General features: G+C 45.0%; 4 protein-coding genes across 4 annotated transcripts; 2 read left to right on the plus strand and 2 right to left on the minus strand.

Annotated features, from left to right (window-relative positions):
* Positions 1–4567: 4567 nt before the first annotated feature.
* LOC130109877 (5-hydroxytryptamine receptor 3A-like) lies at positions 4568–22424 on the minus strand. The gene is made up of 10 exons (XM_056276846.1): positions 22412–22424; positions 22142–22192; positions 20756–20922; positions 19820–19864; positions 19432–19538; positions 16116–16285; positions 15173–15336; positions 14679–14889; positions 6395–6580; positions 4568–4863 (listed from the first exon to the last, which is right to left on the minus strand). The coding sequence occupies exons 1-10, from the start codon at positions 22422–22424 to the stop codon at positions 4568–4570; spliced, it is 1410 nt and encodes a 469-aa protein (XP_056132821.1).
* A 1073-nt stretch (positions 22425–23497) lies between these two features.
* LOC130110645 (receptor-transporting protein 3-like) lies at positions 23498–24761 on the minus strand. Its single transcript, XM_056277810.1, has 2 exons — positions 24604–24761; positions 23498–24156 (listed from the first exon to the last, which is right to left on the minus strand). Exons 1-2 carry the CDS (start codon positions 24750–24752, stop codon positions 23826–23828), a joined length of 480 nt encoding a protein of 159 aa, XP_056133785.1. The 5' UTR covers positions 24753–24761; the 3' UTR covers positions 23498–23825.
* An 11077-nt stretch (positions 24762–35838) lies between these two features.
* On the plus strand, positions 35839–48232 carry LOC130109878 (uncharacterized protein K02A2.6-like; the record flags this gene model as incomplete). The annotated part of the gene is made up of 3 exons (XM_056276847.1): positions 35839–37833; positions 38021–38074; positions 48098–48232. Coding segments are annotated over 3 exons (2184 nt in total), but the record flags the coding sequence as incomplete, so codon positions are not given.
* A 1830-nt stretch (positions 48233–50062) lies between these two features.
* On the plus strand, positions 50063–61417 carry dynlt2b (dynein light chain Tctex-type 2B). The gene is made up of 5 exons (XM_056277716.1): positions 50063–50185; positions 50673–50806; positions 59028–59097; positions 59380–59443; positions 59927–61417. Exons 1-5 carry the CDS (start codon positions 50127–50129, stop codon positions 59972–59974), a joined length of 375 nt encoding a protein of 124 aa, XP_056133691.1. The 5' UTR covers positions 50063–50126; the 3' UTR covers positions 59975–61417.
* The last annotated feature ends 10672 nt before the right edge of the window (positions 61418–72089 follow it).

Raw genomic sequence — 72089 nt, forward strand, 5'->3', positions numbered from 1 at the left:
GACAAAGGACCCAGTGTCCAAGCAGAGGAGGTCTCAGTATGTTTTACCTCTGAGTCTGAAAGACAAGGCACTGTCTGGCATCCACGATCACGCTGGTCATCAGGGCCAGGACCGTACTCTCTCTCTTGCAAGGCAGCGTTTTTATTGGCCTGACATGGAGAGGGATATCAGAGCATATGTCAGATGCTGTCGGAGATGTGTGTTTGGGAAGACCCCAGAGCCAGCTGCTTGCGCGCCCCTGGAGAGCATTAAAACCTCCGCACCGATGCAGCTTGTGTGTATGGATTTCTGGTCCGCTGAGGACAGTAAGCAGCGGTCGGTCGATGTCCTAGTGGTTACTGACCACTTCAATAAGCTTGCTCACGCATTCCCCTGCGCCAATCAGACAGCGAAGCAGGTCGCCAAGAAACTCTGGGATCATGTATTCTGTGTTTACGGGTTTCCGGAGAGAATACATTCTGACCAGGGCACAAACTTTGAGAGCAACCTGATTGCAGAGCTTCTCAGGTTGGCGGGTGTAGCGAAGTCCCACACGACGGCCTACCATCCTACGGGTAATGGCGGGACAGAGCGGTTTAATCGCACGATGGGGAATATGCTCCGTTCCCTTCCGCTTCAGCAGAAGCAACAGTGGCCTCAGCAGATCCATTCTCTCACGCTCGCGTACAATGCCACTGTTCACGAGACCACGGGTTACGCGCCTTTCTTCCTGATGTATGGGCGTGTCCCAAGACTGCCGGTGGATGTTATGTTCAGGCAGGTTTTGCATGACCCTCACGTTGTTGATTATGACTCTTATGCTCAGTCTCTGCTTTCCTGTCTAAGGAGTGCAATGGAGATCGCTCAGAAGCACTCCACGGCTGAGCAGCAGCGTCAGGCGCGACAGTACAACAGACATGCCAAGGGCACTGTCCTGTCTGTCGGGGATCATGTTTTGGTTGCGAACCAGAGTGAGCGAGGGAAGAGAAAGTTGGCTGACAAATGGGAGAACGGAGTGTACACGGTTGTCGGTGTCAACCCCAATATCCACGTCTACAAGATTCAGGATGCAGAGGGGCACACTAGGGTGGTGCACAGGAACCGTTTGTTGGAGGTCAACTTCTTGCCCCTTCCTGAGTTAGATCAGGGTGAGGAGTCCAGTACAACCAGTCAGTTGTTTGACTGCGCAGAGTCCGATGAGGAGGACAGTGCAGATGTCCTGACGGTCTCAGGGGATGCAGTGGGGCTAGCAGTCTCATCACTTGGAGACTCGCCTAGATCTGAGTGGGCAGAAGCGGAAGAGTTCATTCCGTCTAGTCTGGTAGTCAGTCCTGTGGGGGCCACTGCTCAGTCTCCACCCAACACACACGCACCACACAACACACATGCACCACACATAGAGGCATCACACTCACTCGATGTTGGTGTTATATCTCACACTGATTCACACACAGAAGCACCACCCTCACTCGATACAGATGTTGCAGCTCGCACTGTCTCACGCACACAAGTAGAGAGCGATGGTCGGGTTAGGACACGCACAGGGAGGGTGGTGAGGTCAGTGAACAGGTTAATAGAATCTATGGCTCAGATGCCATTTCTACGGAGTGTGAGGGTTTGAACTTTGATGGAGGTTGGAGTCATTCAAACTAGTTCAGTGTGAGTTATTAGGTGTCTATCAGACAGGGTTGTTTTGGGCCAAGTGCATGGTGTGGCGTATCAGGCGTCACATTGATTTAAGGGAATTCTGAGACTTGATCAACCTCATTATTTCCTGGACCTCGTAACCGAGGTAGCTCCTAAGTTGACTGGAGGACTAGGTCCTTCTTTTCACTTGTGCCAGTAGTCAGTGATGGGCTTTTCCTTTCCTCTTTCTCTTTTTATCCTGCTGTCAGGATGTTGGTGAATTTCAGGAGGGGTGAATGTAACCAGGTTAAAATTGTTTTTATTTTATTTTGTTTTAGTATGAAATATCACCAAATCCTGTCTGTGTGCTGTTATTTGTGTTTACTACATTTTATTTTATGTCATTATTTACTTTTATGTATGTTTTACAACGACCGTCATATACGTGTACTGTCGCTTTAAGAGAGAGGTCTTGTGGGTACACGGAAGAGGGAACGCGGGAGAAGCCATTTTTGTTTTGTGGGAGGAGTCTCAAGCAGCGATCGAGCCGAGCCACGCGTGTTTCTTACCGTAGGACAGTTTTTCTGGTTGAGGAGAACGTAACCTTGAGTATCCCTGTAAGAAGATACTGCAAGCTGTGGGATAAAATTCTTGTTATCCTTTCTTACATCGGAGTCCCGTGGACGGTTTCTCCTTCTAATGCACACGAGTGAAGTCCGGGCAGTGGTTGAACTTCGACCCCCACGTCCGTAAGAAACACCGCTGCCGCTGGAGGACTGGACGTTTGTCGAAGGGTTTGAAACCAAAATAAATGGCAAGGTGGGCCAAATAGAGTCCTGTGTGTCCCCCCTCCTTCCTTGATCATGATGAGAGAATGAGGGCCCCCCACAACACCTGGGGCCCCACCCAACTAGAACACAACGCAGAGCTACTGATGAGTGACGGGCGTGCAGCAGGCTGACCAGCATAGGACTGCCCCCGTTACAAAGGCAATGCATAGGGTGCATAACCTAGTGCATAGTTGATAACCGTTAACCCCTTAAAGGACATGACAGGTGATGGAGGATTTTGTTTTGGGCATCTTCATTTGGGTTTAAGAATTGGACTGGTTTCTAGTTCAGAAGTTCGGACATGCTGGTTTGAGGGCTGTCTGGGGTCTTCTACCTGAAGGTAACCTGCTACTGGGACTTAATGTTTCACAGAGGGTTGTATATTGGACCAATATGCCCTGGACAGTGGAGCACTTTTATTAATATAGTACCACCAGGATAAAGCCTTTAATATTTTATCTGCCCATCATAATTTTATTGGTAAAGAAGCAGACATAATGGATGTTCAAGCAGGTTTCATGGGACACCGAGCTAGGTAAAACCTAAACAAATATTTGGTATGTGAAATCAATTTCTTAAAGCTGCATTACACTATTTTTGATATCAATGTTGAATCAAATGACTCCCTGTAATGTGAAAGGACTGCTGATACTGCTGATCCCACAGAAAATCCAATCAACTGTGGGGGAAATATTTTTTTACATGAAGCTCATTATTTAAACAATAATGCAATTACAATTTATTGCCATTTGTGTCACTGAATCAAACAAACCTTTTTAGAATTGGCACTACAAGTTAACACAATTAACTCCCTGCCAGAATGATCAAAACTTTTCATCTGAAGGAGGGTGGCACAACTACATTTTTTTTAAAGTGAAATGTGTGTGATAATCATGCAATTAATTAATTAAGCTACAGTAATCCTGGTCAAAGTTGAAATTGTGCCCAGTATTAATAGGTTTCTTCAGCAAAAAGGCATGTCAATGTGTCTAGAGCTCAAAAATTATCATTTGTATTTCAATTACATTTTAAAGGTCTTAACTTGGCCTCTATACTGTATTATCTTGCTATCCAATATATCAGCGAAAGTTGTTTCAGATTAGCTGATCTATAAATTTACAGAAAGTAGATATAATATGCTGAATTATTCTATATGCAATATAAGTTTATAAGGTTTATGTTCCTTTGGCGAACATAAACTTTTATTCTCTTGCAGCTGTAGTTTGATAAGAGGGTAAGCATCACGCTTTGTTTGAGAATGACCACTCTAGCAATGACAAAGATGATATCCCATTTACAGTATGTGTCATGTTAGTATGGTTATGCTACTATCATGTGAACAATTGAAGCATTTCTGTGAAGCCAACATGTTTATGCCAAACCTGCTTTTAACTCTTGACCTTTTATTTTTACAGGCAGTTAAATTCCATTTGTGATTCATGTGCTTTTTTTTTTTTGTTAATTGAAAACCACATCTACCTGCAGGAGAGAAAATATCTTTGGTGTCATTAAATTACCTTATTCATTAAAGAATTTATTTTGATCTTTGTGATTCTTGCTTATCACCTGTGGCAGGCTAGTGTTTGAACCCAGTATGTCTTCAGTTTGGAGTAGTTTAAGAAGCCATCTCCTCATTCCTGGGTCACCCGCTTAAGCCAGCAGGGCAATTCAGTGTGTTTGAGGAATATCACCATGGACTAGCATTCCTTATCTGTCATCATAATCATATTGAAAACTAAAAACACAAAGGATTATATTCATTAAACTCATGTATTTTATTAGGCACAAATAGATTTTCCTAGAATGGCATCCAGAACTAAATTTTCAGGTAAAATCACAAACTTGATGCAGAGGAAAAATTATTGTAAAAATGTATTATATTATAAAAAATATTTTCAAGTGACATCTATATTTATTTCTCACACAAAGAGCGGTACCTTATGTTACTTGAAATGTAGGTACCTTTACCTATCTAGGTAAATCTATTGATACTGTGTTTTACTGTATGTAAGATTGAAAAGGGAACTAAACATTATACATGAAACCACAAGTGACAGTAATAATGTGACCATTAAAATTTAGAAATAGTATACATGTCAAAAATATATAGGGAAGCAAATTTGACCATGAATTCAGATTGTGTCGTATGACTGTGCCCAGACACAGATGATGGTAATGAAGCTGATTGACACAAAGAGGATGTATAGGACAAAGAGCAGGCGATCTAAGACGAAACCGACCTGGATCCATTCCTCGGACATCTGGTTGTCTGTCAGGGGTTTGTCCATCTGGAGGCGGATGGCCTGAAGGTCTTTTCCCAGTTTCCTCAGCTCTTCCAGGGTCATGTCCACCTCCTCTGAGCCCTTCTCCTCAGATGGTTTTTCACCAGACTCGCCTTGCACTGCCACTACAGGGAAAACCTTCGTTTCTATTTTGGAGGAAAATACAAGACAGAGTGTGAGAAAAGAGAACTTTCAAGTGACTTTAAAAGGGCCATACTGGTGTTTCTGCATGTTTTAGCCCATCTACTACAAATTAAATATAGTTTACATTTCTGCTGCCTTTTTCAGAAGCATACTGTAGTGTTGTAGATTTTTGAATGCGTTTTCTGACCTTCCGGGCAGCCATTAGTTTTCATTCATTCCAGTATTGTATGAAAATCAACTTGCAGACACTTGAAACTTGCTTGAGATAGGCGATCCATCACAGTGAACATTCTGCTGCCATTATTCATTTGCCAAAGATAAATTATTTGTTGTCAAAGGTATGTTATTGTTGCAGGGTCCCAGCCACTGAAGATGCACAAGCCAGTGCATTCTTAGTGCTGATCCCAAGCCTGGCTAAAAGGGGATGTTGCGTCAGGAAGAGCATCCGACATAAAACCTTTGCCAAATCAAACAATAGCTTTGGGGCAAATGGGTAATCAAGGAAAACTGGACAGGAAAATGGTCCCCTAAAAAAAAGATTGGTTTACATACAAAATAAGCCATCATAGTGACAGAAATCTCAGCCGGAGAATTTTAAAATTGTTTTATCACTTTAACGTTTAAATTAAAGAAAATAGGGGAACTGGGTAATTGTTCAAAAAAACCCAAAACCAACCAAAAAAAAAACCTACAGTATGATTTTTCTCTTTTTTTCATCTTTTCTTTTGTTTTGTTTGATGTATAAGAAAGGGGTAGGACCAGAACAGTTCTTTACTTCATCCTCCGCCCTTTTTGAACGGGGACTAGTTATTACTTGTGTTGTTACAGAGAGTTTGCAAAATATTTTCACTATTATTTCCATTTGTTCTTGTATTCCTGCCTATATATTTTATTTTGTTATTTTAACATGTTAGAAATAAAATCAATAAAAATCTAAGAAAATGGTTGGGAGTAATATTTGACTTGTAGTCAATGGACTGAAACAAGAGTATAACCCTTTAACAACTTTTTTTATAAATTGTATTTCAGTTTATTTTTTATTTCTAAATGCTTTTAATACATTTTTATTTTTTCTTTATCATCTCCCACTTTTATTCTTTTTATTGCTTTATTACATTTTTTCTTCTACCTCTAAGGCACGACGTGAACCCCCCGTTTAAAAAAAAAGTTAAATAGTTAAGGTTAAATGATGTTGAGGAAGATTATTATCATCATTAGATTAGTAGTAGATGGAAAGTAGTTTTGACTGGTCTCGCTACATAAAGATGGGGAACTTCTGGGGTATTTGATCTTGTCATTGCATTGCAGTTTGTTTTTAATCTATTTCTCGCTGTATGAAGCGGCTAAATTGTATTTTGAATGTTTAAGCATTCAGCACTCTGGTTTTGATATGAGATGATAATGATCTGATCAGTTGGGTTGAAAAAGTATCTTGCTTGTACCATAAAATCCATCTAAATCACAACTCCATGTTGTTGTTTAAATCATTACAATTGCACTGAAACGTGTAGCTGATAAGGTCCTATACTATACCAGTGTTCCTTTGTTCTTCCAGCTTTGGAGGCAGGCCTACGAGACAGCCCAGGGTCTGTAGGATGATCACTTGGACCCAGCGGGGGACCGCAGACAGTTTTCTGGGGCCACAGAGGAGGTTGGTGATGAGGATTGTCTCCAGAAGACTGGCCACCATCAGAGCCAGGCAGAGAGAGAAGAACACATCTGGTACACAGGGATGAGAGCGTGTGTACTCTGTATTCAGTGTTCAAATATCTAATCTAAACATCTGGCTCACCCACTGCTGAGGTGGCTGTCACATAGCTGGTATTTTTTTCTCCTGTTTTTTTAATCACTTGAATGCATGATGACATCATCGTGCACGCACACACACGACAGATGTCTCCATGCCATCCATCCTGACCAGGCTGATGGAGAGAGGTCTGACTCTAAACCCAGACAAATGCCAGTTTAACATGGACAGGTAAGTTTTCATGGACATCTTGTTGTCTGAGAAGGGCATTGGACTGATGGAAGAGAGAGTGCGAGCAGTGGTGAAAGCTCGCGAGCCAGAGAATGCGGCGGAAATGAGGAGCTTCCTCGGACTAGTCGGATACGGCAGCAGGTTCATCCCACGGCTTGCAACCCTATCGGAGCCGCTGCGACATCTGACAAGAAAGGATACCCTATTCGAGTTTGGATCAGAGCAGAGAGAAGCAGTCAATGCACTAAAGGATGAACTGGCAACAGCTGGCACTTTAGCATACTTTGACAAGGAGGCACAGACGAAAGTGATCGCAGACGCGAGCCCCGTAGGATTAGGTGCAGTGCTAGTTCAGGTCCAACATGTGGAAGCGGTGTCGATATGCTATGTGAGTCGTACCTTAAGTGACTGTGAGCAGAAATACTCAAACCGAGCGAGAGGCCCCACCTCTAGTGTGGGCGTGTGAGAGGCTGCATCCGTATGTTTATATGGCAGACAGTTTACCTTAATAACAGATCATAAGCCCTTAGAAGTAATATACGGCCCTCACTCCAAACCCTGCGCCCGCATTGAGAGGTGGGTACTCCGATTACAACCATATGATTTCAAAGTGCTACACATACCAGGCAAGCAAAATATTGCAGACCCACTGTCACGATTGCTGGGTAAGACAGCACAATGTGAGAGACACAATCACAACTCGGACCAGTACGTGAGGTTTGTCGCTGTCAGCACCACGCCAAAGGCACTCATGACCAGAAAGGTGGAGGAGGCCTCTGCGACCGATCCAGAGCTGATCGAGGTACGAAAGGCAATCACAAATGGGTGGTTTGAGAGCTGCAACGCATATGCAGCCATAGCAAATAAACTGTGCATAGTGGGATATTTAGTCCTCCGTGGGACACATACTATTGTGCTACCCCACATCCTACATGCACGAGCATTGGCTTTAGCATATGAGGGACATCTCGGGATAGTGGGGACAAAACAACACCTGAGAACCAAGGTTTGGTGGCCGGGGATGGATCAAGTGTCTGAAAAACACTGCAAAGACTGCCACGATTGCCAGATAGTAGCCAGACCCGACCCACCAGAACCACTGAGACCCACACTCCTTCCAGATGGGCCTTGGCAGGATGTGGCCGTAGATTTGCTTGGACCCCTGCCATCCAACCATTCCATTCTTGTTGTAGTAGATTATTATAGTCGTTATTACGAATATGCTATCTAGACATCTACAAGAACAGAGAAGGTTATTGATAGCTTGGAGTCAATATTTAGTGGTCACGGCTTACCAGTCACCTGTAAATCAGTCAATGGCCCACAGTTCAAGTCTGAGCTATTCCAAGAATATTGTGAAAATAACAGCATCACACATCTGAAGACAACAGCTAAATGGGCTCAGGCCAACAGAGAGGTCGAGCGCCAGAATACATCACTAATGAAGATAATCAGGTTTGCTCATTCAGAAGGACTGGACTGGAAAAGGGAGCTGCGAAAATATGTGACTGTGTACAGCAGCATCGACCATACCACGACAGGGAAGAGACCGGCAGAATTGCTCTAAAATCATAAAGTGAGAGGAAAACTGCCAGACGTCACAGAGTCACGCACAGACATGGAAGTGCGTGATCGGGACAGTGAGAAAAAGGGCAAATCCAAACTGTACACAGATGAACGCCGGAGAGCACAGCGCTCAGAGATCGAAGTCGGTGACACTGTGCTTGTAAGGCAAGACAAAGTGGATAAGTTTACCACTCCCTTTAATGCTACACCACACAAATTTGTGAGTAAAACAGGGAGTCATGTGATTGTAGAATCCCCAGCGGGAGCACGGTACGCAAGGAACAGTACTTTCGTAAAAAAAAAAAAAAATACAGGACAACTGGACCGGAGGAGACAATCCATGAGCAGGACGACACACAAAGGGTTGAGGACATCACAGTGGACTCAGATAAGGACACAGTGCCCCCGCCAACATGCACTGGCACCAGCGTGGCAGACATGCCTAATGCAGGCAGACCTTAGCGGGCCAAACGAGCGCCTCTGAGATTGTCTGACTATGACTTGACTTGAATTTAAAGTAAGGGCACGGGTGACGTGAGAATTGAGGACTTTTTAGTTTTATTGTCAGACACAGGTTTGTAAGATGTCTGGATGCAAAGTAATTACAGAATTCAATTATCAGACACAGGTTTGTAAGATGTCTGTAGATTTTCAAAGGAAAAAGGGATGTCATGTATTGTGCTTGGATTTGACACCCGTGGGTACCCATAAGGAGTGATGTCATACCCGGAAATGTTGTGACAAGAGAATTCACTCAGTAAATGAGAACATTCACAGACATGTTCACTCAGTAAAGTGTTGAAATGCGATTATGCGTTTGTCGTTTGTTTTGATTTAATTCAGTGAATATTGTAATGGTCTAATTTCAAGTATTAAGACGTAAACCCAACAAGTCAGTCATCCTATTACCTCCATCATTGTCTGTTGTCTTTCCGTTTTTCTTTTTATTTTTTTTAATTTTGAACTTCATCTGTCTCGTCGTGTGTCAATAGGCTCGGTGCATTAATGTCGCGCTGCGAAACTTCCGAGTGTATCTGTTTGCATAAGAACTTCCGGCACAACTGAACGCTTATGTCCTGCTGAATCATTAGTTAGCTGCTAGCTTATTCGTCCGAAATCTTAATTTCGTCCGAAAAATCAATGAATCAAACGGCAAAAAGGGGCGTTCAAGTATCAACGCCGTGAATCAGGCTCCACTGAGCACTGTTGTGTGCCACAGTGCGAATTCGGCGCGCTATAATTATCTTTTAAGTGTGTGTCGGCCCTGTGCGATGGCCTGGCGGCCTTTCCAGGGTGTCTCCTCGCCTGCCGCCCAATGACTGCTGGGATAGGCTCCAGCATCCCCGCGACCCTGAGAGCAGGATAAGCGGTTCGGATAATTATCTTTTAAGTTTCCATTCATTCCCTTTTAACTGTCAGGAGCTAAGTGGCTAGCGAAGATTCGGAGGGATACATTTACCGTTACCAAGAGTAAAAAGTATGTAGTCAGCATTTTGAACTGGGTGATTTCGCTGTGCCAGCTACAGGTGTGTTAAGGAGGCTCAAGAAAGGAGCTGTCCCCACACTCTGCGTGGAATGTACTCCTAACCCGCACCCAGGCTAGGTGTGTGGTAGCGTCCTGCTGTCGCCTCTCTGACAGCTCTGGACTCCTCTGATAATGAGAAGGATGTCGGCAGATGCCCACAGCAGCTTGACTATTGCGTGGCTCCTAATCCTGCCGCGTTGGATAGTGCCCTGGCCCAAAATGAGGCAACGAGGAAACAAATAGAAGTGCTCCAGAAACAACGAGAGACCATCCAGCTACAGTCCAAATTCAGCCTGAGACTATTTGCAGGTTCCGATGAAGACATTCGGTTTTACACCAGGTATGCCTGATTTGTAGAATTTCATTTAATTGCCCCTGCCAAATAAAAACAAAGTAGCAAGGTAACATTAGTTGCAAAGCAACCAGCTAACGTTAGTTAGCTAGCGCTAGCATAGTTCTACTGATGCCGTTACTCACCCTCGTAGTTGTCGATGTAGCTCGAAATATATATCCTAAACCCCCTTTTATTTTTTTGCTCGTCTGAGCTACCGAGGAAGCACTCACGATGTGATGTACACCGTTGACCGTGATTTTAGGGAGGTCTTGCAAACAGCGAGTGTAAAACAAAACCATCTCTTCCCTCAGCAAACCAGACTGGACGTTCTTGTGCAAGTACTCGTACGTCGAAAGTCAAACGACGCCATCTTATGCACCCAGGCTGTTCCTGCCCCTGGATTTGACCTCAGTCAACCCAGTATTTCACACACCTGTTCCCCATTCCCTAATTAGCTCCTCAGCTCAAACACTCCCCTGGTTTCCCTGTTCCCCTGCCAGATCACCCCTTCCCACAGCACACTGCTTGCAGAGCATCAGAGCTCAGACCAGCCATCTCAAGAGTTTTTACCCCAAGGCATTCAGAATAATGAACAGTAAACTTAATTGTCTTGTATATACAGCCAAGCTATCCAGCGTTCACTGGCCTATGTTCTGCCCAGTGGTGTACTGGCCATATATCCTGCTGGACCGTCAAAGAATCCATGATAAGCCATGTGACTTGTCATTCGGGGTGAGCATGAGCGCATGCTGGGTGCGTGTTCCGGGACTGGGCTCACTGGCCAATCACAACCAAGTAAGTTAATGCATGTTAACGTTCTAGACGCCAAAGTAGCGTGCACCAGTGAGACTGCCAACGGAAGCTATGGACAAAAACAAAAAAGGCAATGAAGTGTCTGGGGAAAAAAAGAAGCAGGTATTACAGGCACATGTTTCCAAATGTTAAACAAGCACAAAACTGTCCAGACCCACGGCGCAGCTGTGCTTCACGTGTAGGTGGAGCTAGGCAGTGTTCAATGAGAGAGGCGGGGGACCAGCAAACAGTGATTATGCTCCAGGGATCAGTCATATCCTAAAAGTGTCACAAATAAAAGAAGACTAACTATATAGTTAGCTAGATTTGTCATGTCCTCACCTCTGTAACGTTATTTGTTGTCCATACATCAGTTGCGAGCGCGTCCTACTAAACGTCCCCCTCAGGTTTTTGCGACGCACAGCCGTGGGAGAAGTCGACATACTGTTTGGGCATCAGCATCCTCAACTGTCCAGCAATGCTATCTAAGGAGCAGACTGCAGTAACTTGTGGTTACGAAATGACCCCACTGTTAGGCTACTTGTTACTATTGAAGCCATGCTGATGGCGTGTTACAATATGTCTGTGCCTACTGAAATATGTCCTGAAATAGACATGTGCTACTTTCTATTGCAAACCTTTGAATAGATTCAGAATCATCTGTCAGTAAAAGACTACATCATTACCAGCAATGACGACTAGGGTGCTAAATCTCGTATGCACTCTCCCAATTGTAACTGACAGTCGTATACTGTACTTATGTAATCAACCCTCGCCAGTCTCAGTGTATAAGACCAGGGTTGAATATCTTAACCAGTACACCCCTGATTCTGCCTGTTTATCTGTGTTTTAGGTCATTTGCCTGTTACTGGCTCTTGTTTCTCTTGCCTGGCCCTCGTTAGATCTGTAGGCCTGTTTGGACTGATAACCTGGTAACTAGAACTTGTATTTTGGACTTGTTTTTGTCAGCCTTCCCCTTGTTTATGTGGTTGCTTGTACGGGCTGATTCCCTGCCTGTTTTTGATGATTAAACTGAGTGCCACTGTAACCTCCATGTCTGAGTCATGAATTGGGTTCTCTTTGGCCAGTTTCCTTGGAAAACATGACACTCTTCTTGAATTAAAATCAAAATATTGTCTGTAATCCAAAATACCCTTTTGACAGAGCTTATTACTTTGAGGAATACAGCATGCTGGATGAATTTGAAGATGGTGACAGATGTACTCTTAGCCCTCCCCCCACCCCCTCGGTTCTGGGATGGTCGTTCCCTCATAGCATAGATGGCCTCTTTGACTCCCCGTTCAAACCAGTATTACTCCCTATCAAGGATGTGCACATCCTCATCCTTGAGGAGTGGAGTCCTGGCCTGACGTGTTAGCTCTCCTGTGTTGTGCCATCCTCTTGGCCAGTGTCTGTTTGGCTTCCCCAATGTATACATAATGGCAATCCTTCTGGCACTTAACAGTGTACACTATTTTGCTCTGTTTGTGCTGGGGGACCCGATCCTTAGGGTGGACCAATATCTGGTGCAGTGTGTTTTGGGGTTTGAAAGCAACTGTGTTTGGAAAATATGCATTTCAACTGTTCCAACACTCCCGCCACATACAGAATCACCACTGGTTTATGCTTAGACAGCTGTTGTCCTTCTCTCTTCGATCTGCTGGTGCACTCTCTGGGCATCTTCCTGGCTTTGAAAAATGCCCAGTTCAGATAACCACACTTAACCAGGGCCTGTTCAACGTGGGATTTCTCCCCTTCCCCAGCTGCTGTGTCAGTGGGGACGTTGTCAGCTCAGTGGTACCGCATCCTGATGACACCTCCAGTGCTCCAGTGGATGATGAGAGTCAAATCTTAAGTACTGATCAATATGTGTTGGTTTACGGTAAACGTCAACAATCAAATGTCCCCCATAACCAATTGCAATTTCACAGTCTAAGAAGGCTAAGCTGTCATTTTTCACATCCTCCCTGGTGAACTTGATGTGGTTGTCCACAGAGTTAATGTAGTCGGTGAAATGTGGTACATCCTGGGATTTAATTTTAACCCAGGTGTCCACAAATCTGAACCATTGGCTAGGTGGTGTCCTTGGATAGGACATCAGAGCCCTCTTTTCCACTTCTTCCATATACAAGTTGGCCACTACAGGTGAGACTGGGGAACCCATGTTTCTGCCTATAGTACTGCCCCCTGTATGTGAAGTACTTGGACTGAAGACACAGCTTCAGGAACAGACACACTTGGTCAATGTTAAGGGTGGTCCTATTGCTAAGGGTGAGGTAGTTCTGTAATTTCAAATGGACTACCTCCACCACTTCATCAACAGGAACGCACAGGAAGAGAGACTTAACATCATAAGAAACCATTGTTTCATCCTCCCCTATCTACCTTATCCTGAATGTGATGCTCATTACTGCCTACCAATGGGTTAAGAATAAATGCCAGAAACTTGGAGATGTTATAGGTCACTGAGTTAATCGTAACAATAGACCATAATGGCACATCCTGTTTATCCATCTTAGGTAAACCATACAGATTAGGTGTAGCTTCCTCTGGGTATAATCTGTGGTACACTTTGAATTTTGTCCTGTTAAACAGCTTCAGACAGTCTATCACCTTTTTCTAGTAACCATTTCCTGGATCTCATTTCAGAGACGACATAAATACGACATAAATACTTATGAGCCACTGAAACAATACCTGCAGTTAGCTGAGACTGACGAAGTCACTTAGATGAGGGATGAAACATTTCTCCCACTAAACATTGTGTCCAGATAAACTGATTCAACTTTCTGGGACATGCTTTGTAGTAGAAAATTAATGTAAACCACTTGAAGCAAGGGTGTTCAAAGTTTTTTTGCATTACAATCAGGGTCCTTTTCATATACTGCTGATTACCTTAAAGATTGGTCATCTTGGTATTCTACTGACCTTTGACATTTGCAATTCCTCAGGTACCACCAGTACTGCTATTTTTTTATTCTTTCAATTAGTTCTGATGTTCACTTCTTATGTGAGGTCTAAAATCTCCTTAAATGGATGGCTGAAATACCTGCAGAATAGAATACCCGTGAGTCCTCAAGGACTGGTTTGAAAACCATTGATAAAAAGGATTATCAAGGCTTTAAGGTTTTGCTTTGACCAATTTCCTGACATTATTTGAATCTCATTTACTTGGTCAAAATAGATTTAATTGGTAATTTGAATGTGCAGTCATAGCTTTCACCCAGAGGCTCTCTCTCTTATAGAAAAAGCAGTTGGTTGTGATGGTGTGCAGACAGAGAGGGATGTATCAGCTATTTATGTAATCACCACTATCTCTGTTCCCTTATTAATTAATTTCCAGATGTCAATTCACTGCTTTGATCAGATTGTATTCAATAAAATCCTCTAATACTTCCATGGAATCATCATTTCCAAGTCATACTGTACACCCTCGACTGTAAGATAGCTTGCTGTATGCACACTGCATGCACACCAGGTGCACTGAGATGACATTACATGCATTGTGTACCTAGCTACAGCCAACAGTGGGTACAAGCACCAGTCAAGTGCAGGGATCAGCAGATGAAACTGATTTTTAGCAAATTTCTCCCATTATGTTCTCAAGGACAATAATACTGACTTATGAGAGGAATGCTGTTTCCAGTGATGGGTAGTAGGTCATTCATAATGAGAAGGAAGACAGTGTAGCCCAGGATGAGGGTCATCTTGATGGAAGAGCGGTCAACACACTGGGGGGGCAGCAGGAAGCTGAAGAGGTCCAATGTGATCAGGAAGCAGCTGGGGATCAGGAGGTTCACCACATAGAGAGTAGCCCTGCGCCTAAGTGTGATCTATGTTTAAGAGACAAAAAAAAAAACACACACACACAAACAACTGTCTTGGGTTTATTTGTGGGTACACTTAGAAAACGTTTTGTTCTTACAAATGTAACCTGACTTGAACTGATGCACTAACAGTATAAAGTCTCCTTATATACGTAGCTAATGTTGATATGCATTTTCTACCTTTAAGACAAGAGTTTTCATCCGTTCTTATTAAACCCGCAACCAAAAAAGAAAGCTGCATCTAAAGTGACTATGCTGTCAGTCCCATAGGAAGAAAAATCAAACATACATGAAATGCAAGCTCATCTATAACAAACTTGTCCTTTTCACTCATAATGTATTTATGATATGTGATATCCAGCAGCTGCCACTCCCCCATGGTGGTCATCACTTTCCTGGAATATGCCAATATGTCCTCTACTGGCTTCCCTAGGCTCATCCTCACATCCTTCACTGTACAGAGATGAGAAGAACAGAGGAGAAGAGGAGAGATATTTTCTGGGGTGATTTTTGCCTTTATCAGACATGAGATTACAAACTAGGAGAGAGGAGAGACGGAGGGAAATGAAGCAAAGATCCTGAGCCAGCTTCAAACCCTTTATGCTGCAACAAGGCACTGAACATGCATGGTAAAACTCATATCTGCCCTTTAAACTGAAGCAGCAGCCACCATAAGCCCTACCCCCCCGCCGCTTTTTATTTTACTTGGACAATTATCCCACTCTTCCAAGCTGTCCCGGTCGCTGCTCCACCCCCTCTGCCGATCTGGGGAGGGCTGCAGACTACAACATTCCTCTTCCAATCAATACATGTGGAGTCGGCAGCCGCTTCTTTTCACCTGACAGTGAAGAGTTTCACCAGGGGGATGTAGCGTGTGGGAGGATCACGCTATTCCCCCCAGTAACCCCTCCCCCCTGAACAAGCACCCTGATCGACCAGAGGAGGCGCTAGTTCAGCGACCAGGACAAATACCCACATCCGGCTTCCCACCCGCAGACATGGCCAATTGTGTCCGTATGGATGCCTGACCAAGCCGAAGGTAACACGGGGATTCAAACCGGCGATCCCTGTGTTGGTAGGCAACGGAATAAACTGCCATTCCCCTGAGATGCCCGCCAGCATAAGGTTTTGTAAGCAGACAGAAAAATACAGACTTGAGAGAACAACAAACAGTAAAAAATCAGTTAAATACTTGCTCGAGTTCATATTGCATGATATCATATCCTACTTACCACTGTGGATGTAGGAATTGAAGGTGAAAGTGCAGTTTTGGATGTCAAAGGGGAAGGTGTATATATTGAGGTTGCAGGAGCTGACCACTCTGACAGGTTGAGCATCACGAACATGGCCGTCGTGAGTGAGATACACATATGGGACATTGGGGGCCGTGTTATCATCCATACTGCAAGGTAGTAGGGATAAGCAGGACATTTTCTGTAAAATGTTTAAGTGATGAAAGAAATAATCTCTGTTCATAAAAAATGGTCAAGACCTCGGCTCTTTGATCCTACGGCACATCCTAAATCCAGTCTTTGTACTCGCTCCACAAGAGCGTGCTTTCATCTCAACCATCAGTCTTAACCATAGCAATCATATGTCTTTACCTCAGTTCTGTAGGTATGACAACATTTTAGCTACTTTACGCTAAACAAAAACATTATTTAAGAATCAATGACATGAAAAACTGAAATAGAATCATATCTATATCAAATAGATCAAATCTAGTTATGAAACAAATCTAAATCTAGCTTAGCTCTGTAAAGTAGTAATCACAGTTTACAAACATCATAACATCATACTCATTTCTATTGCAGTGAGAATATGTACGTATCTCCATACTTAATGTGTACTTGAATTCAGTTGATAAGGTGACAGTTGGAATATGTAACTGGATAAAAAGTCTGTGATTATCTGGGCAAAGCCATTTTTAGCACACACTGTACTACTATTACTACTCATTATGGCTGCTCCCATTAGGGGTTGCCACAGTGGATCATCCGTTTCCATCTCTTCCTCTTTTTATTTATATTTATTTAGTGCTCTACAGCTTCCTGTCATGCCAGCCTCATGTCTTCCCTCACCACATCCATAAACCTCCTCTTTGGCCGTCCTCTTTTCCTTTTCCTTGGCAGCTCCATCTTCAGCATCCTTCTCCCAATATACCCAGCATCTCTCCTCTGCACATGTCCAAACCATCTCAGTCTTGCCTCACTTGTTTTGTCACCAAACCATCAGTGGCGCCCCCAGAAATGTTTCATAGGGGTGGCCAAATGGGGCTACTGAAAATCTTGGGGTGGCACACCAAAACCAAAAGACATGACTGAATTTCAGGAATTCTGTTATGCTGTTGTAGTATAATGTATAGGCTAGTTGAAAACTGTCAGTATGAGAGTTAAGGAATCGCATACTGAAATACTTTGGTTTCTTATTTTTTTGACAGTTAATGTTACTAAATATCTGATGTGCATAGACTAATACCAGTACAGTTAACATTATGAGTTCCACAACAATTCTGTTTTAATGTGTTATGTATCTGTATATATTGTAACATGTTAAATGATTCATTGTTATATTGTAAATGTCCAGAAATGAAAAATGAAAATATCAGATAGAAGCATATTATGCATAATCAGAAGCATATTCCGCATATGCGACTTGTGGCGGGGCTGGCCAGCGGGGGGGCCAGGGACTGTATCAGGGTGGCCGTGACCACCCCTGGCCACCCCTTGGGGGTGCCACTGCAAACCATCCAACCTGAGCTGTCCTTCTAATATACTCATTCCTAATCCTGTCCTCCTTCGTCACTCCCAATGAAAATCTTAGCATTGCCAACTCTGCTACCTCCAGCTCCACCTTCTGTCTTTTCATCAATGCCACCATCTGTAAGCCATACAACATAGCTTGTCTCACTACCATCTTGTAAACCTTCCCTTTAATTCTTGCTGGTACCCTTCTGTTGCAAATCACTCCTGACACTCTTCTCTACCCACTCCACCCTGCCTGCACTCACTTCTTCACCTCTCTTCTGAAGTCCATTACTTTGAACAGTTGTAAACTCATCCACCTTCGTCACCTCTACTCATTGCATCCTCACCATTCTGCTGTCCTCCCTCTCATTCACACGTATGTATTACATCTTGCTCCTACTGACTTTCATTCCTCTTCTCTCCATTGCATACCTCCACCTATCCCCTCAACCTGATCCCTACTCTCGCTACAGATCATAATGTCATCCGCAAACATCATAGTCCACGGAGACTCCAGCCTGATCTCGTCCGTCAACCTGTCCATCATCATTGCAAGCAAGAAAGGGCTCAGAGCCAATCCTTGATGTAATCCTTCCTCCACCTTGAACCCATCTGTCATTCCAACGGCACACCTCACCACTGTCACAATGCACTCATACTTATCCTGCACCACTCCTACATACTTCTCTGCCCCTCCTGACTTCCTCATGCCATACCACACCTCCTCCCTGTCATATGCTTTCTCTAAATCCACAAAGACACAATATAACTCCTTCTAACCTTCTCTATACTTCTCCATCAACACTCTCAAAACAAACATCACATCTGTAGTGCGCTTTTGTGGCATGAAACCATACTGCTGTCTAATCAACACCTCTCTTCTTAACCTAGCTTCCACTACTCTTTCCCATATCTTCATGCTGTGGCTGATCAACTTTATACCCCTGTAGTTAATACAGGTCTGCACATCACCCAGTGTTGGCAATTCATGTATGAATGTTTGCTTACTTTTAATCTTTGACCATATATCAGTTATACTATGTTTACATTGCTTGAACAGATGCCTGGGACTCATGTGTAGCAGGTCAATGGTGGTGCTGAAAGTGCCTCTTCCATGTAAACTGGTAAGGGCCTGATAATAGAGGAATGTCTGGGAAGCCCACTTGAGCGTCACAGAAATGGTCCTGGAGGGTCCTGGCAGAAGCTAAAGATGAGGGGAGACCTGACCTTTGGCCTCTGAAGAATATGCAAGTTCTGTTACCCATTAGGATGACAGTCCATCAAGATAAGCTATCTCCTCCAAAACAGGACGAGGGAGTGACTCTGGGTACACACCTTTGTGGTTGAAGCTACTTCCTCATTATGAGGGAGGGACTCTGGGCACACATCATTATGATCTAAACAAGTGGCATGGTTGAGCTGCATGGTATAAACATAGTGATCTCTAAGATCGGGGCATTCATTCACGTGTCTGGGCTTGTGCGTCCTGTTCATTGAACATTAAAATTGTGTGACAATACTGTAAGATATTTTCGTCTCACTCCTTATTTAATGTCAGAGTGGAATTAAATAATTGCCACGAAAACCCTTATTCTGGAAAATTGGTACCAGTATGCTTCTTTTCCACTCCTCAGACATCCTCTTACTTTTCAAGATTGTGTTAATCTAGTTAAAAAAAAACACACACACACTTTTATTTTGGCACACACTCTAATAGCATAATTTTTGCTCTGCCACAAAATTGCTCATTAGAATGGACTGTTAGGTAGGCTTACAACCTCCACCTGTACACGAAACTTACAATTCATTGATCACCACATCCGGCACCCAAAAGCTGGCTCTGGGGAGGGAGATCATTTTAGCGCCACACTGGATGGGATCCCAGTGGACAAACTCATTCTGCCACTCCTGAAATCAACACAATTTATTACCCATATAGATTATTTATTGTAATCTTGGAAAAGTTGAAAATGAATTCCATTTTGTAATGTACTGTCCTTTTTACAATGATCTTTGTGTTAAATTGTTTAAAAATACCACACGCATGGATAAGTATATATGTTATTCAAGGGTATGAATGTGTAAAAATGGGATTTTGTACCGGAATTCAAAGTTTGTGCATTGTTTTATCTGCTATTGTGTCATTGATTGAGGTACAACAAAACTGGAATACTTACTGAAATACTTACAAAATTTAGCCAAATATAAGTAGTCAAGAGTTGAGCTTTTTCATCCTGAAGAACAGAGATAGTTTATGTGAGGGTGCAGCATAGCACGGCAGCTGTATGCTAACATGCTCTGCAAAGGTCCCATAGGGCCCTTCAAGGAGGAGTGCTGCACAGTGTGTAATAATTTAATTTCAGCACTGTCCCCTTAGGTAGAGGTAGGGGGATGTCTTTTATGATAGTTCTCACGTTTTTCAATGATTGTTCTCTCCAACAGCAGGCTTGGCCCATGCACTTTTATTCTAGATAATGTGTGGACAAAACAACGGGTCTTGTAAACAACGTAAATCTAATTTGGAGGAGTTCTGTTATACAAGTTTTGAAACCCTTGCTGTTTGTATTAGCTTAATAACAAATTTATATACCACAAATCAATGTCTTAATTGAAAAAGAGTTTGAACAATCACCTTGGGGGGGGCACTACATTTCAAGAGCTTTGCTCCAATTTGCTTTACATCCTATTTGATTTTGTTCACCAACAACAGATAAGTGATGTGTTCATAATAAATATTCTCAGAAATGTGCTGACAAATAAGGTGGATAAACTGATCTTCAGTTGGTCGTCATCATTACCCAACCAATTGCCAATACGGGCTGTTTTTTTTTCTTTCTTAAAAACACAATGTATGTATTTTCCCACTTAAATACACTTTAACTCTATAACTTTCAGTTCAGTTTGATACTAATTTCATGAATGAAGATTTATGTCAGCCCTCAAACGGTTGGCTAACTATGGTCTGCAAATAAAATTGTGTGTAAACTGTGTTTGGGTGTGTTTATCCTCCACTACACCATTGCATATATCATAACTTTTGTCATCATTCAACAATACAATCTGGACACAAATTGGTCGGTCTATTAAAAGAATTTCCTCTTAATAGGGCATAGGTCAGAACATACCACTCCTAGAATTCCATACAGGATGAAGTATATGCGGACATTTGTGTAGGTAGTGATGTTCATGACAGGACGGATGGATTGTAGTTTCAACACCGGAGCCAGTGCTTCCAGGAGGGCTGGGGGATTGGGTCTAGAGCAGTTCAACATGATGCTGCTGCATGGAGCTGTCGAGAAGATAAAAAAGTTTTTAAAGTTTGTCAATGCTGCCATTTGTTGTCCACGTCTCACTCGAAGAGGAGTTTTCATTCTCGGCAGGAGCCAAGGGTCCACAAAATTTACAGATTGCATGAAATAAAATTTAGAAATAGAAAATAAATCGTAGCTACAGTGCTTTTCGACGCGCTTACCTTGCGTCACAGCAAAGGCAATGATGAACACAATCGGAGAGGAGTTCACTGATGGCTGGAGCCACTACAGTTCAAGTAACCATGAGACATAAATCATTTGTGAATTATCAGTTCAGTTAAAGGTATAATAACTAGTAACATATGTACTTTTGGGTTTTTTTTGTGTGGAATTCCCCCCCCCCCCTTTTTCTCTAATTGTATCCAACCTCACTCTTCCGAGCTGTCTCAGTCGCTGCTTCACCTCTCTGCTGATCCGGCAAGGACTGCAGACTACCACATGCCTCCTGTGATACATATGGTGTCGCCAGCCGCTTCTTTTCACCTGACAGTGAGGAGTTTCACCAGGGGGATGTAGCGTGTGGGAGGATCACGCTATCCCCCCTCCCAAACAGGTGCCCTGACCGACCACAGCAGGTGGTAGTGCAGCGACCAGGACACATACCCACATTCAGCTTCCCACCTGCAGACATGGCCAATTGTGTCTGTAGGGATACCCGACCAACCCAGAGGTAACACGAGGATTCGAACCGGCGATCCCTGTGTTGGTAGGCAACGGAATAGACTGCTATGCCACCCAGATGCCCCAGAGTAACATATGTAGTTAAAAAGACATCAAAGTTTAATCCAACAAGGCTCTTTTCAGTGGTTTGTTTAAGAGAATCATAAATGACAAATATTTACCTTAATATTCAAATCCTTAGCAGCCATCAAACTGTGATCTTCAGCTTTCAGAATAGTCAGAATGAAGCTGGTGCTTCAGTGTCCAATGCCTGGGAAGCACAGATTCCCTCTGTACAGAACACTAGTACTTTTGTACACTTTTAATATTTCATCAAAACATCTTCTGCTGCTCATACACTATACCCACAGTGTTACAGTAACCTTAGCTTCTCAGTTGCCTCATTGAAAAAAAAAACCCAAAAAACTATTTTCCAGATGAATTGCCGACTTTTACAAACCATGCCAAACTAAACAGCGAGGACCTATCCGATACCTGCCTGGCAGACAAACTCCCAGAGGTCTACGATAAGTCCTAGCAGCATGGATATATATAGCATCACCCTAAACCGCGCATGACTTGGATACAACCCTTTGGCAAATGAAGCGGTATATGGAGTCCTTTGCAAAGAAGTTACTTTCCCTGTTGGTGGCTTCAAACAAAACAAAGGTTCAGCCACAGCTGGTGGCCTCTGTAAACCGGAGTGTGCTTTGCTGATGGTGAGAAAGAAACCACTGTGACACCAGAGTCCCACCTGCTGGAGCTACGCAAATGAGAAATAGACGCTCTGTGAACAGCATGTGTCCCAACGTGTCACCGCCATTATCTTTTATCAAATTTCATCTTACACATTTATCACTTATCATTTATCATTTATTTGGCCCGGCGGCCTGTCCAGGGTGTCTCCCCGCCTGCCACCGAGTGACTGCTGGGATAGGCTCCAGCATCCCCGCAACCCTGAGAGCAGGATAAGTGGTTTGGATAATGGAAGGATGGACATTTATCACCCAACCGGTCAGGGCAATCCAAATGTGCCCCTTAGAGGAAACAGTGGTTCAATTCTTCCACATCTTAATGGAAAACTGCCTTTAGATACAGGCAGCTGGTTGTCTGAACCCGATAACATTTTGAAGCAAAATACATCCACTGTCCTCCCACTATATCACTATTTGAAAAATCCTTACAATGATTTGAAATGACACAAGTTGTTTTCCATTGCTGCATCCAATCTGATTGCATTCACCTGTTCTACAACAAATCAAGAACTGTAGAAAATGATGTTTCATTCCATATTGTCGAAACACAAGGTTTGGGGGTGTCTGGGTGGTGTGGCGGTCTATTCCATTGCCTACCAACACGGGGATCCCGGTTGGAATCCCTGTGTTACCTCCGGCTTGGTTGAACGTCCCCACAGACACAATTGGCCGTGTCAGTGGGTGGGAAGCTGGATGTGGGCATGTGTCCTGGTCGCTGTACTAGCACCTCCTCTGGTCAGTCAGGGGACCTGTTCGGGGAGGGGGGGAATAGTGTGATCCTCCCACACACTATGTCCCCCTGGCAAAACTCCTCACTGTCAGGTGAAGAAGGGCTGGCGACTCCACATGTATCGGAGGAGGCATATGGCTGTCTGCAGCCCTCCTGGGATTGGCAGAATCCCGAGGGGCGGAGCTGCGACTGGGACAGCTCGGAAGAGTGGGGTAATTGGCTGGATACAACTGGGGAGGCTCCAGCATCCCCATGACCCTGAGTAAGGATAAACGGTTTGGATAATGGAATGGAATAAAAAAAAAAGCACTAGGTGTGGTTGACGATAGTTGACGATCCATTAGATTCATGCAAGAAAACAAGTTAAAAAGCATAACCACTTCAACTGAAGACAATCTATTGAATGTGATATACTTTATTTAAATTTGACATTTATATGTTTTTAAGGCAACTTGCCTGCTTTAATCGGGCTAGTATCAACATAAGAGGTCACCAAATTTAAGTTACCACATTGATTAATGATAAAGGCTTACATACATACAATTAGATATACAGTAGCATCCACATTATGTCACTGTAATAATGACAAAGGCGGTCTGTCGAGCTCATGATAAATATAGCATAAGCAAAAACTAGCAGAGTATTATCATTATCTGATGCCTCTTGTCTGACTTTTAAAGATTTGTTTTAACTTCAGTGCAGTATTATTGAATATCAGCATCTGAAAAAGGCAAATGTACTAATTCCTTGTACAGATGCCCTTTATACAGGCCTCACAATGTTTTGGCTCGTGTGGGTTTCTGACAGTCTCATGTATAAAATCTCTGTTAACTGGTCCAAGGTCTTCATGGTAGCACTTGATTCTTATCTTCTCCATTAGCTTCTCAAGGAAAATGTTGATATTCTCAGTGGAGAAACTGGGATTCACCATGGGGGCATTAGTGCAGCGTTTGCAGTTTTGCCGGAAGCACCTCACCTTGACGGTTCCCTCAGCCTCGATCAGGCGCATGTGAAAAAGCACCATCACCCGGTTAGAGGGCCAGGTCCTCGAACACATTGAACATGCAAACCTAGGAGAGGGGATGAGGATTTCTAAATTATAGAATCACTGGCCATGTAAGTTTGCACATACATGGAATTTGAATCCAGTTTCATGGCTCTCTCAGTGTACTTAACAGAATAACAACACTACAACACAACAATCTTCAGATATATACACAAGGCTTGACTATATACAGGCGAAATAAGAGGTGATAAAGTGCAATGGTGCAGAGAATACATCAGAGATGCTGAAATATTAATGTAAATAATTACTTATTCTTATGTTGCATAGAGTGCAGACAGTAAATAAGTGGTATACCGCACTTAACAAGCCTTTTTTCCTTCCTGTCTGACTCCCTCACAGACAAACAGATGCACATAAAAATGAAACGCACCTTCTTATTGAATCTTCACATAGTCCATAAAAAGAAAGCTAGGCTTTGTACACCCAGCAACAATTACAATTTCCCTCTAACCTTGCAGTTGAATTCTTTATGTACGGTTTCCATCCATTTATTGCCGAATCAGGTTCAATAGAGTCATCATATTCCAGCGTCCAGTGATCCTCTCGTTCGAGTTCCATGATTTTTGTCTCGAAAATATGGATCCAGTTTTGTATGTCCATTATGTAAGTCGGAGGGAGAGTCGATGCTCTGTAAACTGATCAGTACTGCAGGACGACGTTTCAGCAGCTGTTACCAAAGAGATGCTTTCAGGAAACTGAAACTCAAGAGTAATGAATATCTTTTAAGTTTCTGTTTCTCCTGGTACACTTGATGAGTAAGGACTACTGAAATATAGGTGGTACTAAATAGTTAACCTCTAACAAGACTGACAGCTCATATCTTTATCATTAGTCATCAAGTGCTACCTCATAAATAACTTTCTGATACCTTTTAATTACATTAAGGCCATGGCAGCAAGTTGTCTTATTTGTTGTTTGTTGTTGTGAATAAAATTGCTCTCTAGTAGTCATATGATTACTTGCAAATTATAGAATTGCTGTCAGCGGGCGTCTCATTCAATCTTTGCAAAACTTACTATACCATTTGACTGTCAAAAAGTCATTGTAAACACTTTTCTATGTGGGTACACATGCAAATAAATTATATATGCCTGCATTTGTTAACAGCCGGTAGTGGTTTGCTAAAATGTGTCTACCGAAAATAAGAAAACTTTGTTGGTGAGTTATTGCCAGAAAAACGAAAGTGAAAGTGGTTCTAGCCAACCATCTGAAACAACACTCTCTGTTAGGCCAGGACTGTCATCTACCCACACACACACACACACACACACATTGAGTTTTTGTCATTTCAGTGATGGGATGGAGGGCTGATGATGTTGGCTGAGATTCTCAAACAACAGACTTGGCAGTCCATTGACAGTAGGGGTTTCTTTTTTGGATTTTCCCCTCTTTTTCTTCCCAACTGTACCTGGCCAATTACCCCAGTCTTCCAAGCCGTCCTGGTTGTTGCTCCACCCCCTCTACTGATCCGGGGAGGGCTGCAGACTACCACATGCCTCCTCCGATACATGTGGAGTTGCCAGCCGCTTCTTTTCACCTGACAGTGAGGAGTTTCACCAGGGGGACGTAGCGCATAGGAGGATCATGCTATTCCCCCCAGTTACTCCCTCCCCCCCGAACAGGTGCCACAACCGACCAGAGGAGGTGCTAGTGTAGTGACCAGGACACATACCCACATCTGGCTTCCCATACGCAAACACGGCCAATTCTGTCTGTAGGGACACCCGACCAAGCCGGAGGTAACACAGTGATTCAAACCAGCGATCCCTGTATTGGTAGGCAATGGATTAGATTGCTATGCTACCCGGACGCCCCTGACAGTAGGGGTTTCTTGGTATTTAAGTCCATCTGGTCAATCTGTTCATCAGTCAATCAGTGTATCTAACTACCTATGTATCCACCTCCTTGTCCCTGTATATATCACACACTTTGTTTTATTTTATTTTATTTTATTTAAGATTGCACTTTTCTTGTATTCTTAATTGCACCAACAATGCCAAGTCAAATGCCTAGTACATGTAATGCACATGGCAATAAAAGTTTTTCTGATTGTCTCTCTGTTTTGCAGTCTGTCTGTGTTGCTACCCACATGTGTACCTTCCTACATTTCTATTGGTCTTCTCCAGGTTCCTCTGGCTAAAGAAATTCATTAGTGGCAATCTGGGATTGTAATCTGTGGCAGGCCTTACTCACAGTGTGGTCCTGAGAGGTCAGGGCACATTATTCTACAAATATGGCCATTAAATTCTTACATTACCGCTAATAAAAGAGGACGGGTGTGAGACTTGAGTACGAACAAACATACACATGAAGTTGGATGGCTTTCACTGTTTGGCTGTTCCTGAATTAACATAAAAACACCAACCAACCACTTATTTTTTTTACATCTGCTCAGCCAACTACTCTGATGTGGAGAGCCGCTGCCTTGTATTTACATCTATGCAAAATGTGCAAAATGGGTCAGCCCCGGGAAAACATCATAGTTTCCCGAGTTGTAATTAATAGTTGTAGATATCAATACTGGCATATTCAGTCTGATACATGCTTCATTGATCATTGAGTTTTGTGCAGATGATGATTTTATACTTATCTGTTGTATTAACTTTTTATTGTTTACCCTGCTTTGTTTTGATTTTATGCTGTCTGATACGGTGCTGCTTCTTTTTTATTGTGTTCTGTAAGGTGTCCTTGAGTGCCCTGAAAGGTGTCCACAAATAAAATGTTTTGTAGATCAGTCACTGTGTAATTGCTGATGTTTATTGAGCCACTGCAGACACCGTACTGAGGAACACTCAGTTATACAGGTTACCGGGTGGGGGCCCGCGTGGTGATAGTGCTGGACATAGACATATAAAGAGTAGACGCCGCATCGACCGCTACTGCCTATTGGCGCTGACGAGCCGTGGGGCCGCCATCTTGGACCGGTCACCCGCTCCACTCAGTGTAATGTGTTTGGCAGGCGCAATGAACTGTCAGCGCGGATAATCTATCATAACTCGCTGAATACCAAACTGATTTCCACGCCTTTTTTGTTGCTGAAAACGTCATACATGTAGCTATGATACAGGACACATGGTTTGACGTATTTTAATATTCATAGTTGGCTTAACAGTAATAGAATATTCTGATATATGATATATGTGATGTATGATAGGTAGCTACCGTATTGTTCTGAATATAAGACGGGGTTTTTACCCTGGAAATACGTATGAAAAAGTGGGGGTCGTCTTACATTCGAGGTCTAGACTTTTGAATGTCAATATACATTCTCACTCAGTCAGATTTGTTTCAAGACCGTTCTAAAATTAGACCACTTCGATGGGTAATGCCGTTATTGAAATGTTGAAATGGTTATTTTTTCACTATGAGATGGATAGTCTCAATAGACTACAGTTTATTTTAATTTGTATGCTATTTAAATACCATAAGTCATTCATTTACAAATGTATTTACATTTTTTATTTAAATGTGACAATTTCATCTAAAATATATTGAAAACATAATTTTATGTAAAAGCTGTTAAACAGACTACCTTGTTTTATTCAATGTGTTTTTATTATCATTATTTTCAAATATAATGTTTTTCTTTATAAAACCAATATTTGCTCTTCAAAAAGTATTTTTCCAAAAATGAGTCTTGAAAAAAAGGGGGGGTCGTCTTATAATCAGGGTCGTCTTATATTCGGAACAATACGGTATTTAGAAAAACACTCACTATAAATATATATATATATATATATGCACACACACACACACTCTGTCACAGTCTCTCGCCCTTGACATCAAAGCGTTCGCCCCTGACACCTGCTGACCCCCCCCCCCCCGTCACAGCCTCTCTCCCTTGACTTCAAAGCAATCAGCCTCTCGCCCTTGACATCAAAGCGTTCTCCCCTGACACCAGCTGGCCATCAAAGCAGTCAGCCGCTCTCCCTTGACATCAACGCGATCATCACCCTTAAAAAGCCTCCACTGTGGACCAGTCTTCGCTGGAACGTCGCCATTCGTGGACTTCTGCCTGCCTGCCTACCTGCCACAGAGCCACCTCCTGCTCTACCCCCGAGATCGGTCACTTCAATAAGGACTGGATTCTTCCCTTACCTGGTTGTCCCGTCTGCTTTTAGGTTCCATCCCGATACGTGACAGTACGTTCCAGCCACTATGGACCCAGCAGACCATTCCACCACAGACCTGGCCACGGTCTGCCAGGCTGTAGCCAACCAGGAATCGGTCCTCGGCCTGCACAGCCAGGTGCTACAGGGGATGGCTGACGCCCTCCGTGGGCTCAGCTCAAAGATCTCTGGAATCCAGACCCAACTTAGTGCCTCCGCTAGCCCGGGATCCGCCCCTCCAGCTCCGCCACCCCCAGCGCCATCAACTTCGGCTAAGGAACCATGGGTTGCCCCGCCCGATAAGTATGATGGAGATTTTGGACTTTGTCGCCCTTTTTTGATGTAGTGTGAGATTGTGTTTAACCAGTAGCCCCAGTCATATTCCACGGATGGAGCCAAAGTCGCTTACATCATGGGTCTTCTCCGGGGAAGCGCCCTGGATTGGGCTACAGCGGTGTGGGAGATGCGGGCCTCCACTTCCTCATCCTACGCTGAGTTCACCACTGCTTTTCGCCAGGTTTTTGATCATCCCGTGCGGGGAAAGGACGCGTCAAAAAGACTGATCTCTCTCCGCCAGGGTTCCCGCAGCGTCGCAGACTACTCAGTTGAGTTCCGTACGCTATCAGCGGAGAGCAGATGGAACAACGAGTCCCTCCAGGCCGGCTTTTCCAACGGGCTAAGCGAATCCATAAAGGACGAATTAGTTTCCTAGCCTGGAGGGTTGGAGGAATTGGTTACCCTGGCCATTCGTGTGGACAACCGTCTCCGGTAGCGGAGGATAGAGAGGACGCGCCGCTTTCCTTGTCACAACAACTTACCACGGGCCACACCTCCAAACTCTAGGGGCCGAGCTCGCTCGACTGAGGTTGCCGTCCTCCGAGAAAGCCCGAGGCGTGACTCTTCCCCAGCTTCGGAGCCGATGCAAGTCGGCCGCTTCCGGCTCAACCCGGAGGAGCGTCAACGCCGCATCACCGAGAACAGCTGCTTGTGTTGTGGTCAGCCTGGTCACTTTCTCGCCTCCTGCCCTCACCGTTCCGTCAAAGTAGCAGGCTCACGAGGGAGGGGGGGGGATCCTCGTGAGCCCAACTGGCTGCCCTCTGTCTCCTCGTCCACGTACCCAGTTGCAAGCCACCATCAGTTTTAAAGGTCAGTCCACTAAACTTTTGGCTTTAATTGACTCTGGAGCTGATGAAAGCTTTTTGGATGCAAGTGTTGTGAAGCAGCTAGGTCTTGCCACTGTGAGTCTGGACCAGCCTCTTGAAGCTAATGCCCTGGATGGACGTCTCCTGGCCCGGATAACCTCTAAGACCGAGCCTGTGCGCCTCCTGTTGTCGGGAAACCATCAAGAGGAGTTAAGTTTTTTGTTATCAATTCTCCATTTGCTCCCATTATACTTGGTCATCCTTGGTTGGTTAAGCATAGTCCCCATTGTTATGTATGGATGAGGCTATTCTACCAGTGACCACTAGATGGCACCTGTATTCTATATTGCTGTTTTCTGGGTTGTAACCAACAGAAGAAGAGTTCCTAGTAAAGCATGGAAATGAACAGCCGTGTGTGCGTTGTGGTCCTTGCATCGTGTGTGAAATTGTTTACACTATAGTGTTATTAGCTAGCTACATAATATAAATTGGCGACGAGATGTGGAGTAGAAACTTTTAGGCACCAAAGTAGCCGTGAAAAGGGAAGTTTTCTACTTGTTTGGACGAAGTCATCCACGCAGTTGTAGCGGAGAAGAAAGGGAAAAGGAACCAGAAGGACGCATCATGGCGGGAATTATTGGCGGTATGGAACCATTTGAAGAATCCGGTGAACAATGGGCAACGTATATTGAGCGTTTTGAGAATTATATCCTGGCTAATGAGATCAGGTGTGGTGGACACGTATTGGGGACAGAATTCAACCCAGGAACTAAGGGTTAAGTCATGGTTGCCCTGGCAGGTTAACGCAGGGCTAAGTTATGGTTGTCCAGCCAGTTTTCTGGTTATTCTTGCCGCCTCCGCTCAGTCGAGCTTTGGTTTTGTTGTCTCTCTGATTTACCGTGGATTAAAGAAAGTTGCCTACACGGCTAAAGTGTGAAACTACGGTCTTCTCCGTTCCTTCGGCTCTACACTGGTGACCCCGACGTCGGTTTTCGGATAAGTTTTCTGAAACCACACACATTATGGCTACGAACGCCGTTGCAATTAAACTGCCGGAGTTTTGGGAGTCTTCCGCGGCTACGTGGTTCACACAGGCTGAGGCACAGTTCGCGCTCAGAGACATAACAGCAGACGAAACCAGGTACTACTACGTAGTGGCAGCGCTGGGGTGCGCTACGGCTTCCAGGATAAGCGGTTTCATAACCAACCCACCGGCCGATGGTAAATATGCCGCAGTTAAACATCTCCTCCTTGAAACTTTTGAACTGTCAACAACGGAGAGAGCACGTCGCCTCTTCGCCATTCAGGGCTTGGGAGATGGCAAACCATCGGAGCTAATGAGCAGGATGTTAAACCTACTGGGTCAAGAAAAGCCATGTTTCCTGTTTATGGAGCTGTTTCTGCGCCCCACGTCCAGACTGCGCTCGCTAACTCCATCATCACTGATCCCCGTGAGCTGGCAAAGGAGGCTGACCGATTCTTCGTCGCTACACAACGTTCCTCCCATGCCGGGGTGCTGGCTCCTACCTTCACTGGCCTCCCGCCGACATCGCGGGCGTGGCCCGACGGTGGCGCCACAGCGTCAGACCGCTACAAACCCTCTGGACTCTGTATGTACCACGCTCGATTTGGTGCGAAAGCTAAACGGTGCCGTTCCCCCTGCAACTACAGGCCGACGGGAAACGAGAGGGCCAACACTCAGTAGTGGCCATGAGTGTTGGCGATACGAGCAGGCTACTCTTCATCCTCGACACCATCTCCGGTCGGCGATTTCTTTGTGACACGGGCGCACAGAGAAGCGTGCTCCCTGCTACTGACGTCGACATCATGGGCGGGGAGCGGGGCCCCCAGTTGGCGACGACTGACGGCAGCCCTATCCACACCTACGGCGTGCGGTCTGTAGAACTGTGTTTTGGTGGACAACGTTTCACGTGGGAGTTCGTCATGGCCAATGTAACGCTTCCCCTCCTCGGAGCTGATTTTTTGTGCGCTTTGCTTTACGGTTTGCTAGTGGACATTCAGAACAGCCGTCTGGTCGATGCCTTAACCTTCTCCTCCTTCGCATGTACGCGGAGGGAAGCGGCCTATGCAGGTCTAGCCAACTCTCTCTCAGAGGCAGACAAGTGCAACCGCCTCCTCGCTGAGTTCCTTGACCTCACCCAGCCTACCTTCTCTGCACCCACCGCTAAGCATGGGGTGGAGCATCACATTGCTACGAAGGGGCCCCCGGTCTACGCCAGAGCCAGGCGTCTCGACCTCGCCAAACTCGCCATTGCCAAGTCTGAGTTCGAGCACCTGGAACGCATGGGGATCATCCGCCGCTCTGACAGCCCGTGGGCGTCCCCACTCCACATCGTCGCTAAGCCTGATGGAGGTTGGCGCCCATGCGGGGACTACCGCCGACTAAATGACGCCACCACGCCCGACCGCTATCCTGTCCCGCATATCCAGGACTTTTCTGCAAACCTGTCTGGCAAACGCGTCTTCTCAAAAGTCGACCTGGTCCGTGGTAATCATCAAGTTCCCGTGCACCCCTCGGACATCCCCAAGACAGCGGTGACTACCCCATTCGGCCTATTTGAATTCCTACGAATGCCATTTGGACTCAAAAACGCGGCCCAGTCCTTTCAGCGGCTGATGGATTCAGTGCTCCGTGGCCTTCCTTTCATCGTCGTCTATTTGGACGACATACTCATCGCCAGCGCCTCCGAGGAAGAACACCTGTCCCATCTTCACGCCCTCTTCACACGCCTCAGCCAGCATGGGCTGATCGTCAACCCGGCGAAGTGCCGGTTCGGGCTGACGGCCATTGATTTCCTCGGGCACCGCATCACTGGGGACGGGGCAGTCCCCCTGCCCTCAAAGGTGGAAGCGGTGGCGGCCTTTCCGCGCCCCCAAACAGCTCGTGCGCTCAGGGAGTTCATCGGGATGGTGACATTCTACCACCGCTTCATTCCCCGAGCCGCCTTTATCATCCGGCCACTGTATGAGGCGCTGAAAGGCATGTCCCCCAACCAGGCGGTCGACTGGACAGCAGAGCGGGACCGTGCGTTCACCGAGACTAAAGCTGCGCTCTCCCAGGCTACCCTGCTAGCGCATCCTTCACCTACAGCGCCTATTTCCATAACCACGGATGCATCGGACTATGCTGTTGGTGCGGTTCACGAACAGTGGGTGGGGGGGGCTTGGCAGCCTTTGGCCTTTTTCAGTCGCCAGCTTACACCCCGAGAGCGCAAGTATAGTACTTTTGACAGGGAACTCCTCGGTCTCTGGCTCGCCGTCCGGCATTTCCGTTTCCTGCTAGAGGGCCGCGAGTTTACTGCGTACGTGGACCACAAGCCCCTCACGTTTGCCATGTCCAAGACGGCCGAGCCATGGTCCGCTCGCCAGCAGCGACAACTCTCCTACATTTCGGAATTCACTACCGACATCCAGCACGTTGCTGGTAAGTCTAACCAGGTAGCTGACTGCCTCTCTAGGGCAGTGATTGGAGCGGTCCACCTAAGCCTGGACTATGCACAGATGGCCGCTGACCAGGCCACGGATCCGAGCATCCTCTGTCTCCGGACCTCCGACACGGGGCTCCGCCTGCAGGACGTTCCTTTCAGCGACACAGGTGTCACCCTCCTGTGTGACGTCTCCACAGGACAGCCCAGGCCCATCGTCCCGCACAGCTGGAGACGCCCCGTATTTGAAGCTGTGCACGGCCTCTCTCATTCAGGCGGTAAGCCATCCGTGCGCCTGACCTCTGCTAAGTTTGTGTGGGAGGGACTTAAGAGAGACGTGAAAGCGTGGGCCGACTCGTGTGTTGCCTGTCAGCGGGCTAAGATACACCGCCACATTAAGGCGCCCCTGGAACGCTTCGCAGTGCCAGAGAGACGATTTGACCATGTCCACGTCGACCTGGTTGGTCCCCTACCCCCCTCCCATGGGTTCACCTACCTCTTCACTGTGGTGGACAGGACTACGCGCTGGCCTGAAGCTGTTCCCCTGGCATCCACGACGTCTGCTGATGTGGCCCGGGCTTTTATTGGGTCGTGGGTCTCACGTTTCGGTACGCCTTCCGACCTTTCATCTGACCGCGGGCCACAGTTTACCTCAGAGCTATGGAATGCTGTGGGTGAGGCTCTGGGCATCAAGCTTCATCGCACTACCGCCTACCTCCCTCAGGCGAACGGCCTATGTGAGCGCTTCCACCGATCCATGAAGGCTGTGCTTCGGGCTACTCTCAAGGACTGAAACTGGGTCGACAAGCTCCCATGGGTCATGCTGGGCCTGCGGACCGCCCCGAAGGAAGACCTACAAGCCTCCTCTGCGGAGCTGGTGTACGGCACGCCGCTGCGAGTCCCAGGCGATTTTATTCCCAACGCAACGCGTCTCTGGTCAGCTGTGGACCAACGAGCCTCCTTGCTGGACGGGGTCAGAGCTTTCACACCCGTCCCTACCACCCAACACGGCGCTCCGGTGTCCCAGGTGCCCCCAGGTCTGCAGTCAGCGGACTACATGTTCATCAGTCACGACGCACACCGCCCCCCTCTGCAACCCCCTTATGACGGCCCCTTCCGCGTCCTGGAACGGGGAACTAAGCACCTGGTGGTGGATTTTGGGGGCACGACCGAGCATGTTTCAGTGGACCGAGTTAAACCCGCACACCTGGACTTGACGCAGCCGTTGGAGTTAGCCCAACCTCCTCGTCACGGTCATCCCCCGGCTCCGCCTCCTCCCCCCGTGGAGGCCCGCGCTGCCTCTTCTGCTCCTCAGGCCGACCTCCACAGGCCCGCGTCAATGCCTCCCAGAGACACTCCGGCCCCTGTTACCCGGAGCCGCCGCGGACGGCCTGTCGTCCCCCGCGCCTGCCTGACTTCGATTACTAGGGCGAATTCTGGGGGGGCTCATGTGGTGGACACGTATTGGGGACAGAATTCAACCCAGGAACTAAGGGTTAAGTCATGGTTGCCCTGGCAGGTTAACGCAGGGTTAAGTTATGGTTGTCCAGCCAGTTTTCTGGTTATTCTTGCCGCCTCCGCTCAGTCGAGCTTTGGTTTTGTTGTCTCTCTGATTTACCGTGGATTAAAGAAAGTTGCCTACACGGCTAAAGTGTGAACCTACGGTCTTCTCCGTTCCTTCGGCTCTACACAGGGATGCTAAGAAGGTGCCGGTTCTATTGAGTGTGATAGGGCCAAAGACCTACGGATTATTGCGCATTCTGATTGCTCCAGATAAGCCTGGGGAGAAGACGTATTATGACATTGTAAAGGTGTTGAAAGGACATTTCGCCCCCAAACCGATAGTGATAGCAGAGAGATTCCGTTTCCACAAGAGGAATCAGGAGGACGGTGAGTCGGTGGCTCAGTATGTTGCTGTGCTTAAAGGACTTTCCGAGCATTGTGAGTTTGGTGGCTACTTAGAGGATGCGCTACGGGACAGGTTTGTTTGTGGACTGAAAAGTGAAACAGTTCAGAAGCGCCTGTTGACCGAGGACAATTTGACCTTTCAGAAAGCGGTCACTTATGCAGTTTCAGCAGAAACAGTGGCGCGTGACGCACAACAGTTGAGCGGCTCGTTAAAGGTAAATGCCGTTCTCTCTCAAACATCCCATGCCAAACGCAGGCAGTGTGGAAAACGTCCATAGTGATGATGACTGTTGGTATAAAGATAAAGACTGCCATCAATGCGGCATGAAAAAAACACAGGGGTCGCATGTGTAAAAGTAAACCCAAGAATGACTATGGCAGAGAGAGGAAATACAGAGAAGGGAAACTGGAATTTAAAGGCAAAAGCAAAGCATCCAAACACAGCGGGAGAGATAATAAGAAGAAGAAAGTGCATTGTGTGGAGGCCAGTGACAATGAAAGTACAAGTGAAGGGACTAAATCTGACACTGATAACGAATTGCCATGTTATGCACTGTCTCGTAAGGGTAAATATTCACGTGTATCTGTGTTACCTGAAATAAATGGTAAGAAAATGGAAATGGAATTAGACACAGGGGCTGCTGTATCTTTAATTTCATGGGAACAGTATAAAAGTACAATGAAAAAGGTGCCATTGCAGCCTACTGATGTAGTCCTTAGGACGTATACAGGTGAACCTTTGTTACCAGAAGGGGTTATTAATGTGAAAGTAAACCTGAATAAGCAAACAGCTGAGTTACCATTGTATGTTGTAAAAGTGAATGCAGCTCCACTATTTGGTAGAGAGTGGCTGAGAGCTATTAAGCTTAACTGGAAAGACTTAAAAACTGTGTATGGTGTACAACTTGAAAAGAAAGACAGTTTAGATGCTGTACTAAACCGGCATTCTGCTGTGTTCTCAGATGGGTTGGGTTCAATGAAAGACATTAAGGCGAGAGTGACTCTTAAACCTGATAGCATACCCAAATTCTGCCCACCACGTAATGTGCTCTATGCTCTGAGATCCAAAGTAGAGGCTGAACTGACCCGCCTCACTGACCTTGGCATGATCTCACCAGTGGAGCATAGTGACTGGGCCACACCCGTAGTTCCTGTCAACAAGAAGGATGGCACGGTGAGACTTTGTGGTGATTTCAAAGTCACCCTCAACCAAGCACTCTGTGTGGACAAGTATCCTATTCCACGCATTGAGGATCTCTTTTCATCGCTAGCTGGAGGTCAACGCTTCAGTAAACCGGACTTGTCAAACGCATACCTACAGATGGAAGTAGTGGAGGAGTCGAGGAAGCTACTGACTATTTTCACACAAAAAGGACTTTTCTGCTACAACCGCTTGCCCTTCGGTATTGCGTCGGCACCAGCGTTGTTCCAGAAGGCTATGGATCAAGTGCTCGTTGGATTGCCATTCACGCACTGTTATCTTGATGACATTCTGGTTAGTGGGCCAGATGAAGAGACCCACCTGAAAGCCCTGGACGACGTTCTCACGAGACTGGAGGAGTATGGTCTCCATGTCAAAAAGGATAAGTGCATGTTTGTCCAGAAGTCAGTAGAGTATCTAGGTCATATCATCGATGCTGCCGGGCTCCAGAAGTCGCCAGAGAAGGAACGCGCTGTTGTGGAGGCACCGGCACCCACAAACGTTAGCCAACTACGCTCGCTCCTCGGAATGATAAACTACTATGGACGTTTCATCCCGGACCTGGCAACCAACCTGCAACCACTGAACGCACTGCTGCACAAAGGGAAGAAATGGCAGTGGACTACAGCTTGTGAGGCAGCGTTCCGAAAAGTGAAAGAGCTCATGGTATCTCAGAAGGTGCTAACCCACTACAACCCTGAGCTGCCCCTCCATCTAGCCTGTGACGCTTCACCCTATGGGGTAGGGGCTGTACTCTCTCACGTCATCCCTGATGGTGTAGAGAAACCTATCACTTATGCGACAAGAACACTCAGCAAAGCAGAGCAGAACTACGCCCAGATTGAGCGAGAGGCGCTGGGGATAGTCTTTGGCATACGTAAGTTTCACCAGTATCTCTATGGTAACAAGTTCACTCTACTCACAGACCATCGCCCGCTGACCTCCATTCTCAGTCCAGTGAGGAGTACGCCGTTGATGGCCGCAGCCCGCATGCAGCGCTGGGCGCTCCTCTTGTCAGCGCATGATTACATTATAGAGTATCATAAGGCTTCAGCACATACTAATGCAGATGGACTGTCAAGGTTGCCACTTCCGGACACTCATGATGACAAGATAGACACCGTAGATGTGTTTTACATGTCACAGTTAGACACACTACCAATCAGTACCACTGATATCCGAAACAACACTAGATCTGACCCTACACTGTCTCGCGTACTAGAGATGGTCACTATTGGACATTTTCCAAACACGAAAAACACAGATACTGAACTGTCTGTTTTCCTGACTCATCAAAATGACCTCACAATCCAACAGGGATGCCTCATGTGGGGCACACGAGTGGTAGTGCCACCCAAGCTACGGCCCCGGGTGCTCAACGAGCTACATACAGCACACCCAGGGGTAGTGAGGATGAAAAGGTTGGCACGGTCGTATGTCTGGTGGCCAGGTATTGACTCTCAGATCGAGCTCCAGGCCAAATCCTGCCACTCATGCCAGCGTAGTCAGAAAGAACCGAGTCTTGCCCCTCTACATCCATGGATGTGGCCTTCCGGTCCTTGGGAAAGGATTCACGTGGACTTTGCTGGTCCATTTGAAGGACACATGTATCTTGTGGTAGTAGATGCTCATTCTAAATGGCCCGAGGTGCAAATCATGGATAGCACCACAGCAAGCAAGACCATCACAGTACTGAGGGGCCTTTTCAGTCGCCACGGCCTTCCTCACATTCTCGTAAGCGACAATGGACCCCAGTTCTGTTCTGAGGAATTCACCACATTCCTGAAAGCCAATGGAGTCAAGCACATTCGCTCAGCGCCGTATCACCCTGCTACGAACGGCCTGGCCGAGCGCTTTGTACAGACTTTCAAACACGCCCTCAAATCCTCCAGGGGCGCCGCACCAGTGCAACAGCGGCTCGACACATTCCTGTTGACGTATCGCAACACCCCGCACGCCACGACAAAGGAACCGCCGGCTATGCTGTTCACAAGGCGCATGCTACGCACGCGACTGGACTTTCTCAAACCCAGTGTGGCTGGGGTTGTTCATCGCTCTCAAGACTCACAGCAACAACGCCGTCAACAACACTCCAAGGCCAGACACTTTGCAGTCGGTGAGTCTGTCCTTGTTCGTGATTACCGGAAGGGGGAGGAAAAGTGGACACAAGGAGTTATAATGACTCAAACGGGACCAGTGTCATACGAGGTCAAGGTGGGAGCACAGGGAGTGTGGAAACGCCATGTGGATCAGATGTTGACTCGAACAGAGCAGGCACACGCGGACGCTGCCAGCTCTGCAGTCCACCTTCCTACCAGCTTCCCTATGTCACCTCAACGTAGTGCTGGTGGTACTACACGTCACCTCGGTACCCCTGCATCTCACACTGATGAGAACACTAATCCAGTTCCAGTGGCTATCGAGCCCACGGAGACACCTCACTCCAGTGAACCAGCTGGTGCTGGACCTACTAAGATAGCGGAGACTGTTAGACACTCGCGCTATCCGGTGAGACATACTAAACCACCTGCACGTTACTCTGCTGAGTAAACACATTGATAATGTGGTAAAGAGACTGAGACTTTTGAGTATAAAAATATTGGGAAACAAATACGGGGTCTGAATGTATACCGGAAAATAACATTGTTTTGAATGTACTTTTGGGAAGTAACATTACGCCTTTGTGACTTAATCTTTGTTCCGGGAAGTGATTTTTGCATTGTTGATGTACAACATTTTTTTAGTTGGGAGGAGATGTTATGTATGGATGAGGCTATTCTACCAGTGACCACTAGGTGGCACCTGTATTCTATATTGCTGTTGTCTGGGTTGTAACCAACAGAAGAAGAGTTCCTAGTAAAGCATGGAAATGAACAGCCGTGTGTGCGTTGTGGTCCCTGCATCGTGTGTGAAATTGTTTACACTATAGTGTTATTAGCCAGCTACATAATACCCATATTGATTGGTCATCGGCCAGAATTTTAAGTTGGGGTCCCGTCTGTCATGCCTTATGCCTCCAGTCTGCTCTGCCTCAGTCTGTCCCCTGTCGGGTGTCAAGCCCTGGCTCCAGGAATGCCAAGCCCGATGCTCTGTCTCGTGTGCATGGGAAGGAGTCTGAGCCCAGGCTCCAACCTGACACCATCGTTCCCTCTACCTGTTTGGTTGCGGCTGCGGCTGTCACCTGGAACATTGAAAGGGAGGTCATGGCAGCACAACAGACTCAGCCTGACCCGGTCCCCCTGGGCGCTTGTTTGTTCCAGATGCTGTTAAATCTAGTGTGTTGCAGTGGGCTCACTCTTCCAAACTTACCTGCCATCCTGGAGTAACCCGTACCCTAGCCTTCCTCCGCAGGCGGTTCTGGTGGCCTTCCATGACGGAGGATACTGGGTCTTTTGTTTCTGCCTGTCCTGTTTGTGCCCAGAATAAGCCCTCCACTCAGGCCAGTGCCGGTCTGCTGCGCCCCCTGCCTGTTCCACACCGTCCCTGGTCGCATCTGTCCTTGGATTTCGTCTCTGGTCTGCCCGCCTCCGACGGTAACACCGTTGTACTGACTGTTGTTGATCGCTTCAGTAAATTTGTTCACTTTTTGCCCTTGTCTAAACTGCCTTCGGCCCGAGAGACTGCGGATCTGCTGGTCAGGGAGGTTTTCCGGGTCCACGGTCTTCCCCGTGATATAGTGTCTGACCGTGGCCCCCAGTTCACTTCTGCTGTCTGGAAGGCTTTCTGCTCTGCCATCGGTGCCACCGTCAGCCTGTCATCGGGTTTCCATCCTCAGACCAACGGCCAGGCCGAGAGGGCCAACCAGGCATTGGAGACGGTTCTCCGCTGTCTGGTGTCTGCGAACCCATCCTCTTGGTCCTGACAACTCCCCAGGGTAGAATATGCCCATAACACCCTGTCATCGTCTGCTACTGGGTTGTCCCCTTTTCAGTGCCTTTACGGCTATCAGCCCCCCCTTTTTCCTTCTCAAGAGGTAGACATTCCGATTCCATCTGTCCAGGCCCATGTCCGTTGGTGCCGTCGGACCTGGCGGCAAGCCCGTGCTGCACTGCTCGGGACCTCCAGCCGTTACCAGCGCTTGGCAGATCGTCATCACACCCCTGCTCCGGACTACTCCCCCGGTGACCAGGTATGGCTCTCTACCAAGGATCTACCCTTGAAATCGGACGCTAAGAAACTGTCCCCCAGGTATATTGGTCCCTTTCCCATTGTCAAAGTCATTAACCCCTCTGTGGTCCGTCTGAAGCTGCCCCGCGCTCTCCGGGTTCACCCTTCCTTCCATTGGTCCTGCCTCAAACCTGTCTCTACCAGCCCTCTAGTTCCTCCGGTCCCCTCGCCCCCACCTCCTCGTCTGATCAACGATCATCCGGCTTACACCGTTCGTCGTCTCCTGGACTCTCGTCGCCGCGGTCGCGGCCTGCAGTATCTCGTGGACTGGGAGGTATATGGCCCGGAGGAGAGGTGTTGGGTCCCTCGTCGCCTGGTCCTGGACGCGAACCTCATCCGGGACTTCCACAGGACGCACCCTGATGGGTCTGGTAGGTCGCCCGGTGGCGCCCCTCGGAGGGGGGGTACTGTCACAGTCTCTCGCCCTTGACATCAAAGCGTTCGCTGTCACAGCCTCTCGCCCTTGACATCAAAGCGTTCGCTGTCACAGCCTCTCGCCCTTTACATCAAAGCGTTCGCCCCTGACACCTGCTGACCCCCCCCCGTCACAGCCTCTCTCCCTTGACTTCAAAGCAATCAGCCTCTTGCCCTTGACATCAAAGCGTTCGCCCCTGACACCAGCTGGCCATCAAAGCAGTCAGCCGCTCTCCCTTGACATCAACGCGATCATCACCCTTAAAAAGATGGACTTCTGCCTGCCTGCCTGCCTGCCTACCTGCCACAGAGCCACCTCCTGCTCTACCCCCGAGATCGGTCACTTCAATAAAGACTGGATTCTTCCCTTACCTGGTTGTCCCGTCTGCTTTTGGGTTCCTTCCCGATACGTGACACACACACGCTAAAATATGATAGAGAGGCAGAAGCAGATAGTGGCAGTAAAGTCAGCTATTTTAATAAGTTGAAGAAACAATATATGATTAGGCTATATAAATATATAAACAGTATATGAACACATTATATATCTACAGTATATATATAACAATAATATGTTATATATCAGAGAAAATGAAAATATATACAAATCCCCGCCCAAAACCATATTTACACATGTACAAAGTTGCTTACATGGGTGACCAGTACATTACACACAATGGACAAACGTAAACACTGACAACACAAAATATTTACGTGAGGGTAGGAAGTATACAGTGTGTGTGTGTGTATAATAAAGTGGTATAATACTGTAATAATATCGTAATTATATCCAATAGTATGATGTAATAATAAAAAATAAATACAGATATACATATATATTTTAAAGAGAGATAAATATATAAACAATGTAGCATAACAATGTAGGGGAAAAATAAAAGTTGCTAATTAAATTTTGACATGAAACCCCTAAAACCCTTGAAAGAGAACTGTTTTGCAGAGTTTCTTTCTCGTGCTCCCTTTCTGCAGGTCAAGAGAGGTGAGTTTTGCAATGTGGTGCAACCTTATCTTGAGAAACACAGACACAACCAAAGATAACAAGTTGTAGTGGTGGTTGTCGATGCCAAACTGTATCTCCTCAATGTGTTCCCCAAGCAGAAAAACATCCTCCGTGCCAATCTCCTCTCGGACGATGTGGGTGACTGTAGACAGCTTTGGAGTTTGCTTTGTTACAGCTTGGCGAATCACCCTCTCTGCAGCTCTCAGCACCTTATAATAATAATAATAATACATTATATTTATATAGCGCTTTACACAGTGCTCAAAGACACTTTACAGAACGGAGAAAATAAGAACAAAGGACAAAGCAACTTTAATATACAAAGATTAAAATATTTTTTAAAACAAGATAATGAAATCAAACCTTCACTGTGCCTTGTGATGGAATCACTAGGCCGCCCGCCGTTGTGTTTCAGGGCTAGAAGGTGGCAGGTAGCTGTTGAGATATGACACCAGTGTATTTGTATGACTAATGTGTTACTGTACTATTATTTTGTTTACGACTTTGTTTGTCCACAAGTGGGCGGTGTGGCGCTTGCATGCGCGGATTGATTACGTCACTGAGACGCTGTTCATTTTCTTCTTCTCCCAAAACTACCGAATAAACGGAGCCTGCATTTTTCCCTCCAGCAGAAGTTCGGTAGTCAGTACGATTCTTTATAACGGTTTAATAATCCACTTCATCTGCGCAGAGATAGACATAAAGTATTAGTCTAGTCTTCTAACAGGTTATGGGCCCAGATAACGTTGGATTATTTAGTAGCTTGATAAAAGAAGTACACGAAGTGTGATAACCTCGGATGGCGGGATGCGCGCAGGTTAGCACGGAGTAGCAAGTTAGCAAGTGTGAAGCTAATTAGCAACGAGAGAGGCTATCGGGAAGCTAACGGAACGCTAAGCTAAGCTAACGCTACCTAGGGAGATGGAGCGAAAGAAGAGCAGGTGGCCCACATTCAACGGACAGGCCGATGAGTATGAACTGTGGGAAGAGCGAATGCTCTGTTGCATGCATGGTGTGGGGCTGAAAACCAACATTCTTACCGAGCCCGTGGGACCTTTGACAGTGGAAGAGCAGGCCCTAGACGAAGAGCGGAACGCGGACGCCTACTGCGCATTGGCGCCTTTATTGGACAACACAAGCTTGGGACTGATCTTCAGAGAAACGAAGAACAGAGGTAGAGAGAGTCTACGGGTGTTGCGGGAACATTACATTGTTAAGGGCAGACCCCGGATTGTCACTCTGTATGTAACATTGACTGGGCTAAAGAAAGCTGATAATGAGACGATAACCAAATACATTATCCGAGCTGAACAAATCATTACGGCTCTCAAAGGGGCGGGAGAAGCACCGAGTGAGGGACTAATGATGGCCATGGTGATGAGGGGGTTACCCGAGAGATATAAGCCATTCACTCTAATGGTGACACATGGCGACAGTGAGTTGACATTGGGACAATTTAAGGCCAAATTGAGAAACTTTGAGGCGGCAGAAGATGTAGCTAATGCTACAGCATCGGAGGAGACGTCCGAGAAGATGATGAAGGCCCACGCAGCGCCTAAGAAAAAGCCAGTGAAACGCTGTGAGGGAGATGATGAACAAACGGTGTGCTGGCGATGCGGTGACAAAGGCCATCGGAAATCGGACTGTTCACGCAGCGTGTGGTGCAGCTTCTGCCGGGTCAAGGTCACACGGACAAAGTGTGCAAGAAGAAGGACGGCGTTGATGGAGCCAGGTGTGCACGCGAGCAAGGTGGCGGCGGCGGTGGTGGTCACGGAGCAGGTCGAGGTCAGGGACCGGGGAATGCTGCGGAAGAAGAGAACTACATCTTCAGAGTGCAGGCTGGAGAGACCAGCTCAGCAGGACCAGGACGACGGCAACAGTTCAAACCAGGATTGATTGTGGACTGTGGGGCTTCTTCCCACATAATCAATGATAAGAAGAAGTTCAAGAGCTTTGACAGCTCGTTCGAGCCAGAGAAACACTGCATGGAGCTGGCGGACGGTAAGCGCACCTTTGGTGTGGTGCAGGGCAGGGGAGATGCTACGGTATGTCTGCTCGACAGTGAGGGGCGACGGTGTATAGTGACACTGCGGAACGCACTATATATTCCATCGTACCCCCAAGAGCTCTTCTCTGTGAAGTCTGCGACAGCACACGGAGCCAGTGTGTTCTTCGAAGAGGGCAGAGCTGCCCTGATGTCACCGGATGGTACCAGGTTTGACATTTTTGCACAGGGGAAAATGTACTATTTGCAAACTGAATGTGTTGTTGAAAAGTGCCATGTGAGCCATGATATAGAAACTTGGCATGAGATAATGGGCCACTGCAACTATGACGATATCATAAAGCTACAGGATATCACTAATGGTATGCATATAAAGGGTAAAGTGTGTAAACCTCACAAAGAGTGTGCAGTATGCATAGAAGGGAAGTTTACCCAAAAAAATCTTCTGGAGCTCTGTAGATCACTATTTATGTGTTTTTGGATGCTCTTACAAAGTGATCTATCTCAATATTTGCCAATATATGTCTATAACAGCACTAAACAGACATTGTAAAAAAAACCCACATGGCTTACTTGTTTTCCACTTGTAATGTTTAATTGGACATCCATCCATTATCCAAACTGCTTATTGGAGCCTATCCCACCAGTCACTGGGTGGAAGGTGGGGAGAAACCCTGGACAGGCCACCAGGCCATCACAGGGTTCACACACGCACACACACACACACACACACACACTGGCAGAATCACCTGAATCTTTCTCTCTCCTAACCCCTGACACTGCTACTACTGATCTTCTTCTCTCTACCCTCTCCTCTTCTCTGGACAATCTCTTGTCGCCTCACCTCCAGGCCTGCATGCCCAACTCCACCTGCCCCTTCGCTGTCCAACTCAGTACATACTGACAGACAGAGCTTAAGAGTGGAGAAAAGGCAAACTCCCAGAGGACCTTCTCAACTTCCAATCTCTTCTTTCCACTTTCTCCTCCTCCCTTTCTGCTGCTAAGGCTGTCTTCTATCGCTCTAAAATCATATCCTCTTCCTCTAATTCTAAGAAACTCTTTGAAACCTTCTCTACACTTCTTCAATCCCCACCTCCTCCTCCTACTTCCTCCCTTCTCCCTGATGACTTCGCTAACTTCTCTGACAACAAGGTAAACGGCACCAGATCCTCCTTTTCTCACCACCTGGTTAGTGCTGCTTGCACTATCCCACCCTCTGCACCCTCCCTCACCTCTCCATGTCCCACCCTATCCCACCTCGCTCCCCTCTCCCCTGACGAGGTCCTCAACCTCATCACATCCAGTCGCCCCACCACATGCTCCCTTGACCCGGTCCCCTCTCTTTAGTCTATACCACCTGAACTGCTTCCCTTTCTAACCCACCTCATCAGCACCTCCCTCCAGGCAGGATGCTTTCCATCTGCCTTCAAGACTGCTAGAGTCATCCCCCTTCTCAAGAAACCATCACTTAATCCTTCTGACGTCAAAAACTACAGACCAGTTTCCCTTCTACCCTTTCTATCCAAAACTTTTGAACGTGCTGTCTTTAACCAGCTTTCTTTTTACTTCCATCAGAGCAACCTCCTGGACCCCAACTAGTCTGGGTTCAAGGTGGGTCACTTGACAGAGACGGCCCTACTTGCAATGACAGAATCGCTGCACTCTGCAAGAGCAAACTCTCTCTCCTCTGTCCTGATACTCCTGGACCTGTCAGCTGCGTTTGACACAGTGAACCACCAGATCGTCCCCTCTACCCTCGAGGGGCTGGGTGTCACAGGCTCTGCACTCTCAATGTTTGCATCCTACCTGACGGGTCGCTCCTACCAGGTGACATGGAGGGGATCTGTGTCAGAGCCTCGCAGACTGACTACAGACATTCCACAGGGTTCGGTTCTGTGTCCTCTAATTTTTTCCCTGTACATGACATCCCTGGCTTCTGTTATTCGCTCACATGACTTCTCTTACCATTGTTATGCTGATGACACCCAGCTGATCTTGTCCTTTCCTCCCTCTGACACACAAGTAGAGACACGCATTGCTGCGTGCTTGACTGACCTCTCGGAGTGGATGGTGACACACCACCTGAAACTCAATCTGGACAAGACAGAGCTGATGTTCCTCCCGGGGAAAGGTTGCCCGCACCGAGACCTGGCCATCACCATTGACAACACCGTGGTGACACCAACTCGGACTGCGAGGAATCTGGGTGTGATCCTGGATGACCAACTGTCGTTTGCTGCAAACGTTGCATTGGTTGCTCGCTCCTGCAGATTTCTCCTCTATAACATCAGGAGGATTCGCCCATTCCTCACTGACGAGATGGCATAGGTGCTCATCCAGGCTCTGGTCATCTCCCGGCTGGACTATGGCAACTCCCTCCTTGCTGGCGCCCCGGTGTCGGCCATCAGACCTCTGGAGCTTGTTCAGAAAGCTGCAGCTCGTCTGGTGTTCAACCGCCCTAAGTTCTCCCACACAACTCCCCTTCTCATGTCCCTACATTGGCTCCCAGTAGCTGCTCTCATCCAGTTTAAGACTCTGGTGCTAGCCTACAGGGCAGTGAAAGGAACAGCTCTTTCCTATCTCCAGGCCATGGTCAAGCCCTACACCCCCACCCAACCACTTCGCTCTGCTGCCTCAGGACGCCTGGTTGCCCCGTCGCTCAGAGGCCCCTGCTGCCGATCGACCTGATCACGACTCTTTTTTGTCCTGGCCCCACAGTGGAGGAGTGAACTCCCCACTGTTGTCAGGACAGCGGAGATGCTTCACATCTTTCGGTGCAGGTTGAAAACTCTCCTCTTCAAGAACTACTACCCTGTTACTTGTTCTTAGCACTTATTGTATTCACTCATTTTAAAAAAAATCTCTTTCTTGCGCTTTTACTTTAGCACTGATTTTGCTCTTAGATGCTTGTTTAGATGCACCTATGACCTCTGATGACTAGTAGTTCTGATTTTCTACGTTAGATGCACTTATTGTAAGTCACTTTGGATAAAAGCATCGGCTAAATGACTGTAATGTAATGTAATGCTTGTGCTGCAGCCTAGCTTGCAGTTGAGCTGCTTGATCGGCGTGAAGCGGATGATTTGCACTCTGACCTGACATCCATCTGGGAGAGGGGGGGAGTGCCTCCTGCCTGGGACATCTTTGCTGGCATTGGAGGTGACGTGTCTCAAGTCCCAGGTGATGCACTTGAGGTGTTGACAAATCTTTTTACTCTTCTTTCCTTAGCTATATGCCTCTACATAACCTAGACAGTGAGCTAAACAAATGGCTCCAGTAAGTACTCAGGAGACTGTGTTGACTTCTTCAGGGCTTTTACTGAGAAACCATATTTTGTAAAACTGTAACAGACAGAGAAAAAAAAGATATTTTAACAGACTATTCTTTGTAGACATACATAAACCACACATTACATTCTTCTCTTTAACCAATATAAGCCATTTTCTTAATAACAGGTAAATCAAATATGTAACGGTAAAATAATTCTGCTACATGAGCGGCTAACGTCTAATGACATTCTAGGTTACGGTAAGTTGGCAATCAGTTAGCGCATGCTATCTGAACATGTAAATGCAGTATAAAAGGATGAAACTCGGTTCATTTATCTAAATAAAGCTAGAATATATAATAAAACTTAATTATCTAGCAGTGAATTTACAGATTATCCCGTGTCAAGGGCAGTAGACGAAGGAAAAGACAGACGCACTTATCACTATCCGTCCACTCTGAATGCTCGAACTAAAATGGCTACCAAAACACAACTTGTAATGTATGTTTTTCTACCACTAGGTGACAGTATTGACCACAGAACTGGGAATAACCCCAGCTTCCTGACACTGGTAGACAATTAAAGCAATCATATGCTAAATCTATTTTAACGCTATCAATAAATGAACTAATGAATGTGAAAATATAATATGAGGGACAGAATACCGACATTATCTGTGAGTATCAAATATTCACTAGAATAATAATGTACGTAAGAGAAAAATGTGAGGGAAATAGATTACAGGACTCAAAGCTAAAGGGAAATGCGAGGGATTACTTTTAGTGTAAGATGGGAACATACCAGAGCAAATAGAAGAGGGGTTAAGGGAGTGATGATCTGATTTTGTGGGCAAGGGGGATATGAGATACATCTTGAAGAGATGCGATTTCAGCCTGTGATGAAAGAGGAATCAGTTGAAATGATGGGAGTGGGAATTCCTTTGTCTATGATGTTTAAAAAAGGGAATAACTTTATTATAGTATTAGAAAAAAACACATCAGTCCATCTGTAAAGTTACAACCTTGACGGTCAGCATCTTTGCTTATTGTATTGTCATCTAGTATGTTTGACCATTCCAAGTCTCCCAGATCCATTTGAGATTGAACAAAGTTACAAGTACTGTTGTGTCAGTAACTTCCCCTCTGCTGAACAAAACCTATTTCATTGTTAGTGATGTTGCAGTATCTGTTGGTAAAGTTCTTCTATTCTACTTAGTCTACCATATCTGCTTGTTAGGTACAACTTTGCTTCTTTGCAACTTTGCCAGCTGTGGATGCTGGGCAGCAGGCGCAGTCTTCTATCGTCCAAGAGTGATGAGGTGGTTGAGGTCAACCCAGCTGAGAAGGGCAAAGCCAGGAGAAAAACCATGGCTGGAGCATCCACCCCTGTTTCATTTGTGTAGCCCTCCACTGGCAAGCTGGTTAAGCCATGCAGAAGTGGATGGTTCCCTAACTACTTTGTCAGGTCAGTTCAAAACTAGTATCACCACCTCTCATTGGGACCTGCAAACAAACTTAATATAATTTTTTTCTGATTCTCACTTTATTAAATAAAATTTACATCAAGCTCCTCATCAAACTAGGCTTTAAAATCCCATCACCAGTTTCCCTAAGTCATAATTTGTTTTATTAAAAGTAGATAATGAAAAGTACACTTTGTGCTTTGACAGCCTCTTGCCTGTAATGTGTATGGACTGTATGTGTTTGATCATGTAGTGTCCCTGAGACCAGTTGTGATAGTGGGGCAATATCTGTTGGTATCACCGGCCAGTCAATTCATAGACGGAACCAGTGTTGTGGTTCCCAGATTCCAGTCCAGTGGAGGTCTGCCTCGGAATCTCACCCAAACGGACACCTCCACAATCACACAGAAACAGCTCAGGTGTCTCGGGTGAGCACCAAAGAGAAGATTCATATACTAACCTGAATACAGATTCATAGTATGCACAGATATGACTGAGAATGCAATCATTTATAAAGTTTTGTTCTATGGCTTGATTTCTTTCTCCCCAACTTGGATCAGATGTGCTCCACCCTGCAGAATCTCCTCACTGAAAAGCTTCAGTCAGGAGATCAACAGCCAGCACACTGTTTGGAGTTCAGTCCCAGCAGCAGTACTGATCTCACACACACACACACACACACACACACACACACACACACACACACACACACACACACACACACACACACACACACACACACACACACACACACACACACACACACACACACACACAACCAAGAGTCTGTTTATTTTAAACTTGCCAAAAAGAAAAGTCTACTCTTACTTTACACCTCCTGTCTTATTTTCCATTCTCTTCTCCAGGGAATTTGTGGCCGTTGGAGTATCTCGCTACTCGTATGACACTGTCTACAAAAGGGCCATTCTAAAGTCCTTCAAGATGACAGTGTCTGAGCAGTCCTCTGAGTTTAGAAACTACACACAAAAAGTTGGACAACTTCATATATTATTATATATGTCTAGTTCATAAACTGACAGAGCAGAGGAATTTTTTATAACATCGATTCTGGAAATACGTTTCAGAATATTTTCCGGTTATTGTCTACTTGATTGGTTGATGCGTTATGTGTTTCTCTCTATGTGGATAAATATTGTCTGAGTATTTTCACATACAAGGAATTTAGTTTGTCACATTAGTCTCGGTTACACATATTTATTTACAAAGCAAGGTAAGAGAAGATTGCAATAATTATTAAAAAGTATGAAGATATTTTTAATATAAGGATATGACATGAGTGCTGATCTAAGTATGAGCAATATTTGAGGTGTATTATGATCATAGAAATCATATAAAAATATTAGAGGTTTTCTTTTAAAAGGGCACGATGGGTCCAGTTTCTGTGAGGCATGAAATATTTTGTTGTACTGTACAGAAGTACAAGATATACACAGAACTAAAACATATACAACTCAAAACGTGTTAGGATATGACGGAAATGTTATTCCCATGTGAGCAGAATAGAGGGAAGAAGCTTCATATGTGCAATATTTAATTTGGGAAATACAGTGTCTTGGTCAAAATGTTTGGGGTCGGTCTGAATGCATATCAATGGCAAACTTGACTCGAGGCTGGCGACTGCAGAGTCTGGAGAAGACATGCAGAGGACGCCATTGCGCCGCAGTTTGCTGAGCTACTTTTTTAAAGGTCCTCTTATTTTGAAACAGGAAACAGTAAGCAGTGTCGCTATGGTAACAGATAGACCTATTTACGGACAAGCTTGGTAAATTTCCACCAATATTGTTTTTTTTTCTTTCTCAATTTTCGGCTAACCATGGACAAGTCTGATACAGAGGAAAATACATACCGAATAAGGCCTAATTTTCAGCTCAAGTGAGTCGAATTGGACAAAGCTTGTGTTAGCCAGCTCCAACTTCAACATATGTTTAAATAGCTTTTAAAGCTAACGGCGAACAAATCATGTCGCGTCTGGTCTTTCTTTTTGTTTTAAACCACGGTGTCGCTAATGGTGTGCGTTGTGTTTGTACTTAAGTTAAATTCTTCACGTTTATTGTATATTTATTTAAATTTTATCGTTGTAGCTTTATTTTAGCTTGTTAACGTGCCATGAATTCACAGCAAGTTGGCTTTTGAATGGTGGTGAAATTGACTGGCCGGTGATATTGTCTCGTAGAGGGTAACTAACAAGCCATTGTAAATTAATCTATTATAGCCGCTTCAGATTTGCTATAAAGGTCACTGGTTAATAATACGTCTTATTAGTATTAGCTGGTCGAGTTTTGGGATGAGTCAGACAGTGATCGTTAGATAGAAAAGGTTCCTGTTGCTGAAATATAAATCTTAACAAAACTCCTTCCAGGTTTAAATCGGCTGTTGCAAAGGAGTGCATTCGCGAAATCCTGAGGGAGCGTTTGTCTGGGCTGAAGTATGACCCAGAGGACGTGGCTGCTTTGTCTTCGTCTCTGGCAGACTGCATTAGGGACAAACTGAGGGGTGAGCCCAGCACTTCACCCCCCCCCACACGCACACACACGCACACAATCAAACAAACACACGTTTGCTTATCTATACGTGTGAGGACCCTCACGGACATTCCTTTATTCCCACATTATTCCCTAGCTAAGCCCCTAATCCTAACCTTAGCCACACCGAAGTGAAGATAGTAAAATATTGGATATTCGACAGATATTCACTTAGCAGATGAGGAAACTGTCATCGCCGAGTCGGTGCGCGAGTTTAGACAAATATTGGGTTGTTCAAGGTGGTTAGCGGACAGACGAGGCTTCTTGAAAAACCAACGAAACGGGCGGTCCTCGGTGCATCAAAGACGGAAAGGGGAGGCTTTTCACGGGATCTCCGCTCCACTATCAATGCAAATTAGGGACCGTCAACAACTTACAGTGTCAACAATGTAATAATTAAAGTTGTTTTCAATAACGTCTGGTCTGCAACGCCTAGAGGTAAATCTAACGCCAGTGTGTTCAGGGTGACTCCCCACAAATTGCACAGCTTTTTGAGTTTCCATGTTCCCTTTATTGATACATGTTCATTTTTATGCGTAACATTATGAACATTATTTTTATGACTGCTGACATTTGATTCCTAACGGCTATAAAACAACGCACAAATCATAATTCAAAGTTGATTTTGGTTGCACTGACACAAAGGTAATAGGCTAAGCTTGTTAAGCAGAAGACAAAGATAAAGAAGAAGGAATTGATGGAGAAATAGAAAAAAATAACATTGTTAAGATTCATACCAAAAACATTGTCATTTTAGTACCCTCCATAAATGGAATACAGTTTTTTCATTCATTTTTGTTTGAAATAATTGAAAATATATTAACATATGTTGTTGAATAAAAAAAAAAGTCAAAACCAGTTTCATGAACCACAGCAGTTCAACATTTTCAATTAATATTGAAAATTGTTTGCTGAGACAATACTTTAGCCATTTAACAAAACAACTGTACGTACCCAGTCAGTGCATGCTCCGCCTCCGTGGGGTTGGGTGGAGGGGTGTCTAATTCCCGCAATGGCCGCAGAATTCCTGGTCTCTAAAACACATCTGTCTGTCTGTCATCAATTGGGCTTTCAACCTATACAATTCAATTAATCTTTTTATCTGTCATTATCTGCCTACCTAACAGATAAACAGACACAGACAGGTACGTACATACTAGACAGTTATATAGATAGATAGATAATTTGTGTGTGTTTTTGTACCTATAGCATTCCCACATTTATCTTAAATTTCTTGAATATGGCGTTAATATGTTTTTTTTCAATGTACATACCACAGGCCTCCAACACTGCCATTGCCACGTATGCTTTATTATACAAGTTGCTTGCTGAAGGGTCTATCAAAATTGTTGCAGGGACTGTCGGAAATGCTTCCGCAGACTCCTTTGAAATAAGTATTTTACATGTAAAACTATTTTTTGTGATTATCAAGGAACACATGTTAAAATGTCTTTATTTTTTTAATGAACGAGAATTATTTAAAGATACCCTTTCACTTATTATCCTTGTGATTTTTTTTCTTTCTTCAGTCTTGACTGCTGACCAGCATAAAAAAAACCCCACAACCGTTGGAGTCTTGTTGGTTGATGTGGTTAACTGCACACTTTCCTCTTGAAATCTACCAATTCCACCAGTTTTGTGATTTTTTTTCAAATCATGTTCAATGGAAGTATTATTATCTGTGGTGGAAGTGAGAGTATATGAGCTTGCAAGTTTGCTTGCACTTACAAGTTTTTATTTATTTTATATACACAATTATGTCCCTTTCTGTCTTGACCAATGTATGCATCTGATACAACAAACCTTTCATGTGTTTTTAAGCTGGGCGTTCACAAAGACATATAGAGAGAGGGAAAGACAGGAGAAAAAGTGGACAATAGATAAAGACGTTTCCTGTTAAAGCCACATATACAATACATCACTATCTAAGGAAGCTTCTTGGTGGAAAGGCCATTAGCAAATCATCAGCATGGAGAAAAGGTGGGCAGTGACCCATCCAGGGACTATCCAACGGCCTATGATTGCCATACTATTCTTTTCAGTTGAACGTCCCCTATGAATTCATACACCCTCTCACCCCCCACCTTTTTAGACACGCACACACACACACACACACACACACACACACACACACACACACATATGCACAAACAAAAAGAACCAATACAGATTATTTATTTGCCCTGTGAATACACTGTGACCTGTCAGAGTTGTCAGTCATCCTTCTTGGTTGTTTGATAATCTAAAGAATGTACAAATTCATAATCATCTTATGCCAAACAGTTTTCAACGGTGTTAGTTTATTTATGTCGTTATTCCAATGAACTGAAGTGAAAAATTACCTGTAAATTTAATTTTCAACTTAATTTGTCACAGGAAGTTGCAGATGATGCATGTTATTTGTACACGCTTGCATACATTTGTTAAAAAAATGTAGCCATGACATTTAATTTTAAGAACGCTCACAGCAAAGGTATTTAAAAAAACTGAGCTCTTAAGTTTGATGCATTTCCTGTCTGGCTCAGTTCCTTTGAGACTGATAAGGGATGGATTCACAGACATGTTCCATGATTATCTGGGCATCAATAACTGTGTTGATCATAAATTGGGGAATTGTTATTCAAATGGTAATTTTTCATGGTCAAGTTTATGTTTTTATGGGCCCTTCCTCACCCTAAGATGGACACTCTCTAACAAACTGTCACACTGTACCCTTAGATGTAAATATTTTATGGACAATGTGTTAGATTTTATTGGCCCATTATCTGGAAAATGGGTAAGTCAAGAAAAGGCTTCCATTTCAGAACCATGGATAGCTTTCAGTCATGCATGGACAGTGGCCAGAAACGTAGGCTAAACAGACATTGTAGGAATCAAATCAACAAGCCAACAAACCAACTAAGCTGCAGTTATGTGTAAACTACACAAGTATAGCCTAAGCCTACACGCTACTCGTTCGTCAATAACAGAGGAACAACGTGGCACATTAAATGTAAAGACTGAAAAAAATGGGTTTGTACTGCACACATAATAGAAGCCCCCCTGTGTTTTGCGTGGCTGCTTTACCCACAACATATCAAAAATACAATACAACACGTACTCGGCGGCAATCCAAATCAGAAATTCTGAAGTCAGGCATGGTGGCCTATTAAAAAAAAAAAGCCCAACAAGCTGGCACGATGACCAACCAGACACCCAAAATCCCTTGGAAGAGGACTTTAACTCACCCATTTGAACATTATCTGACAAGCTTTGCGTTATTCCAAATTCCCCACAGTGCCCTTTATATCCAAGTCCTGGACTCTGCATTTCTTATTGCAGTTCTTGTTACACACAAGCACACTGACTGCCCCATGCTGGTCCTTAGGTAGTTCATTATTTAATTTATTTTTTAGAAGTATCACTCCACTCTTTGGATTGTGGCATGTAATGTCCTGAACAATACCATGGCAAGGCACACCTCACAAAGTTACATGTATATAATCCACAATAAGCATTTTTTATAATGTGAGTGGCTGATGACCTAGAAATCATTGCATATCAGAGAATGACAGTAAGTCCAAAGAAATGACCACAAATTGCTCAATGGGTTGTTAATAGGCCAGCAATATCTTTAGATATGGAAGAGAAGCTTGATAAGTTCAGAGGCTATTTAAAAAAATATCTGTGTGTGTGTGTGCAGGGTGTTGCTAGGCCTATTTTAGGGGGGCTTTAACCCCCCTAAATGAATTTACATTATTAGTTTAAATCTTTTTTTTCCTCATTAATTTTTCATTAAAATCGATCGAATTGTGTCATTGCGTCTCCAAATTCACAATGTATCTAGATAGCCGGGCGCTAGGACCTGGGAGAGGCTGCTGCTGCTCTAATCCAGTGTTTCCATTGGCTGTGCTGCCCACTCTGCAATTCCTGTACCATCTTTGGTAGAGACTGTAACAGTAGTCGGAAACCACGGAAGTTGTGACAAGATGTTGGCCAAAACTTTACCAAGATAAACATAATGTACAGTGTGAAATAGTAAGTAGTTACAGAGTGAAGATACTTAGCCCCAGTATGAATTTATGGCAAATGATGGTCAATGTAGCTAGCTATCAAGTTGTTACTTGTTTGTTACCTGCTTAACGTTAGCTAACTTTAGGTTTAAGTGAGGAAAAGACAAGAGGATAAGCTTTAAAACACTAATGTTATACTAACTAGCAGACGAGCCAGCCAGCCTAAGTGTGAACGAGTGAAAGAGATAGAAATAATGTTATTGACAGCTCTTTACATTCTTTGCTTCTACATGCCTCTTAAGTATTTCGAAACAATCATATCAGTAGGCATAGATTGTTGTTTATAATCAGTTAATGTCGGTGAAAAGGTCACATTGTGTTGATCATAACACAATTTTATATTGCTCAATTCCTCAACCTGTAGATGGATATATGGAATTTCTTCAAAAAAGGAGGCATCTCCGCTGAAAGCCAGTCAGGTGAGAAGATTTTGCCAGTTCAGACAAATGCAAATGTAAACTGATAGATCACTCATTAAGCCTTGAGTTCTTGTAAATCTGAGTTTAATAAAATAATGTGTTACTAAAAACAGGCAAGGAGAGGGAAAAAAGGAAGATGGAGGAGACTGACAGGGTTGAAGGAGTAGGTCTGATGGAGGTTAGTGATCAAGAAGAAAGCGATGGAGTTGTTTAAGCTTTCAGTTAAAAGTAATACTGGATTTTATGACATAGGCCTATTACTCATACTAGGTATAAGCTAGCCTAAACGATTTTACCTGACATTTTTAGTTTTAGAGGTTCACACACCAAACATCAGTCTTTCACGATAATTTTTCTTTCCGCCATAGAAATCCACTAACCGGGCGATTTAGCAAAAATGGAGTAGGCTTCAGGGTTTCATTCATTTAATGATTATTTTATCAAATGTTTGGACTTAAATTTTAACGGGTCATGCAGAGGGAGAGGCCAAGAAAGAAAAGGGTCAAGAAGCAAGCTGTTTGAGTGAAAGGGAGAAAACGGATCCAGAGACAGAAAGGGAACAAACCGATCCAGAGATGGAGAGGGCGCAAACATCCAGAGATAGAGAGGGAGCAAACTAACGTAGAGAGGGAAAGTGATCAAGCAGCTGCAGCAACTCCTTCCAGAAGTTACAGGGATGATTTAGGTGGCAAAGACACTGGGCCCAGACATGTAAAGCTGAATAGCTACCCACAACACAGATTTGGTACACAGAACAGGGCATTTCAGTATTGCTGGTTTGATAAATATAAATGGCTAGAATAATCTGTCAACCAAAATGCAGCTTTCTGCTTTCCATGTTGAATATTTGGAAAAACATAAAACATGATGCTTTGGTCAGTAATGCATGTAAAAACTGGAAGAAAGCCTTGTTCGTCATTGAAAAGCATGAGATGGCACAAATCCATAAAGACAGTGTTGTAGCATGGCGAAGCTACCAGGCAACTGGCAGTCAGAGAAACATTGCTCAGATTATAGCATCTGCACATGTAAGCGAGATTGTTACAGAGGGGGCAGTTAAGGAGCGTTTTCTAGCACTAACAGAAATGAAGCCATTTGATGCCCAGTCCATAGCAACTGAGTTGCAGCAGCAGCTCCAAATCAATGGGCTAGCAGAGCTAAAATGTGACGCACAAACATACGATGGTGCAGCCGTTATGAATGGGTCCACTGGGGGGGTGCAAGCACATTTCAGAATGTTGCATCCAGAGGCAATTTATGTGCATTGTTATGCTCACGAGCTAAACTTGGTGTTGTGCCATACTTGTAGGGCTGTGTCGGAGGCTGCAGAGTTTTTCAGTTTGTTGGAGTGTCTTCCTTTTTCAGCACATCCCTAGTTAACCACCACAAGTTCAAAGAAGCTCAGTCCAAACTTTGATTGACATCAGCTGAACTTGTACAACTTTCAACCACTCGCTGGACATGCCAGCTGCGATCCCTTAATGTAGTTCTTGACACTTTATCTGCTATTTTTGAATGTCTGTCTGCCATTGGATCCCCCATAGCTCTTGGTCTAAGAAAGAATCTCTACAAGTTCTCAACAGTGTATTCACTACTGATGTTTCAGTCCCTACTTTCTGTAACCGAGGGACTTCACAAGTTCTTTCAGAGAGACTTAAACCTGGCAGAAGCTGTCATCTGCAGACAAGATGTGTGACACACTGAGAGGCAAACACACAGATGCATTTGCCACAGAGCTGTATGAGAGAACCAAGGCCCTGTGCAACACTCACAACCCAGAACCAGATGCTAAAAAAGGCATAAACAGAGGAAAATGGGTGATTTTGTGTTGGAGACAACCTTGGGTTCAGGGCAGGCACAGATTGGTTCAGCTCAGCAACCTTGAAAACAGTTGCTGTTCCCCTGCTTGGATAGGATGGTTAGTTAGATGCTCCCACCCACAAAATAGCCTCTCTAATGAATATCAGCTTTTCAGTTTCAGTAAATGAAGTAATTGCTGAAAAGGGTTATATAAACCTGTCTGTTAAAATTATTTTCCATCTGATCCTTCCTTCGTTCATTTCATTGTGTTTCTCCTTGTGTTTAGTACTATGAGTTCGGTTCAAGTGCAAAACCTCTGTTCAGTCACAAACCATCCTATATTCTGCATTCTGAATATTGTCTATTTCATTAAATATGTTATGATGGTCCACTGTCTACTGTTTGAGTGTGACTTTGCATGGTCGTGGAAAATATTTTCCATGGAAAACTCACATGTAAAAAGTTCCATGTCCAGGTATATCATAATAACAATTTCCATACAAAACATCAAAAATGTTACATAATCTTAACACTGTAGGAGCCAATAATGTGAGCCAATCTAAATCACACTACACTGAAGTGAAGTCAGCAAGTTGAAAGTTGAAAGATGTTGATTTCAGTACAACCCAATGTAAATTGCCATGTATACTGCCATCTTATGCATATGCCTTTTTGTTGGTGCTTTTGTGACTAACAACCCTATTGTCCTCTGGCTGGGAATGGACTGGATTTTGATTTCTTCCATATTTGTAGAAATGTCATTCCTTTAATATATCCTCATTTGTGAGAATAAATAAAAATTGATTAAGAAAACTTAGGGGTTTCCTCTGGGGGCTCCGGTTTCCTCCCACAGTCCAAAGACATGTAAGTTAGGTGAATTGGCCGTACTAAATTGTCCCTAGGTATGAATGGGTGTGTATGTGTCGACCCTGTAATGGCCTGGCGGCCTGTGCAGGGTGTCTCCCCGCCTGCCATCCAATGACTGCTGGAATAGGCTCCAGCATCCCCACGACCCTGAGAGCAGGATAAGCGGTTCAGTTAATGGATGGATGGATGAGCTTAATATTTGTGCTGTCAAATGTCACTATGACCTTGAAATTCTGTCACCTAGGTTATTACACATGTAAGCACAACTACAGAGCAAAATCACACTCTTTCTGATTGCATAAACTGTGATTGCACCAATCTACAGTCAATGTATGCATAACATACGTACATAGGACCTGCAATTTATCTAAGAGAGAGGAGATAGCATTCCTTGACTTCAGTAATTTTGCTTGATCTGTGCCAGTTGTAAGAGGATGGATAGCATTTAAATGCATGATCCCCTTCAGGCTACTACCTGGCATAGATGATAAATAATAGTAATAGATATATACTAAAATAGTAAAAGTAGCAATGTGCGAGACCAGACCTAAAGTTATGTAGTTCCAGAATTGGGGTGGGGCGTGTCAAGACACTGTTGTTGTACAGTCTGATAACTGTTGGCAAAAAGGAACACCTAAGACACTCTGTCTTGCACCTGGGGTGGATGAATCTCTTGCCTCCACATTCCCTCATGGAGGTGGTGGAAGAGATTAACCAAGATGGAGTTGATTTTACCTCTCATCATCCTCTCCCCCACATTCTCCAAAATAACCCATTTCAGTGGTGACAACAGAGCTGTATTTCCTTACTAACTAGTGGAACCTGTGTGTTTCCCCTACCATGGCACCACTCCCCCAGCACATCACTGCATAGAATAGTATGCTGGCCACTGCGGACTGATAAAACATATGCAGTATTCTACTGCATACATTGAAGGACCTTAGTCTCCTAAGGAATAACATCTCTGCCCTTTGCTGTAAGTAGCCTTATGTTGTCCGACCAGTCCAAGTTATTCACCCTATTGCAATGTCACATCTCCTTTCATCATCAACAGATGTGGGATTTGACAGATATAAGCTTGTGGTTCAAGTGGTCATCGGGGAACAACGAGGAGAGGGAATCAAGTGAGTGATTGCATGGCATTTGTAAACTACAAATTACTCTTGGACTTTTCAAAACATTGGTCTGGAAAAGCCCAAAAATCATGTAAAAAGTATGGCTAGAGCACTGTAAAATACTTTAGAGAAATATCTTCTACATAGCGTACAAAACTGTGGCGCTGATGGTGGTAGTTAAGGACTCAAGCCTTACTCTATTAACTCTGTTCTTTTACATTTGATTACGTGAGGGTTCTTTTGACATTACAAAAACACCTTGGAATGCTCTGTTTCCTTGTGTTTTGCCAGGATGGTCTCAAGGTGTTTCTGGGACGCAGACACAGACAACTACGCTGAAGATGTATTCATGAATGTAAGCCCCTTTGTCTTAGTTCTATTTAGTCAGGTATAAGGAAGTATTGGCCCTCTCAGGGGGCGGCACGGTGGTGCAGTGGTTAGCGCCGTCGCCTCATAGGAAGAAGGTCCTGGGTTTGAGCCCTGGGGTAGTCCAACCTTGGTGGTCGTCCCAGGTCGTCCTGTGTGGAGTTTGCATGTTCTCCCCGTGTCTGCGTGGGTTTCCTCCGGGGGCTCCGGTTTCCTCCCACAGTCCAAAGACATGTAAATCAGGTGAATTGGCCGTACTAAATTGTCCCTAGGTATGAATGCATGCGTGTATGTCGGCCCTGTGTGATAGTCTGGCGGCCTGTCCAGGGTGCCTCCCCACCTGCTGCCCAATGACTGCTGGGATAGGCTCCAGCATCCCCGCGAGAGAGCAGGATAAGCGGTTTGGAAAATGGATGGATGGCCCTCTCAGGTGATGTAAGCTGATTTCCACAACCTTGCTTTGTCTCTGCAGGACAGCTTGTTCTGTGTAGCTGCTGCCTTTGGGTGCTATTACTACTGAGGAGGATGGGTCACACAGCACTCTTTCAGATTGGAGTGAGATGTTTGGTGTAGAAAAGGAGACAAGTGGTCTATTTTGCCTGCATAACATCAATGTTGTCCACCATCTGGAACCATCATTTGTGCAGTTCTTTGGTACACATATCCGAAGTAACCCAAGATTTAACTGCATAATGCTTCAATGTTCTCCAGAAGAGAAAGCTCTTGCTGTTTGAAGAAAGTACGGTAAAAATAATTCTGTTTCTAAAAATGGATTTAAATCACAATACAGTCATGTGACCCACTGAATTGAGAAAAAAGGAAATGGAAAAAAACCCCATCTATTTATAATAAACTTTTATAATAAAGTATCTATATTGGACTTTTTCTAAAAGCAAATTTCAAAATGCCTTATAGGCCATTATAGAACAAATGATGCAGTATAGTAAAAGAACAGTAAATTTGGAATGATTGCCTTGCCTTTTTATATCTCAAGTGGCTATATGATTTTGAAAAAAAAAACAAAAAAAACTGCCAACCATGGTGATTATACAAATGACAAGTTCACATGCAATGCCCAGCAGTGTTTAGCTCTCTGTGCCCAACTTGTCACAACTTCCACAACAGAGGTCGCTGTTCGCCTCTGACTCAGTTACCCACCGGGGAAACGTTCGGGCAACTTTGACGAACAGTTGCCTCAGGATCTTCCTACTGTAATAACACAGGAACATCTTGTTTAAGACATGTATGTAAACTGTTCTTTGTCCTCCTTTTTGTCTACTGCAAGGTGTCTTGTTCATTATTATTGCCTAAAGACTTGCCTAAGGTATCACCACCCTTGTGATGGGTTGACTAACTTTAAATCTCTAAATTTGCATATGCAGTGATTCTCTGAGAAAGAGAGATTAATTTTATATTAGCTAAATATCAGCTATCACTGCAGCACCTGAAACAACATGGGATGTTAATTTGCGGGGTTTTTAATACCAAATAAAAAGTAGATATACAACATATTAAGAACGACAGCTACTTCTACAAGTGGGGATTAAAATCATTTGTTTTTTTAACATCTTTTTTTTTTAAAGTGAGAAAATGGGTGCATATATGGATTGTATCGTCTGCAGTTAAATGGTGATTTAAAAAATTTATTTTTTGCCATTTGAACATGAACTCTCAGCTCAGCCTTCAATGTTGCTGTTTATCTGTTTGGTCTCTTATGTGCCAATTTGTGCAGGGGTGATTAAAAAATTATACATTATCTGTCATTTGGTTTGACATCAGAGCAACATCAGGGGAGCTGTTTGTTCAGTTTGTATGAACTGAGATGCATGTTTGCCTTTTCTTCTTTTGCATTTGTTTTTCACTGCTCAACAACATTTGAAATTGAAATGAAACTTGAAAAACAGATAAGGTAATATTTGTGGTTCATTTTCAGTGAAAGATTTTCTCCTTGCAAGTTAAGCATTCTTTCAAACACCAGTATAAACACATTTGCCCTTGATTATTATTTTTTTTTAAATTGGCCTCTTGATATATTGAATTTGCAGCCATTACAATTTTGAATTTGGAACTCGGACATCCAGGGGGAGCTCAGAGTAGAGAAGCTGCTCCTTCGCATCGAAAGGAGCCAGTTGAGGTGGTTCGGGCATCTGATTGGGATGCCTCCTGGGTGCCTTTCTTTGGAGGTTTACCAGGCACGGCCAACTGGGAGGAGACCCCGGGGCAGACCCAAAACTCGCTGGAGGGACTACATGTGCAATCTAGCCTGGGAATGCCTTGGGATCCCCCAGGAGGAGCTGGAGGGCGTTGGGGGGGGGAGAGGGACGTCTGGAGTGCCCTACTTAGCTTGCTGTCACCGCAACCCAACCCCAGAGAAGCGGCTGAAGATGAATGAATGAATAAATTGATTAGACTTTGTTTTATTAAGTTGTGGAATCATCAGTCAAATAGGGTCTACTACTACTACTTTCGGCTGCTCCCGTTAGGGGTCGCCACAGCGGATCATCCGTTTCCATTTCTTCCTGTCTTCTGCGTCTTCCTCTGTCACACCAGCCACCTGCATGTCTTCCCTCACCACATCCATAAACCTCCTCTTTGGCCTTCCTCTTCTCCTCTTCCCTGGCAGCTCCATATTCAGCATCCTTCTCCCAATATACTCAGCATCTCTCCTCCACACATGTCCAAGCCATCTCAATCTTGCCTCTCTTGCTTTGTCTCCAAACCGTCCAACCTTAGCGGTCCCTCTAATATAATCGTTCCTAATCCTGTCCTTCTTCGTTACTCCCAGTGAAAATCTTAGCATCTTCAACTCTGCCACCTCCAGCTCCGCCTCCTGTCTTTTCGTCAGTGCCAATGTCTCCAAACCATATAACATAGCTGGTCTCACAACCATCTTGTAAACTTTCCCTTTAACTCTTGCTGGTACCCTTCTGTCGCAAATCACTCCTGACACTCTTCTCCACCCACTCCAACCTGCCTGCACTCTCTTTTTCACCTCTCTACTGCACTCCCCGTTACTTTGGACAGTTGACCCCAAGTATTTAAACTCAGATGTCTTTGTCACCTCCACTCCTTGCATCCTGACCATTCCACTGTCCTCTCTCTCATTCACGCATAGGTATTCCGTCTTGCTCCTACTGACTTTCATTCCTCTTCTCTCCAGTGCATACCTCCACCTCTCCAGGCTCTCCTCAACCTGCACCCTACTCTCACTACAGATCACAATGTCATCCGCGAACATCATCGTCCATGGAGACTCCTGCCTGATCTTGTCCGTCAACCTGTCCATCACCATTGCAAACAAGAAAGGGCTAAGAGCCGATCCTTGATGTAATCCCACCTCCACCTTGAACCCATCCGTCATTCCAACCGCACACCTCACCATTGTCACACTTCCCTCATACGTATCCTGCACCACTCCTACATACTTCTCTGCAACTCCTGACTTCCTCATACAATACCACACCTCCTCTCTCGGTACTCTGTCATAAGCTTTCTCTAAATCTACAAAGACACAGTGCAACTCTTTCTGGCCTTCTCTATACTTCTCAATCAACATTCTCAAAGCAAACATCGCATCTGTGGTGCTCTTTCGTGGCATGAAACCATACTGCTGCTCGCTGATCGTCACCTCTCCTCTTAACCTAGCTTCTATTACTCTTTCCCAAATCTTCATGCTGTGGCTGATCAACTTTATACCTCTGTAGTTGTTACAGTTCTGCACATCGCCCTTGTTCTTGAAAATCGGTACCAGTATGCTTCTTCTCCACTCCTCAGGCATCCTCTCACTTTCCAGGATTGTGTTAAACAATCTAGTTAGAAACTCCACTGCCATCTCTCCTAAACATCTCCATGCCTCCACAGGTATGTCATCAGGACCAACTGCCTTTCCATTCTTCATCCTCTTCATAGCTGCCCTCACTTCCTCCTTGCTAATCCGCTGAACTTCCTGATTCACTATCCCTACATCATCCAACCTTCTCTCTCTCTCATTTTCTTCATTCATCAGCCCCTCAAAGTATTCCTTCCACCTTCTTAGCACACTCTCCTCGCTTGTCAGCACATTTCCATCTCTATCCTTGATCGCCCTAACTTGCTGCACATCCTTTGCAGCTTGGTCCCTCTGTCTAGCCAATCGGTACAAGTCCTTTTCTCCTTCCTTAGTGTCTAATCTGTCACAACTCACCATACGCCTTTTCCTTTGCCTTTGCCACCTCTCTCTTTGCTTTACGCTGCATCTCCTTGTACTCCTGTCTACTTTCTTCATCTCTCTGACTATCCCACTTCTTCTTTGCCAACCTTTTCCTCTGTATAATTTGCTGTACTTCCTCATTCCACCACCAAGTCTCCTTGTCTTCCTTCCTCTGTCCTGATGACACACCAAGTACCTTCCTAGCTGTCTCCCTCACTATTTCTGCAGTGGTTTTCCAGCCATCTGGCAACTCTTCACTACCACCCAGTGCCTGTCTTAACTCCTGCCTGAACTCCACACAACAGTCTTCCTTCTTCAACTTCCACCATTTGATCTTCGGCTGTGTCTTCACTCGCTTCCTCTTCTTGGTCTCCAAAGTCATCCTACAGACCACCATCCGATGCTGCCTGGCTACGCTCTCCCCTGTCACCACCTTGCAGTCTCCAATCCCTTTTAGATGGTGCCTTCTACATAAGATATAGTCCACCTGTGTGCACTTTCCTCCACTCTTGTACGTCACCCTGTGTTCCTCCCTCTTCTTGAAATATGTATTCACCACAGCCATTTCCATCCTTTTCGCAAAATCGACCACCATCTGTCCTTCCACATTTCTCTTCTTGACTCCATACTTTCCCATCACCTCCTCATCACCTCTGTTCCCTTCACCAACATGTCCATTGAAGTCCGCTCCAATCACCACTCTCTCCTCCTTGGGTACCCTCTCCACCATGTCGTCCAACTCATTCCAGAATTCTTCTTTTTCATCCATCTCACACCCAACTTGCGGGGCATATGCGCTGATAACATTCAGCAATAAACCTTCAATTTCCAGCTTCATACTCATCACTCTGTCTGACACTCTCTTCACCTCCAGCACGCTCTTGACATACTCTTCCTTCAGAATTACCCCTACCCCATTTCTCCTCCCATTCACACCATGGTAGAAGAGTTTGAACCCACCTCCGATACTCCTGGCCTTACTCCCCTTCCATCTGGTCTCTTGCACACACAGTATGCCTACCTTTCTTCTTTCCATCATGTCAGCCAGCTCTCTCCCTTTACCAGTCATAGTGCCAACATTCAAAGTTCCAACTCTCACCTCCACATGCCTACCCTTCCTCCTCTCTAGCTGCCTCTGCACATGCTTTCCTCCTCTCCTTCTCCTTCGCCCAACAGTAGCATAGTTTCCACCGACACCCTGCTGGTTAACAGTACCGGTGGCGGTCGTTGGTAACCCGGGCCTCGACCGATCCGGTATGTAAGTCTTATTTATGATCCGCATATTTCATTTGGCAAAGATTTTACGCCGGATGCCCTTCCTGACGCAACCCTCCCCATTTGTCCGGGCTTGGGACCGGCACTAAGGATGCACTGGCTTGTGCATCCTCAGTGGCTGGGTTATCAGTCAAATAGGGTAACCTTTAATAATCTTTGGGTTACGGTTAGGATTTCACTCCATACATTGATTAAAAATTAACATTGATTGATTGATTGATTGATTGATTGATTGATTAAAAATAAACATTATTTTAAGTTAGTAAAGAAGACTGAGAAGGACAAAAAAAGAAAACCACAAATCCCTTCTGGTGGCTCTGCAGGCTGTTTAGGCCCCACAAGGACAATTCAGCACACATTAAAATAGTCCATGGGCCAGACGATATTTCGGTACACTCAAGGTGGCAAAACTTACTTATAATTTTTGAAAGGATCCATGTCTGTAGATGATATTTTGGTATGATAACCATTCCTGAGTGGCAGCTGTATCACAGTTATCAGCTCATGAAGTTAACCACCCGCTAAACTAAATTGCATTTTAGACGCTGGTGCATATCCTGGTTTAGCCTCATGGTCAGGACATTTTTCAATGTTCTATAATATTGTCTTTGGTATCATTTTAAAGGGGACCTTCTTAGCTTTCATTCAAGCCCTGTTGTGGATATTTCTCACATATATAGAGGTCACTTGAGCTCTTCAACCCGTGAATAACACACATCTTTCTGCAATTTTCGCCTAAACTATATACTTTCTTTTAGCCCTGTGGCATCTAGGAATATCAGGGACACAAAACACAAAAACTGGAATACTCACAGGACTGTAAAGATTCAGAAAATGTATAATATACCCATACTATTTCATTGTGTGAGGTGATTGTGAGCCTTAAATGAGAACTAGACCAAAGCCAGTTAGGTCACAAACTGGTCTCTATACATTTGTTTAAATACACAATCAAAATACATGATAAAAAGGAATACCATAGTGAGGTAATGAACTATTTTAATATTTTAAACAACATTGACATTTACATATACTTAGTCAATGATACATGTAATCCCATATCATTAGTGGGTATATGTAATGGTAATGGGTAGGGTAATGGGTATATGTGAATATGGTTACATTATTGTTATCAAGCTCTGGGTAACCAAGTCCAGAATCAACATCCTGTGCATCAATAGACTACTACCACAGTAATACCATCAGAATCATCACACTGTCATTCATCAAACTGCTCGTTTCTCTCATCATCTGACTCCCCAAGTTCAAAGTCCAGTTCTGGACCATCCTGCTGTTTTTGGTTACTGCAGGTCTGTAACCTGCACATGTCTGTGCATCGAAGTCCGTTTGACAGGCACATGCAGCTTGGCATTTTGCATGAATGCACACACTTGCATGTTAGCATTTCCAAGACCACATCTGGTGCAGGTGGGGAGCGCATCCAGTAAATGGCCAGCTTGCCTTCATCGTCTGTCCATCCATACTCAGTAGGGCTTGGCACCACAGGGTTAGCCTGCAGACAGCACTTCCATATTGCTGCCTGATAGTTGGCTCGTTGAACATGCGTAAAGAGACAGTCTCTACATAGTGGCAGCTGGCTGGACTCAACCTCTCCCCTTTTGGTGCAGAAGAGCTGGTAACGCAGTTTGTTCACCCCAGCAGTGCTGCTATTAGCAACATACATCCGACAGGTGAACTGCTCAATTTTCTGGAACAGCTCATCACTCACATTCCATGTCTGTCCCAGTTGACTAAAAGTCTCTTGGCAGGAAGTGTGCTTTCTCACTATCTTCAGGGCATTCAGCTTCCCTCGACCAGCGAATGCACTGACAGTGTCGCAGCCTGTGAAGGCATGTAAGCCAATTAGGCTGTCACAGATGCTGTCTCCAAGTGAACTTGCCAGTTTGGTGATGTCGACAAACCGTGTGCGGTTCTGAGTCCCACACTTCTGGTAGATGGGACAGGTGATGTCCTTCTGGAAGCCAAGACAAAGCACCATGACATCAGTGTCCTCAGCTGTGATGATAACTGACTTTGAGCCCGCATTTGCTGCATGCAATGCATGCAGGAGCAGACGGGTGTCAGCTTCTTCATGTGTGGAGTGCAGTTCTGCTGCTTCCTCACACCCATCTTCTGTCAACTTGTAGCAGGTTTCCTCACAGGTCATGTACAACACCTTGCCATGCAGCATAGCTCTGTATCGTGGGAGTTTCCACTCTTCCACCAGAAACTTGATGAGACTGGTCTTGTTGGAGGAACTGCACAGACATTTTCTCCACTGCTGGACGTGGTGTCCCCCTGCAAGATTCTTGTACCGGAGAGTGATGTCTCCACCCCGGTTCAGTCGTTCAGCATCTTTGATCGAAGTCTGGTGATAGACATCAAAAACAACATCAATCCTCCCAGTCTGTGCTCCCTCATGGAGGACCTGGGTCAAGGCTGACTCTGCCACCTGTACAAAGGTTTTGTTGTTGCCATTCATTTTTTGGACCAGGCTCATCCCATCAATGATGGAAGTAGATGGGATTGGGATGTCTTCTGCAGGAGATACATTCTTTTCCAGCTCTCTGGCAAGTGCAGCCTTGTTTGTTTTTCGTAAGGACCCATCAGCATTTGCCAGTGCCCATGGTAATGGGCCCAATGGGTAGGCAAGGACATCCTTCAGATTCACCTTCCTGCTTTCAGCCACCAGGATCATGTGACTGAAAAGGTTTCTATCTGCCTTCAGCACCACATCCTGTGCTTTCTTTCCATGAGCTTGTTTTGTGCTGACATTGGAGAATGTTTTCAGACTTTGCTTGGTCATCTTGTCGTGGAATTTCACAGGTGGTGGGTCTGCATCTAACCTTGTTTGCTGGAATGCTTGGTAGGCCTCTTCTCCTTTCTCAAGAGCTCTCAAGAGATCTATGGTCACATCAGGTGGAGCCATGTTGCCAGTGGAGAGGCTAACCAAATCAATCTCATCAGGGGACATAGGATTGAGCCAGTTATTCTCCATAAGGTCCATGAGAGACTGGACATCTGCTTCATCTCTCTTGATCCTTGGACTCTGTAGATCTGGATGAGACCATTTGCACCTGCCTTGACCTGTCAGGTCTCTCAGCTGTCTGAGGTACATGCTTCTATACTCAGCTGTGAGATAATATTTGGTCACAGCTCCTGGCTTCAAGCTGAATCCCTTTGTCCCTCCAGCTGTTTGGGTGTCTTTGTTCACCGTTTCTTCTATAGCTTGGTCAACAGGGATTCGGCCAAAGGGATTGGTGGAGCCCAGTTGGACTGAGAAGCCTCCTTCCATGAATTCTGTGTACACATCTGGGTGTGTGATGGGCAGCTCAGACATCTGGGCGTAGTAGTAGGGGAGGTAGCGTGCATAATTCATCCTGTCATAAGCCAAGCACCATGGGATCATTGCTCGAATGCTAGCCAAGTGTAGCATCCAGTCTCCCTCTCTGGATGCTCGGATGAGCCCCAACAAGATTTCAACCATGTCCAAATAGGACATCCAGAAGTTCGAGAGGCTGCCGTTTCCACCTCTAAGGAACTCACGGTAGACTTCAAATAGATCCATGATGCGTGTACAAGAGCTGTTCTCGAGGACCTCCTTCAAAGCATGTTGTGAGACTTCTTTCCCAAGGCTGTCAATGGTCTTCAGTGTCTCATTCAGGTGAACCATGTCATTCCTGTGAGTTTCTTCCAACCAGGACAGGAAACCATTGAAGGTCAGTCGCATGAGAGCCTCATACAGGAGCTTGTGTAGTCACACTGCCCTGTTGTACTTGCGGCCATCCATAACACCAGCAATTGAGCCTTCTGCAATCATGCCAGACTCAATGCAGAGGTCTTTGAGTCCAGCATCTTGGAAACGCTTTCCTATTATTGCCAGCAGTGTGCAGATGGTGTGGAATACCCCAAGCCTAACGATGATATCATGGAACTTGTCATGGTGTTTCCATGTGATCTCGACAGCCTTCGCATACAGGGCTTGGTCAAAGACACGGACAATCTTCCTCAGGCCTAAGCACTGCATGATGCTCAGTGACTGGTTAAGCACCTCGTTGACAGTAGACATTTGTGTCGCTGGAGCATTGATGGTAGGCAGATAGCCTATATTGTCGGGGATGACCGTCATCTCTCCTCGAGTCAGGATGTTGAAGCCTGTCCAGCTGCTGACTGACTGTTCTTCTTGTTGTGACATGCGTGCTAGGACCCAAAGAAGGTTTTTCTCTCTGGCAAGCTTAGTATTGGCTGCAGTATCGGCATCTGACTTTTTGCTTTGTGGTGGCCCTACCCGTTGTCCAGCATTGTAAGTTGGTAACATTGGTGGGGGTCCATCAATGCTTCTCTTCTTTGTTTTGGGAACAGTGGGCATGGGTTGGACAGGAAGTGGGTTGACTGGCTTTGCTTGCACAGCAATCCCATTGACTCTGTGAGATGTTCCCTCACCACTGACAGTTTCTTCAAGACGGTCGATATTGTCCCAGGCTAAAGTTGTGAATATGCCAGGATGGATGTTAGCTGGAAGGGCAATGCCACTCCCTGATGATGAGAGTTTCTGGAGACACAGGGCAGTGTTGATCTCTTCCATCTGTGAATAGGGCACACTGTGACCAAGTCGGTTGAGGATGTTTATCAACTCTACATTTCCTGTCAACGATTTGACACTGAATGGCAGAACAATGTGCTTGGAAGGCTTGGTATTTCCACATGTCACTGCATATACTATGTCATGGCCAAATGACTGCAGAAGGCGCTGCACTCTCTGGGATGCATGATCAGGATCATTTGAGCCTGTGAGTAGAGAGTACAGGAAGATAATGAGCGACTCTGGAATGGTAGGACATTCTGCTTCTGGTTTGACTTCAGGCGGCCAGGTTTGAGGAACATCTTGACTTTTAATGTCTGCTCTCAATTTGATGGCTGCTTTGGCTATAACATCTTGTGCACTGACACTTTTCAGGGTCTGCAGCTCCCTTTTGAGAGACTGATTTTCTTTGGCAAGTTCCCTCATGGACAAGTTATCGGGATAGAGGAGGAATTTTCCTTTCTCATCAGGGAATATCTGCAAGGCTCCAGCAAACTCACTCTCCAGGTTTCGCCTTCTGTGCTTCTTGGTTGATTCCTTGACTTGGGCAATGCCTTGGGAGTTCATTGAAGCTACCAGTCTAGAAGAGAGATCAGTCATTGTCATCACTTGAGGATTGCCAAAAAGCTCCATCCTGATGAAGAGGAACAGCTCATTGTATGCCTTATTCACAGCAGCTTCATACTGGGCTGCAGCATCATCATCTTCATTGCTGGCAACCTCTCCTTTGGAAACCTCTTCTTTGGTGTAAAGTCTATAGCATGACCTGTGGTAGTGCCCTTCAGCTGCTACAAGGTCTCTACTCACAATGGCAAGGATTCTGCTGTCCCTTTTCTTTGTGGCTGCACTCCTGATCTTTGCATCAGCTCGCAGTTCTCGAAACTGCACCAGTGCTTCTCTCGTATTCTGTCTCTTGGAATATTTGCTGTTTTTCTGACAAAATATGCACTCTGCATCATAAGTCCTAGATGTACTTGGAGCATGTCGAGCTACTCTCTTAGATTGTTTCTCTTCAGCAGAGACACAACTTTTCTTTTCTTTTGCAAGGAGGCCATCAAGAATTTGCTTCATAGTGAAGATACTGCGACACTTTCTGTGGTAGTAGATTGCTGGAATCTGTCCCTCAGGAATGTCTTTTGCCAGTTTCAAAACTGGTGCATGATTTCGTATCTGAGCTGCCCTGAGCAGAGTTCTCCATGAGTCGACACTTTGTAGTGAAACCAGCTTATCTGTATCATCAGAACAGTGGATAATGCACTCCACCCGTGGGCGCTTTGGTATTGGGTAAAAACTTGTTTGCTCACCCGTGGCCATATTCAGTCAGTTTTCACCTGCCACATACAAACAAATACATGTAACTTAGGTGTATGAACACTACTAAAACAAAGTTTACTTTGCTTCACCAGCGTCATATTACCATTATTTATCTTACATAGCCACAAATAGATACATTACCTAGTTGCTATGCAACAGCTGTATTTTGTCCACATGAGGCCGCTAAAATCAACACAAGATGAAAGTTCCTCGTAGCCACTTTAACTAATCATATTAACATATACATTAAAACAACATGCTAACATTATGGGAAATTAGCTTACAATCTTCTCCAGAGTGAGACAAGAAGATAAAAACCAGTTTCCTCTATATGTGTTTAGTAGAAAGCTATCTGGCTGCACGTTAGCCTAGCTTAGCACAATGAATGGAAGTACACAGTACTGGTTATCCTTGGTTGTTGGCCAACTAAGAACTGTCCCAGAGTTTAAGCTAGGCTAATCAGTACCAGGGGTGTTGAAATGCTATATTTGTAAAAATCTGGGCAAATACACAATCGTGAGAGGCACAGAAACAGGTTTCCTGAAAGAAAAATGAAATAGCTGCTCATTTGGAAAGGTTATCATGTATTATTTTACTTCTGTTAGTGTACCAAATAAAATGGCACCAGTGAAGTTGTGTCACTTTGGGTGATATCAATATCTGGTCTGACCCATGGACTAACTGGCTTTGGTCTAGTTAGTTTCTTAGTAATAATGCCCTTCTAATTTAAGGTTCACAATCACCTCACACAATGAAATAGTATGGGTATATTATACATTTTCTGAATCTTTACAGTCCTGTGAGTATTCCAGTTTTTGTGTTTTGTGTCCCTGATATTCCTAGATGCCACAGGGCTAAAAGAAAGTATATAGTTTAGGCGAACATTGCAGAAAGATGTTTGTTATTGACGGGTTGAAGAGCTCAAGTGACCTCTATATTTGTGAGAAATATCCACAACAGGGCTTGAATGAAAGCTAAGAAGGTCCCCTTTAAAATGATACCAAAGACAATATTATAGAACATTGAAAAATGTCCTGACCATGAGGCTAAACCAGGATATGCACCAGCGTCTAAAATGCAATTTACTTTAGGAGGTGGTTAACTTCATGAGCTGATAACTGTGATACAGCTGCCACTCAGGAATGGTTATCATACCAAAATATCATCTACAGACATGGATCCTTTCAAAAATTATAAGTAAGTTTTGCCACCTTGAGTGTACCGAAATAGGAAATTTTGGGCTCTGGCCCATGGACTAAAAAAGACGTGGACAAT

The sequence above is a fragment of the Lampris incognitus genome, chromosome 3 (assembly GCF_029633865.1).
Source record: "Lampris incognitus isolate fLamInc1 chromosome 3, fLamInc1.hap2, whole genome shotgun sequence".
NCBI lineage: Eukaryota > Metazoa > Chordata > Actinopteri > Lampriformes > Lampridae > Lampris > Lampris incognitus.

What these genes read in the sequence shown, in the direction of transcription:
- LOC130110645 (XM_056277810.1), bottom strand. Translation starts at nt 24,752, where the DNA reads ATGGACATACAAAACTGGATCCATATTTTCGAGACAAAAATCATGGAA. An exon ending in ATAAAGAATTCAACTGCAAG is followed by an intron (nt 24,157 to 24,603) that starts GTTAGAGGGAAA and finishes CCCCTCTCCTAG; the next exon opens with GTTTGCATGTTCAATGTGTT.
- LOC130109877 (XM_056276846.1), bottom strand. An exon ending in CTTATATTTGGCTAAATTTT is followed by an intron (nt 19,539 to 19,819) that starts GTAAGTATTTCA and finishes TGTTGATTTCAG; the next exon opens with GAGTGGCAGAATGAGTTTGT. An exon ending in TAGATGAGCTTGCATTTCAT is followed by an intron (nt 14,890 to 15,172) that starts GTATGTTTGATT and finishes TCTTAAACATAG; the next exon opens with ATCACACTTAGGCGCAGGGC.
- dynlt2b (XM_056277716.1), top strand. Translation starts at nt 50,127, where the DNA reads ATGGACAAGTCTGATACAGAGGAAAATACATACCGAATAAGGCCTAAT. An exon ending in CAACGAGGAGAGGGAATCAA is followed by an intron (nt 59,098 to 59,379) that starts GTGAGTGATTGC and finishes GTGTTTTGCCAG; the next exon opens with GATGGTCTCAAGGTGTTTCT. An exon ending in CTGAAGATGTATTCATGAAT is followed by an intron (nt 59,444 to 59,926) that starts GTAAGCCCCTTT and finishes TTGTCTCTGCAG; the next exon opens with GACAGCTTGTTCTGTGTAGC.